Source organism: Lactuca sativa, chromosome 8, assembly GCF_002870075.4.
Source record: "Lactuca sativa cultivar Salinas chromosome 8, Lsat_Salinas_v11, whole genome shotgun sequence".
In the NCBI taxonomy this organism is placed as follows: domain Eukaryota; kingdom Viridiplantae; phylum Streptophyta; class Magnoliopsida; order Asterales; family Asteraceae; genus Lactuca; species Lactuca sativa.
In genome coordinates this window covers 288,722,446-288,794,534 of record NC_056630.2, presented here as the reverse complement: position 1 = coordinate 288,794,534, position 72,089 = coordinate 288,722,446, and the positions used below count along the sequence as shown (strand labels likewise).

The window sequence follows — 72,089 nt, the reverse complement described above, 5'->3', positions numbered from 1 at the left end:
ATCTACACTTTCACTTGTATTCCCCCCCCCCCCACACAAAACTCATAAAAACAGAAAATAGGGGGTATGAAGCTCACCTTGGGGTGTTGATTCGGTTTTGCAAGGAAAAATGAAGTGTTTTTGGCCTTAGCTCCCTTTGATGAAGATCTCGAGTTTTGAGATGGTTCTAGGATGCAAGATCACGATTTTTGCATAGATTAGGAAAGGATTTTGATAACAAAAGAATTTAAATCATAGATCTATGCATAATCTTACCTTAGATGAAGAATTTTTGTGGAGATTTCCTCTTGAATGCTTCCTAGAACTCGAGATTTTTGAGTGGAGAGGGAGAGATGTTCTTGAGTGATCTAGAGAGGATTTGTGAGAGATTTGTGGTGTGTGTGTGTTGTGTTTGGCCGAGAGTGAGAGAGGAGAGAAGAAAGAAGTGATTTTTGAAGTGATGCTTGCATGGAGGTATGAGATGTTGCATGGATGTCCTATGGATAATAATGATGTGTCACTTGAAAGTCAACTATCTTCAAATCCTCTTGGGCTTGTACATTTGGGCCGAGAATTTGGAAAGAAAAGGAAAAATTTGGGCCTTTGCCCCTAAGCCCAATATTAGTGCTAATCTTGGGTATGTTTTAAGCTTAAAAGAATGTAGTAGGATTTTTATATTTTTATTGGACTAGTTTAAGTTATTCATGTATCAAGGCTTTTAATTCATTTCATTCTAGGCCCAACATGGCCCAAAATGTTGAAATAAATAAATGTGGGTCCAATTAGGGCCCAATTAGGGTTCTAAGCCCATGATAGTCTATTTGGAAGCTTATTGGTCCACTTGGATCCAATAAGGAAGTTCTAGTCTAAAATAGACTTAACAAGAACTTCTAGGGTTTTCCAATTGTTTGATGACTACTTGTAGTACTTGTATGATGTATTTGATTGAAGTTTTTGATTCACATTAACTTGAATGTATAGATTACATGGCTCAAAATTTCCAGTTGTGACAGAACATGACCCATCGATCTGTTACAATAGATAAGAGGAAGTACTTATCCTAAGAAGAAGAAGGAGTCCACAATAAGGACTTATTTTGTAACTTGAAGGTTATGGTTGAAAGTCCAACCTAGTACGAAAAGCAGATGCAAGATTGAGCATCATCTGCAGTCAAGAAGCCCTAGAGTTAGATGCTCTTTCGAGGAAACACAGGAGCTACGATTATTACCTAGGATGAAAAAATAACATATGGAATCATTATACAAGCCTTATTTCATTGATGATTCCGGGACGTAATCATCCTAAGGGGGACATAATTGTAACGCCCGTAGATCTAGGCTAGTCAATTTAGAGACGATAAGCGTCAAAAATGAATTTTTGATAGAAGAGTGTTTAGAGTGAATAATCATAACCAAGTTGTAGTATATGTCACAAGGTTTCCGTGCATATAAAGAACGCCGAAATCCGAGTTATAACGAAGAAGTTATGATCTGTCGAAGTTTCGCGACAGAACCAGCACGACACAGCGCAACGTAAATAGTGAATTTATGTTAGAGCGATATTTGGCCTTAGCGATCTAAATGAAACTCGTAGAATACGTTAAACCGAGAGCGTGCATGAAAAGAACGCCCAAATCTGACTTCGTATGAGGAAGTTATGGTTTTCCGAAGTTTCGACTTAGCAGTATGCAGCCCAAATACTCGATTTGAGATCGAGCGGTTTTTAGCTGAAACAATCTAAATGAGAATCGAAGATCTCGTCAATGGTAGTGCAACGATAAAAAAGACAGACGAAAACGGAGTTCAAATGAAGGAGTTATGAATTTCGAACAGAGTTTTCTTGTCCCGGCCTACTAAAAATAATATAATAAAAATAAACTCAAAATTAGCCAACGGATTCTAAACAAGAGTTGTATAGCATAATCTCACCTACGCGTGGATATAAAGAACGTCGAAAACGGAGCTCGTATGCGAAAGTTATGAATTTCTGGAGTTCGGGGCGCGAACCCCAAGGCTGTGTCAGAGCTCACGTGGTGAGCATTAGTGGCTTACGAGGGAAGTAGATGATGGACGTCTTCCATGGAAGTGGCCATGACGAACCCAATGATGTATCGAGCTCACGAGGTGAGCATATGTGGCTCACGAGGTGAACCTAGCATTTTTTCCATATAAATAGAATTCAAGGGGCAGCCGAGTTTGGTTGCTCATCTCTTACTCTCCCACTCCCGATACTCTCTCTAAGCCCTATTTTATACCCCCGAAGCCCCAATATCATTCCCGAGACCCGAAGCGAGTCTTAAAGCCCGAAGATCCCAAGAAAAAAAGAGTTTCCGGGCCGAAGCTCTGCCTGCGAGAAGCTCGGTGTATGAAGATCTTCCAAATTTACCGAAGAGCTGCTACTTAAAAAGCCGTAGTGTTGTCTGATCATCTTTTGATCAAGTGAGTGTATAATTACTTTCTTCTAACACATAAATACGAAATATTCTCTATAAAATACATGTTGTGTTTTAAATGTTATGTGTTATTTGAAATGAGTATTGATTGAATGTTTTATACATGTTTTATGTTGTATATATACATATTTTTATCTACAAAGATGTTGGGTAGAACATGGGTAGATAGTGGATGTGTGATGAAATAAAATGATGAGAGGCCTCGATGTGATTGTGATCTAGTCATTCATCTGAATATGGATGACGACCAGACTGTCCTGTGGAATGCTGGCAGGCTCATAACCTGTAGGTGTTGGTGAACTTGGGTGTTCATTTGCTGTATTCTATCCCCCTCATGGTTTCCTTAGGACATTTATTGCTGAGGAAACCCCTTTGCAGTATTGTCCGTCCCGATGAAAATCCTAGATTAGGTCCCTTGTGATAGTTGTTGTTTTAGGGACGTAAAGTGAGGATAAAGGGAATGGGTAATCGGGTTATTGTTGGTTGGTGGAATTAAATATAATTATTTATTGTGGGTTGAAAACCCTATATGCTCACCAGGCTCCCAAGCCCGACCCACTCAGTTTATTTGTATTACAGGAAGTGGCGTGAGGACATAAGATGGATGAATCATCAAGTTATTTTGTTTATAAGCCTGTGGTTGTTTATAATTGTTGTATGGCTTGTAATATGTCGTTTATGCTTTTTGGTCTGTATCGGAACATGACATCCCGAGGCTTTGTTATATATAATGAAAATACATTTCTTTAAGAAATGTTTTGATAAACTTTTATTTATCATGTATTGTTTTGGGGACAAATTCCGCAACTCTTTTAAATCAATAGATTTACTCTGAAATTATTTTAAAAGCATAAATAAAACCGGTCTTTTTTCGCCGTGATTTTGGGGATGTCACATACATACACGATGGTCCACTAATAATAGCAAACCTTGCTTGTAATACATCAAACGCTCTTTCAACATCTTTGATATCCGCTTCTTGTTTCTTTACAAATGATGCATGTTTTGGTCCTTGAGGTAATGGTATTGATTTTACAAAAGTAGCCCAATTAGGATAAATTCCATTTGTGAGGTAGTAACCTAAATTGTAATTGTTAGCATTCACTTGGAAGTTAACCTTTGATGCTCTCCCTTCTAACACCTTGTGAAAAATAAGAGAACGGTCTAACACATTGATGTCATTTAATGTACCTGGAAGACCAAAAAAAGCATGTCATATCCACAAATCTTGTGACGCAACAATTTCTAACATTATTATTGGACTTTTATGATCTCCTATAGCATATTGGCCATGTCATGCAACTGGACACAAATCCTTGTATGCCAGTATACAATAATCTAATAATGAATCCTAATTGCCTCCTGGTTTCGGTTTTGGTCCACCAAATTTTCAAATGTCGTTTTACCCGCATATACCAAATTTTCAACCACATCCGATGCAAGAGAAACCAAGCAACGCTAAAAGAAAAACTACACAAATGAGAAAGAACAGTCTATAGACAACACAAGATGACATATTGTTGTGTATGGCTTAACATAGGCAAAGACGCAACAATTGGTACCGATCAACATAGATCAAACTTTTGGCGTCTTGTAGCCACATATTACAATATGTATCATGATAAAACTACCCAGGCGGAGAATCGTTGGAGGAGACTAAATCATGATGTCTCTAAGTTTGTTGGATGTTATGAACAAATATAACATAGGAGTGAAAGCGGGTTAAATGAAGAAGACAAAAAATGAATAAATAAATAAATAGGGCTCTAGCATTATATATTTCATCAGAGGGTTCCGAATTCACTTTTTTGCACGCTTGGATGGCATTACGTGATGAAGAGAAATGGTGTGCTAGTATACAAGAAAGACAAAGAGATGCCAACGTAATGGAATCTATTGGGCCAAAGAGGACTAAGAATAATAATCCAGCGAATATACATCATCATCCTCAAATATAAACATATCAGTTAATGAGCCAATATCAAATCTTCGTCCAATGGGAAGAAAAGCTTCTAAAGGTATAGGGAAACAAACACCAATGTCAAGCACCTCTCTTGAAATTATACAAGATACCATATGGAAAAAATAAACATAATGAAAGAATACACAACTTTGAAAGACCACGATATGAAAAAAGGTGGTCGACAAAAGAGTAAACTAGCGATGAAATTAGAAGGTGGTTCATCAGTATTGTCAGAACAACAAAGAAAGTTGTATGAAATGTTACTCGATATATTATTAAACGGAAAGTGATATCAATTTATGTACTCTATGAATTACGTTTAAATAATTGTATTTCTTTTAATTTAATATGTTTATGATCATATATATTTTAAATAAATAATAGTTATTAATATTTGTTAATTAAATAATAACTAAAATTAAAATTAAGTTGATATGCTATAGGGGTGAGCATTTAGACCAAACCGGACTGGCTCTTGGACTAGACCGGTTATGGAGAATATTATGGCCCGTGGACCGGACCGGATGAGTTGTGTCCGTATCCGAGTCTGAGTCCAGGTCTGGGATTTCCGGTTCTTGGACCCGTTTGGACCGGTACAACTTTAATGGCATAGAGTACTAGTCATTAAAATAAATTTTTGGGTTTTATAGAACTCGTTAAAAAGAATATGTTATTGGGTTTGATACGATACAACTTGTAAAAATGATTACGTTTCCGTTTCATGCATAATTAATCTACCTTGATGTTAGAATATTATAACTTGCAAAATTAATTCTCCAAATAAAAGCAACTAACATATAAATCAAGTTCACCACGATCCCTTTCATATGATTTATCTTTCAAAGATACATAAAATTCATAATTATAGTCTAAAATAATAGTTAATAAATTGAAATATTTCAGCTTTGATAGCTCAACTTTGAAGGATTGTAATTCACTGTATATAATATCAAAATCAACAAAATTATAGTCCAAATTCATCTACAAACTGTAAACTAAATGTTGGAAAAAACCACAGGTTAATCTGACTTAAAACGAATGAGTTATGATTGTTTAAAAATTTTCACAGATTACAACTTTTAAAAATCTTGCTGAAAAGCTGAAATTTTTCAGAGTTGATAGCTCAACTTTGAAAGACCGTAACTCATTGAATATAATACCAAAATCAACAAAATTATAATTTAAATTCATCTAGAAACTATAAATTAAACGTTGGAAAAACCGCATGTCAATCCGATTTAAAACGAATGAGTTATGGTTGTTTAAACAATTTCACATATTACAAATATTTTTTTTAAATCGGGTCCAACGGGTTCTAAACTCGGTAAAACCGGACCGGACCAGAAAAAAAAAACTAGACCGGTTTTGATAGATTCCTAGAACCGAAAACCGGCCCAGGGGTTTAAAAAAATGATCCAGCTCGCCGGTCCGGTCCGGTCCGGTCCAAATGTTCACCCCTAATATGCTATACATATATCAACTAGCGATCATAATTCCATAAGCTTCTATGTGTGTGTGTGTAAGTTATTATAATAGTAAAGATAGTTTAAATAAATAAAATACTAAAATGAAAAGCATTGTTTAATATTAAATATAACTTTGCAATGCTTTCCATATTTTCAAGAAGATGGTTTATGTAGCATACAAAATTGAAGATAAGTAATTGCTAGATGGCGATGAGGGTGGTCTAAGTTTCCAAAATCTTAAATTCACATGGTGTTTTTTTTTTCGAAACATTATATCTGTTCAAATAACACTCAAAATTTGTGCAAGACTTGAAGAAAGCATACCAAAAAAAAAAAAACAAATCCTGAAAACATACACACCAATTTAAGTCCAATTTCCTTGTATCACAAAAAAAAAACAGTATTTAAAGAAGAAAAAAAAAAGGTTGGGATGATTTTTATATGTTATTGTTTGATCTTAATAAAGCCATTGTTGGACCAAGTGCACTTCCTCTTAAGGCTCTATATGACCATCGATTCCATTCAGAATCCTTCTTCTTCTTCATCTCTTCATTTGCTTCCATTACTAATTCTGATTTCTTTTTGTTTAATGCCTCCATCACCTCACTCCATGTCTTATCATTATTCCCTTCTTTCTTTCTTTTTACTTCACAAACTAATAAACAATCCATCCATTAATCTCATATATTCCCTTATTCTGTGATTTTATCTATTCAAGAATTATTGACAACTAGTTATAAAATATACCTGGACTTGGGTCCTTAGAGATCAAATTTACTCCATCACCCTGAGTTACAGTTTGACTTTGACCAACTCCATTACTTTGCATTTGCTTCACACTACGCACATCAACAAGACCTGTAAAATCGATCTGCACACAACAAGGGCAAATTCGGAAACCAAAAATGAATCAGAAAGCTGTTACTTTAAGCAACACAACATATGACAAGACATACTTCTAAACTTCCATCTTCTTTATAAAGAGAGTAATTATCTGGGCCCTCTTCATCCATCTTATCAAAAAGAATAGGATACTCTGCCACCGGATTCAGAACTATGTTATTGGAATCAAAATGTGATACTTTTCCAACCTGTAATGGAAATTCAAATTTTAATTTTTAATTATAAATTATAAAACAAAATTGGTGTTGTTATGATTTGTGGTTAAAAGATGTACTCTGTAGGAAGAGAGCTCAGGAGTCCAAGAAGATGATAATTCCACAAGTCTGTATGCAATCACATCACCTTCCTACAAAATGTTTGGTTGATTGGGTGGAGAGGAATGGAATTGCAAATGAATGGAATGGAATTGGGAAATGGAATGGAAAAGGGAAAGAGACCTTAGGTGAGGTGCATAGAGGGAGATTCTCAAAGTCATTGAGGTCAACCACTGTGTCTACATTCAAAATTGGAGAGGATTCTTCTTTGCTTGATGTTTGGGACTCGATCTTTCTAGAAGCTGAATACTTTTCTAATCCCCATTTTTGACCCTTTTTCTTGCTCGTGATTCCATTCCATTCAAAAGCTACCTGAAGTGTACAACTCAGGAATTCAATCAAGAAAACCACTTACAAAATTACAATATAAGAAGCTAATCATTCCCAAACATACATCTGCTACTTCAATCTCTCTTCCATCTTCATCTGTTCAACAAAGAAACCATAAAAATGTCATCTTATCTCTCTCTCTCTCTCTTTCACACACACACACACGCACATACCTTCATCAAGAGGTTCAAAGCGAATATGACCTGGCTTGACTACACAAGCAACAAGTTGAGCATCTGTATTCCCATTACATTTTCTTTTTTCTTCTTCTATCAAATTCTTTTCCTGATTGAGAAAACAAACATTTATAAATGGATGATTTGTTTACATCTTAGGGCACAAACCACATATTTTTCAAATATAAAATTACTAACATGCCCCTTCGGGTGGTCATTTGTCCCTTCTAGATGGGTATCAGTATCAGGCTGCAGATTGAGATTGCAAGAAATGAATCAGCAGTTCATTGAGAAATAAATTTGAAGAAATAGTTTTGTTTACCTTTTGTGAAATTTTATTAAGTTCTCGCTTCCATTGTCTCTTAGCCTTTTTCCTTCTAGCACTTCTACTAGGGCCCTAAGGATTCATACCAAAAGTTAATTAGCATCATTAATAAGCAAATAAAAATGCTGTATTTGTTTAACTAAGCATGAAAAGACCTTTTTAGCCTCATCGGGTGAAGTAGAGGCTTGTTCAATTCCTTGGACATTGTCTTCTTGATGTTCTTCACTCCTACATAAATTAGACAGATGGAGAATCATTCCTACATAATTCTAACACTAGTCTATATACACATACATGGCATCAAGATTACAAATTACCTCTTTGTCCTTCGAGAAGATTTAACCTTTTCGTCACTTATTTCATCATCTTCCTTCTTTAGTTCCTCATTTGGTTTAATCTTCTTCTTGGTAATGATTTTATCATCATCAATGTTGCAAATTTCATCTCTAACTTCACCTTCATCACCACTTGCCACCCTGTGTTTCTTCTTCCTATGAAACCCAAAGAGACCCCAAGAACAAATTTAATAAGGAACAAGAAAACTTATATGTATAAATGTATATATATATATATTATGAATTACCTCTTCACCTTGGGAGGAGATTTAACCTCTACAAGGATTGTTTCAACACTCCCCTTCTCCTTGCTTGGTTTAATGATTTTCATGGGACAAAATTTGTCATTATTAATGTTGTTGTCCTCTGTCACAACTTCATCTTCAACTCCATCCATCATTGATCGGTGTTTCTTCTTCCTATGTTCCACAAAATCAAACTCATGTAACACAAAAACGAATAAACTTGAAAGTCAACTTTATCATAAATATAACACAAAAACGATATGAACATTAGATTGCATGACTTACTTTGATGAGCTCCTAGATGTTTTAGAGGCTTTTCTTTTCTTGGAAGCTGTTTGTATAGGTGAAGGTTCATCTTCCAACTTTTCATCTTCAGCATCCTCAGATTCACTTTGGTATCCTCCAGTTTCCTTATCAAACTCTTCATTTGCTAGAAGTAACATGCCATTATTTACAGGTTGCTTCCTGTTGACTTCTGGATAGTCAAGTAAATTACCAGCATTTGCCCCCTCTATTGCTTCAGCCAAAGCCATTTCTTTTCTTTTCACACTGAAGTAACAAACAAACATATGTCCACTTGTTAAAGAACTAGTTACATGTTTTGTATGAAGAAAGTAGTAAAAAGTTAAAAAAAATAAAGCTGACCAAATTATTTCCTTGTCCTTCAAGATTCGAGTTGACTCAGATGGGGGCAATACAAAGTCTTCCATCTGCAAGAGGTAGAAAATAGAAGATACTTACTTTGAAAACCATCAGTGACCATAATAGGGTAAAAACACTATTTTGTTGCAGTCTTGCAGAGTTCAAGTCAAATGGATCTAGTTTCTGTTCAAAACTCACAGGGACATGGGAGAGTTGGTATTATCTCCTCCCACATGGACTGTATGTGAACTGTGAGGCCATGGTAGTAGGCTAATAATAAACTCCACGCATGGATTTAATTATTTAAAGGTTATCTACACTGGTTTGATGTTCAATACAAGAATTCAGCTATTTCAGGGATAGAATGCATTGCTCATTTCACTAAGTTAAGGTAAAACTGACATTGTAAACAGAGGTTAGGATAACAATTCTGTGTCACTTGATGATCACAATAGCTGTTCAAAGGAGAAGAAGAAGAAGAAAAGGAGGAGAAAGAAGAAACAAAACCTAATCCGAACCACTAACAAAAATATTCACCACAGGGCCATTGTGATTTTCAGTTTTGATTGTTTATTAGATAAAAAACTAATAAGAGTGTATTTAATTTTTACCCCAAATTATATTTTAGAGGAAACGCATCCCCTTTCTTATTGTGTAATTTAAAGAGAAATGAGGTTTTGTGATTTTCTGCATCAACATCAACATATTGGGGTACATAGGGAGATAGAGAATTACATAGAGGAGGATGCCATTAGGGCACGAGCGACGAAGGTTGAAAATGTGAAGAAGATGATTACAGACGTCGGAGATTTTCGGATGTTGTTGTGGCTCAATTAGAAGCCAGCTCTGGTTCATACCATAGGAGCGCTGTGTTTCGCTAAGAACCGAACGATCTTCGAACACCAAACGAAGCCTTAATGACTGCGTCTCCATTTGTAACAACACTTTGTGCACCGGTAGAGCGTGTAAGATGATAATAGGCCAAGTGAGAAAAAAGAGAGAGGACCGCCGTTCGCCACCGCTCTAAAACCCCACCATCATAAACCTCTGTATCAGAGTGGTAGGCAGTAGTGCAGTGATGATGCCTTCTATATCCCTCAAGACCTCCTCTACATATCAAGACGACACCGTATCCGAATATCACTTATCACTTATGGTACTAGAGTAGACTATGACTAGTAGTTCATTTGACAAATTGTCTCAAAATAATTTACAGGCAGAGAATTTAAAATTCACCCCCAAATATTATAGTATCAGTAATTATATGTGTATAACCACAATAACAATATATAAGTGTCTAAGGGTACATGTTCAAAATTTTCTTAGACAAAACTGCAAATTTGGTCCCATGGTATTTAAAAAACTTTGGATAGGGTCAAAAAGTTTTCAACTTGCATGAAAGGTCCAAAATTAAGGTTTTTCTAGATTTTTGGTCCTTGGAGAACTTGAAAAGACTGTTTTGCCCTTTTTATTTTTATTTTTGAATAATTTTATATTTCTTTTAATAATTTATTAATTAAAAAATAAAAATAAAAGTATTATTCCCCTAGTCACCCCACCCTACGTTCTCTCTTTCTCACCCTCTTCGTCTTCTCCAACCATCCCTCCTAAAAACCCTAAAATCCATAATCAACCCCAACAACTTTGATTAAGGTGAGAGTAGGGCTCCAATCTTTGTCTCATTCCATAACGTAAACCTATTCTTCATCGATTTCGAGGTTTTTGCAGTCCGGGCATGAGAGGAGACGATACCAAAGACGCGGATTAAACAAGCGATGGTGAGGTCGTTATGCATTCCGGCGGGAGACGAGATTGGTTGTGGGTTCTGTCGTGTGGTGTTTTAGATGGGGTGTTAGTGGCAGCATCGGTTTCATCTACACCATTCTCTTCATTACCTACAAATATACCACTTCAAGTGATTTCCTTTAACTTGTAGCCTGAAACCGGTTCCCTGGAAATCACTACACATATTTCGATTAACAAGATATCTCTATTCAGATCTGTTAACAACATTTTGTATAAAAAAGAGTATGTTCGTCACTATTTTTGAAGGAATCATAAAGAAACTCGCATCTCGAAGAACATTGTATGACTGGTACTTCGATTGATGCAATTTGGGGAAGGATGTGGGGATATGGAGTACCTCAGCTTCAAAATCATCTAGATCTTATTTCTTAACAACATTTCCAGCGACATAAACAACTTTTTCGGGAAGAATATACAAGACCCACTTAGTTATCTAGGAACTAGTTGAACGAATCTTGATTTGAGAGAGAGAGTGAGAGAGAGAGAGAGAGAGAGAGACAGAGTGTGTGGATAATCCTTTTCTTTTTATTTTTAAGTTAAATTGGTATAAAAGTAATTATAAAAATATAAAAAAGGAAATAAAAGGGCATATCTGTGTTTTCAAGTTTTTTTGGACCAAAAACACAGAAAAACATTGATTTTGGACTTTCTATGCAAGTGGAAAAGTTTTTGGACCTCATCCAAAGTTTTTTGAATACCACAAGGACCATTCTTACAGTTTTGTCATTTTCTTATGACTATTTCTATTGACAGGTTTTTGTCAACATATATCGTTAGTGAATTATCGTGCTATCATCAAGTATTGCCTTCTGATCCATTTATTTCTTATTGATGAGACATGTCATGTTTGTCGCAAGGCATGCTTAGACTCCTTTGGAGAGCATGTAATTCATTGTAAAGAGCTTTCAGGTTTCAAGTACCGACACGATCTGGTTAGGAATGTTCTTTTCAACATATTTAGGCACATTGGGGTTTATGTCGTGAAAGAGATACATATGGACTTTCTGACTAACTTGTTGGAAGGAAGATCAACACTTAGCCCAAGTGACGTTTAAGTTTTTGGATGGGTTTAGAAGAAGCATACATGTGTGGATCTGACAAGGGTTTCTTCTCTTGTAGTCTTGTGTGCTTGGGATGTGGGGTTTTCACTATAGGACATGTTTCTTTAAAAGTTGTGTTGTTCAAAGTGGAAAAACATGAGAAAATGTGCATGAAAATCAACACACGTTTATGTTGGGTTTTATTTCAAAAGTAGTTCCAAAAACTCAAAATATTAGCAAATATAAGACTTAGATTTTAGAAATAACATAAGCTTGTTATAACCCATCAATGATCATATTGCAAGTAATAGAAAGATAAAACACCAACAATAGAAGAGTAAGAGAATAAACCATCTTTGTTGTCTTTGGATCCTTAAGGAGGGGGGGGGGGGGGGGGGGGGGGGGGGGCTAGGAGAATATGAATGAACCTTTCCTTTTGAGACACCAACAAGAACCAACTTGAAGAGATGCTATTCACAACTCTTAAGCTTTAAGCCAAAACCAAAATTTGACTTAAAGAGAGCAAGTAACTTCTTCTAACACTTTGAAAGAACAATGAGAGTGTTAGAGAGGGAAAGTTGTGATTTTTTTACTAAAAAATGAAGCTATTAAAGCCTTCATAAAGCTAAATAATTACACAGGAGTTCTTAACACTTTAAGCACTCCATACCCTAAAGCGTACATGTCTTCCATTCATTTTAAGTCATGCTTACTTTCCATTTATTATATTCAAAAGACCATGTCTTATTTCTTAGAAATTAACTCATATTTTTTGTATAAAAAGAGAAAAAAGTTGATAAAATTCTTATAACTCTTTACAATATATAAATTTTAAATTTTAGCAAAAAGAAAAAAGAGTATTTCTAGTCCAAAATAATATACATCCTTCCTCCATAATAAATGAAAATAATTTTGTCACATGTCATTCTTTCCTTCAATTTGCCAAATGTCAATTTGTGTTAATTTAGAGATATACATTTACCACTTTTCACTTGTCATTTACATCATTTTTCATTTTCCAATATATCATTAATTTAGTTTCCATAAATTAAATATACCATACTAACTATATTTGTTTTAAATTTTAATTCCAATTTCTAATAATTACAGTTTAAACCTTCATATTTAACATTTTTATAATTAACATGTTTAGTATATGGATCTGACAACTAAACATGTAATTTTAATTAATTTATTTTTTGCATGTTTATTTTTTTAACTTTTTTTTCTCATAACTTTCACTTATTTCAAATTTCAAATATAAATAAACTTTCCGTTTACTCCTTCGTATTTAATATTTTGTTTTAATCAACCTGTATAATATATGAGTCTCACACCTAGCGACTTAATAAATCATACATTATGATATATTATGCTACTTGCCATTGAAGATTAATATTTCCATGAAATAAATAATTCTCAATTAATTAAACGAGTTTATAAATATTTATTATAATTAATTTTTAATAAATAATCAATTATACCAAGTTGTTAGTGTAACCCTTTATGATCATATGTTAACTAGCAATGTTATTTTAATATGACTCTTGAGCATACAAGATATTTATGTTCATACCTTTTGCGTTTGATATATTCGGTTTCCTTGTGTCATATGCTATGGATATCTTCAATAAACTCTAACGAGTCATGCATAGTAATTTTATAACCCCAAAATCTATGGATGTTGTTGTTAAAAGAATTAATTTTGTCATCCAAAACAGATTAGCGGTACACCTTATTGCTTATTTATTCGTTACGTCTATGTAAAACTTTAAATATGTTATTATTGATCATATATGAGTAATTCTTTATTGATTAGGATAATATGTCCTATTTCAAAAGTCAAATATGGTGGTTGACATTGTTTAGTGGAATAAGATGAAAGTCTTGTGGAGAGGGGGAGTTAAATCAAAATGGTGCACCTTTTGTAAAATAATAACTAGTAAAATAGTAACTAGGGTTAATGTCATAAATAAATAAATAAACAAAAACAAATGAACTATTTTTTTGTTTTTTAAAATATCATTCTATCAATGGTATTTTTAAAAACAAGACAATATATTGTTACGACATTAATCTTAGTAACTATTTAGTTAATATAAATTAAAAAGATTTAAATATATATTTTCTATGAATTATTATGCTTGCATGGCTAGATGACAGATGACACAGAGCCAAATGACTTAAAAAAGCTTGATGATATCAATTTTAAACTTTTACATTAAACTTTTATATTTTCGATAGAAAACATATATATTATTCCATTACTAATATGACTACATAAACTTTAATACATCACTAATTTTTTTTTGAATGATGTTAACGTTGTCATGAAAATCGATAAAAATCACCAACATTTGTCATGGGTGTCTATTATAAAAAATATTGATCTTATTTCTTTTAGCTATATAAAAAATGGAATGAAAACCCTACGAAAAAAATAAATGAGTCTTTTAGGGGAATATTGGAGAAGAAATGATTTTTTTTTATTTAACAAAAATTTAATATTATTTACGTGATGATTACATTACAATGAAATGAATGATGATTTTCAATACGAGATCTAAAACCATATCTTTTCGTAGCATCGATAAATACTATATGGTTTGGTTATTTGTTGATAGAGATTAACTGTTTTTTTCGGATGTGTTGACATTCCTCTTTCTTTAATCCTAGTTATTGACATGGAAAAAAATAAAGAAGTTTAGAGATATAATTAAATAAAATCCCTTTCTTTTTCTCTTTTTCTTTTTTCTATTTTTAGAGTAAAAAAGGAAAGAAAAACATTCAAAGTCAAAATTTAAGAGTATATATATCATAAATTTATAATCAAACTTTTTTCATTATCAACAAATTTATTAATATGTTATTAAATTATATTTCTTAAATATGTCTTTGAACTTTGATTTAAAACTTAAAATGAAATATATACATATATATATATATATATATATATATATATATATATATATATATATATATATATATTAGGTTACAACCCATAGAAACTACGGGTAAGAAAGAAATATACTATTGATTAATTAAAATTAATAGTTACATTGTTATGAATATCATGATTTTGTAAAATGCAATATAAATTTGTATAAAAACTACAATCAATTATGGAAATGACATTGCTATATGACAAATTAAAAATTACAGTATTATAATTATAATAAACACATTTAAACACAACATAATACGTTATAATTATATTCAATTAGTAGTCATATGCTTTGATTCCTTGATCATCCGGATTTAGCAAATGAGGTTGATATAACATATTGTTTTTGGCGACATTTTATGAAAGAATATATAAATGTGTTATTTGTAACTGCATTAGTTGGACGACAAATAATGAAATTTGGCTTTCTTATTTCTTTGTACAAGTTCTTTTTTTTATTTTGTAAATTCATCGAATCATTTTAAATTGAAATAAAACTCATTAGTACTGAATCGTTCTCATCCTACATTCAACAGGTTTGTTCGAACTGATTTCTAAAACATTGTATCCTTCTTTTTTTAATAAATTAAACATCAAGGATAAATCAAGTAGATTGAGTTGTAATCATCTTTAACTTGATGTCATGTATATTGCTAACTTGAATATGACTTCATTTTTTTTTCAAGAATAAAGGTATATGACCAAATTTATAACAAAACAAACTGTTTGCAACATTTTTTTTAAACTTACTAAAATTGAAAACTAACATACATATTAATATATTTATATTATTTTCAACGGGTAAATAAATTTAGTAGTTTTTAATTAGTAATGTGCTTTTAATAAATTTTCACGTGCAAATTTTCAATTAAGTAATAGTATTTGTTTTCGTTTCAACATTTTTTATAAATATAACTTTTAAATTAAAATTCTGGACTTTTTCAATGCATTACTTTATAAAAATAACTAAATATTTATTAAGCGATCACCAATGTGTTATATTCTATAAGTCATTATCCACAAAAACTACTGCCAAATTAAATTTTAAACCTATTTTTTATAATGAAATTTGTTTCGAACTAAAAGATATTAAAAATCCTATTAACATACAACATAATAAAATGGAAAAACCAAAAAAAACATGCAATTACTCCAAATTACAGTAAAGACCGTGAAGGTCTTGTCAAAATCAAGGAATCTCAACAATGTACCTGAGAAAAAAATCCATCCTCGCACTCTCCCGAGTCCAGGGTACTATAGCACCCCATAGAATGACTGAAAACACACAAAAACAAATTTATAACAAACATCGCCTCAATAACTTGCATAACGGACCATTCTCTGTATCAATTCAATTTACGATAATAAGGTTTTATCTTTTTTTTCCCTTGCATACATAATTAAGTCTAAAGTTTCTTGAATTATTAGAATGAACCTCTTGACCATTTTACATTGGTTCCTCATCATTAGTTCCTTTCGAAGCTCTGTGATTATGGTGTTGAATGACTATTAGGGTTTTCAAAGTGAGAATCGATATAGAGAGAGGGTTCATGTAGCACCTGGTTCCCGGTACGTACTCCTTATAATTAACATTTTTAAAATAATGCATTTTTGTCTTGGACTCGGCGAGTTGATGGACCAACTCGCCGAGTAGGAGCGGGATAAGACGCGGGGACTGAACTTTGGACTCGGCGAGTCGGTTCTCAGACTCGGCGAGTCGGTTCTCAGACTCGGCGAGTAGACCCTGTTTGGGCAAAAACCCTAATCCGAGTGTTTGCACCCTATTTAAACGCTCTAACTTGGCCTCCTTTGTCCCTAACACTTCCAGAGAGCTGAAGAGCGAAACCCTAGCCCCTTTTTGTCCTTGTGAGTGATTTTGGCCTTGTGAAGGAAGTTTGAAGCTTAAGAGAAGAAGAAGGAGGTGGAGGAGTGCAAGGAGGGGAAGTAGATCCGACCATCTACCCTGCAAGAGGTTTCCATTCAGGTAGAAAAGTCCCTACCTTGATCACTAGTTCATTAGATCCCTTTTTGTCCCTAAAATGGTGGTTTTCAAGCCCTAAAACACCATACTCCTTGTGTTTGTGCTTAATGATCCGAAAGGACTTCAGATCTAGACCTTATGGACGTATTAGGAGTATAAAGTTTCTGTGATTGGAGTGATTGAGGTCCCCATTTAGTGTATGACCTCATAAAAAGCTTGGATTTGCCTTTTGGAGCTTGTAGGGCCATGCATGCACGTAAAGTTTGCAACTTTACGTGATAAGCATGCCCTAGGAACATAGATATATGGTTTGGAAGCGTTGCATGTCTTAGATTTGGTCTGTATGGGAAGTGGGTCGAAGGGACTCGACGAGTCTCAAAGCGGAACTCGGCAAGTTCTATGAAGATGGCCTTAGACTCGGCGAGTTGTAGGAACAAATCGGCGAGTTCTATGAAGATTACCTGGTACTCGACGAGTTGTTCTTCAAACTCGGCGAGTCAGATGAACTGTTACTGAGTGAGAGGGGTTTAAGTGTTGGAGGTCCAACCCTTCGTATCTGCACGCGGAATTAGCAATTTAGCGTGTAGCAATAGTCCCAGAAACCCAAATCCTCAAAAAGATGCTCTGGTGAGGATTTGGAAGCGAGCAGGAGATCTACTCGTGGGAACTCGACGAGTTGTTCATGGACTCGGCGAGTCGGGTCACGAGTCGGTTCAATTGTCCCAAGTTGTGAGTTAAGGGTGACTCGGTGAGTGGGAAGAAGGACTTGTCGAGTAGGACCGGGTTAGTAGGAGAAGGACTCGGCGAGTCTATGCCATGGCTCGACGAGTCCAGTCAACTGGAAGTTGACTTTGACCAAGGAGTTGACCTTGGACCAAGGGAGGGTCAGTCATTTGACCTAAGGGTATTTATGAGTGTCTAATATATGTTCATGATTTATAGCTGGAGGATTACCGGTTCAGCAGTCAGGCGCTCAGCAAGCAGACTTTCAGCAGCTACTTTCGAGGCGAGTTACCTTCCAGTAGCAGTGGGTCAACGGCCACAATGTCGGCCCACTAGTAGGAGTTGTATGATTAGATGATTGTCTCTGTGATATTCATCTAGGGTTGCTACCACATGTGTTACGTTTATGTGCTAGTATGATATGATGCTATGTGATAGTGACAGTAGGGGAGATAGTCCCCGGTTTACCGGTCGATAAGGCCGAAGGGGCAGTCATGCCCAGCCATGCTAGATAGATTATGTAATATGTGTTATATGGTAGTAGTAGGGGGTGAAATAGTCCCCAGCATCCGGTCGAGAGAACCGAAGGGGAGACCAACACCCAGATATGCTAGTTAGTATCCGGTCGAGAGGACTGAAGGGGAGGCCAGCACCCAGATATGCTAGCTAATATCCGGTCGAGAGGACCGAAAAGGGTAGGTCGGGCACCCAGATATGCCTGACAATATATGTATGATATGTGGTTATATGGTATGTGGTACAGTGGGGGAACTCACTAAGCTTCGTGCTTACGGTTTTTAGTTGTTGTTTCAGGTACCTCTTCAGCCAAGGGGAAGGAGCTGGCGCGGTAGCGACATATCACACACACGCTCTTGTTTTTCCGCACTATGAGACATTCTGGGATTTGTACTATGATATTATTATGATTTACGTTTTGGTTTACAGACACGAGACATGTTTTATTAAATGATATGGTCGAATGATATTTTGTTACAAACGTTTTGCAAATCACTTAATTAAAAATGAAATTTTTGGCCCGTATTTTGGGGCATTACAGATCAGGCGAGAATAGAGGAGGAAACAAATTGGGATGAATGATTTCCCAAGATTTAGGGTCTTTGGTAAACATGAAATTGAATTTAATTCTCCAATCAAGATTCAAATCAATTGACGATTACTTTGTTGAATTATTGTCTAAAATATATCAATTCAATCGGTAGATGATTAATTGTTGATTTATTGGGCTAATATCATCTTTTCTAAATTTGGATTCCTAATTCAGAGGGATTACATACGTGTAATGAAGGAAGAAAATTAGAGCTAGAGAGAAGGAAAATTGACACATGTAACGCCCGTAGATCCGGGCTAGTCAATTTAGAGGCAATAGGGGTCGAAAACGACTTTTCGACAAAAGATTATTTAGAATAAATAATCTTAACCAAGTTGTATAATATGTTACAAGGCACCCCGGGAAGCGTAAATAGTGAATTTACGATAGAGCGAGATTTAGCCTTAGCAATCTAAACAAAAGTTTTAGAATATGTTAAATTAAGAGCGTCGATAAAAAGAACGCCCAAATCTGACTTCGTATGAGGAAGTTATGATTTTTCTAACATTCGGCTTAGCAGTGCACCGCCCGAAACTCGAATTTCAGTTCGAGCAGTTTTTGGCTTACGCGGCTTAAATGAGAGTTGAAGATCTCATTAATAGGAACTCAACGGTAAAAAGATGGACGAAAACGGAGTTCGTATGAAGGAGTTACGAATTCTTCGCGGTCATTTAACAGTCTAAACGCCTCCTACTGTTAAATTTGAGATCGGTCGAGAGTTAGCCGACAGAGTCTAAACGAAATTTGTAGATTTTGATTTTTCCTACACGTGGATATAAAGAACGTCGAAAACGGAGCTCGTATGCGAGATTTATGATTTTTCTAAGTTCGAAGGCTGATACGCGATAGGGGGTGACGTGGTACCACCAGAATTGGACACGTGGCACCACCAGAAGGCCACCACATGGACCAACTTGGCGAGTAGGTCCCCCTACTCGGAGAGTCCATCAGATATTTTCACTATAAATAGAGGTGTCGGGCATTCCAACTTCCTCACCCCTCAACCCTCTTCTTTCTCTCTCCAAACTCTCTCTCTAAGCCCCCGTAACCCCCTAAAGCCTAGGGTAAACCCCCCTAGCACCCGAAGGAAGCCCCGAGGCTCCCGGAGCCTCGAGAAAAGAGCCTTTTGGCTCTGGAACGCTGCTCCAGCAAAGCCCGGTTTTGCGAAAAACCCGCTGTAAGTGAGTTGTGCCTACCCTATCTTTAGTATAGCTTATGTTTTAATATAGTAACGTTATTAGGAACTTATAATGAGTATTTGGGCTATTATTATGAGTTATATTGAGTGTTATTTAACGCTTATATAATAATAATAATAGCTAGACTATTAATTTGTCGCGGTTATCGTTAGACTAAACCCTAGTGGTATTGGTACTAGGTTTTATCGAAGGAAAATCGTTTTGAGAGTATCGAAGCGTTGTCCGAGTGCTGAGTCACCACCTTTCAAGTGATTGCATAGTCCCTTTTATCTTACACATAGATATGAAGTATTTTATATAAACTACGTGCTATGTGTGCATATTATCTGAATACTTGCTGTCTATGCTGGATGAACGTTTTATACATGTTTTAAAGAATTTAAACTGTATACGTATTTTATATATACGAATATGTTGGGTATGAGATGGGTAGATGAATGATGAGAGATAGAAGATGATGTGAGTATACATTGGCAGCTATAGACTTAGTGCCTATGGGACAAACACCGGTAGCTATGGACTTAGTACCTGTTAGACGTTGGTAGCTATGGATTTAGTACCTGTTAGGAATTGGTAGCTATGGACTTAGTACCTATTGAACACTGGTAGCTATGGATTTAGTACCCTATGAGTAAGATATAGCAGCTATGGACTTAGTGCTTTACGAACGAACATCGGTAACTATGGATTTAGTGTCAGTCCTATAACCCTGGAAGTAAGGGACTTCGGAATAAACGAATGCAGGATAGATGACTCTTAGGTTAAATCCTTAAGAGTAAAGAAGATAATGGGGATGGGTAATTGGGTTAATTGTTTGATGATTGAACATAATAATTATACTATTGTGGGTTGAAAACCCTATGTACCAACCAGGTTTCCCAACCTGACCCACTTAGTTTATTTATATCACAGGTGACGATACGAAGTGACATTACACTGAGAGATTTAAAGAGATGTAGATCACTAGTGTAAATAATTGTAAGTTCTGTTTATGCTTATGTTTCTGTATTAACGATGACATCCCAAACGTTTTAAAATGAAATAAATACGTTCCTTCGAAAATGTTTTAATAACGTATTTACCATGTTTTTCTGGGAACAAATTCCGCAACCTTTTTATGAAATGAAGTACTACGATTTTTATAAAGCATAAACAAAATCGGTCTTTTCTGGCCGTGAAAATTGGGGATGTCACAACACACCCTGATTTCTTCCTGATTTTTGTCCACTGTGAAATGAATTGAACCAAATGGGCAATTTCGGAAGTTCACTTACACATTTAACTGGGAAAAAATAGTTTTGAAGGGGCTTAGAGAGTGACATGTGGCAAAAATCTACTTATTTATTAGATTAAGGGATATATCTTTATACCTTAAAAATTATTTACCATGTTTTACTGAATTATAAGAGGTATAACATTTAAAGCATCATTTACAACAACTTTTTGCATTCTACAGAAATCATATCTTATTGGGTAAGCATTTAGAAAAAGTCAACAAAGCTCTTATCGCCCCTATTATCAAGGTGTTATTGTTTTGAGTTTTGACATGGCTCCCTCTTATCTCAAAATTTCCTCATATCTCGCCAGTTCTGTTTATTGTTCATATATACAGACACATTCGAATAGAAGCTCCCGTCACTCCCTCATCACATTGATTTGGAATGGGTTTCTCTATAAACCCTAACCGTCGACCTCTACCACCGGTGATTTCATCCTCTTGAAAAAAGGAAAAAATGGCCTTTGACCTCCTACTACGTCTCCATTTGCTACTCCCCCTAAACCACCACCACTGTTCACCACTACATACATACATAACCATCTGCTCGATTATTTCTCTACACCCCAATCATCTATTTGTTGTCTGATCCACTTAATCAAGATTTTGTAGGTCATAATTCAGCTTCAAAATCGCAACCAAAATATGGGAGTTAAAAGGGAGAATGATTGAGCAGATGCAGCCGTGTTTTCTACTTTCGATCTCATCGTCGCTCCAGGAAGAGTGGACGTTTTATTTTTTTTAAATCAAAACTTATCATATCGTGATTTCAGGAGAAATACAGACAAAATCATCTGCTTGGACCACTTCACTAGCCGGGTAACTCGCTCCCAAGAATGCGTACATCATCTCTTCAATTTAATTCTTGAATCTGAACTTTCATGATTTTAGGATAGAGGTATTTTATTATTTTTATTTTGAAATTTCTTGTTATTCATCTATTTATCCCACTGTGTTTCTAATTGTTTAAACATTGGCATCCATTGGAAGATGCTTGGCATTGAAATTTCTCAACACCACCGTGAATCAAAGCGTAATCGAAGTCGCTACCACCACCTTCATCGGCAGTTAACGCAACCACCACCACCACTACTCTCATCCTTCTCTCTTCCCTGTTTTTCTCTCTTGGTATAGATTTTAAGGTGAGCAACCGTTCTATCTTTCTTTCACTCTCGATTCCGATTTGAAGGTAAGCAATTGTTCTCATCTTTCCTGTATTGATTTTTTTTCTGGAGCATAACGTTCATTTAGTCCTTATGCTTAAACCTCTTTTAGAAATTTAACTGATTTGTATGTGATGTGAATGCAGGATTTTCATTTGGTGTTGAATCTATAACAAATTTGTTTATTTAGGACATTTCACCTGATATTCACAGGTACCTATCTTCTTTTTTCGTTGAATGTAGGATTGATCCCTTTTCAATTTTACAAGCATCCTTTGTTTCTTTGGATGCACATAAGATGTTATCTCTATGTTCATGAGTACAGCCAGCACTAAAGGCGATTCCTATAAAATATCCAATTTTGATTAACAAGCTTGATGCAATTTTTAATTTTGTATTAATTGTTAATAGATTAACTTTTTTGTTGATTGGATAGTGATTTTGGTTTTATGATATATTTGATTCACTTGTCGTTGTCCCCTTGACCAATATCTATAATTTGGACTTTTTTTGTTCATTTTCTTCTCATATTATTGATGTAGTATCTACAGAGCCTACACAGAGCTTCATGGATAGTGGCAGTAGCTTAAACACCCAAAATTATATTGGAAGATCCTTCTCAAAGGAGGTAACATAGATGTTTCTCAAAAAATCCGCTATTTCTTTCTTAAAAATCTTGATTTAAATAATTGGGGTTTAATAGCTTTTGGTGATAAGATAAGAGCCTAACAACGAAGTATTGTGATGTAATTTAGTGATAACTTATGGGTTTTTGTTCAAATTAAGAATTATGATTCGTTAATTAGATGGGGTTTTAGTATATTGACACTTGAATTTTTAAATTTAAACTTTTTTGGTTCAAATAATATTGAAGATATCAGTTTCATATTAAATTGCATTTGTTTTCTTTTTTCTTTTTACATTTCATGTGAATTGGTTCTTTATGATCTCAAACTATCAGTTTTACTTTGATTTGTAATGTGATTTAAAGGAATTGGGAATTAGTCGAATTTGGTTACTTTATGTTGCTTTGTCATATCTTGTTCTTAAGTTTTGAATGTTGAAATCCTATTTGCAATGACTAAGTTCATATTTTCACATTAGATCTTTATTAACAACACATGTTAATGGCATTAGGAGATCCTAATAGGAGACAAAACTTCAATGGAATTGTTGAAAACAACAAATGACCATATTACCCTCTATCGTTCTATCTCTCACCTTTATTCTGAATATTGTTATATTGCCATTTTTACCCTCTATTGTTCGATATTTCATCCCCTCCCTATAATATGTAATACGATGATTTGTCTTCTTTCTTACCTTTAAAAGCTCATTTGGAAATAGGATGCATAAGAAGAAACAAGTTATCTTCAGGTCGCACAGTCAAAAATCAAGGTTATGGACACACTTTGAAGTGAAATATGGAGTTTTGCACACAAAAAGTTATGGACACTCCAAAACATAAAAGATAAACTAAACTCAAGGACCATTTTTTTAATATACTCAATATTCCCTAATCTATACTCTCGATTCTTTCATTTGGGTTTCATGTCGGCATTCTCTCCATCATGATTATCAGGTTATAACTCCCTCACTCTCAGCCTTAAAAAATAAGATTCAAAAATATCTCACCACTAAATCTCTCAGCATATGTGTGTGTGTCTGATATGTATGTGTGTATGGTGTGATCTGATATGTATGAGTGTCTGAAATATGCAGGATTTTCTTGGCTGGCTGGTCAGCTAGTGAGAGACCATGGGAGTACTGAACTTGAATGGTTGCACGATGTACCACCATAATCTGGATCTTCTTAGAGTTGTTGATCAAAAGATCTAAATACTTGTATGTGACATAGGTTCATTCAACTTTTGATATGTGTAACACCCAAGATTTTGAAAGCCAAGAAAGTAAAGGAAACCCTAAATTTAAGAGGGACTCGACGAGTCAAAGGAAGGACTCGGCGAGTCGGAGCGGGATCCGGGTCGATAAGAAAGTGACCAGCTCGACGAGTCGGCCAAGTGGACTCGGCGAGTCTGGTCTGTGCGAGGAAAACCCTAAATCCGGGGCTTGGAGCCTATTTAAGCATCTTAATCTTCTTCCTAGGGCTCCTTTACAGCCTCTTGCACCCAGAAAACCGCACCTTAATCCCCCATTGTGTTCATTCAAGCTTTTAGCCATTTTTGAGTGGGTTTGAGGAAGAAGAAGGAGTGGGAATCCTTGAAGCATCAGGGAGTGGCTTTGGATCTGAAGTTTGGGAAGCATTTCAGAGCATTAGAAGGTATCAATTCGTTTCTCTCCTCCAGATTTTCCCTTGGTTATGAGTTTTGGGGCTTTTAAGCCATGTTAAGACCAATCTTGAGCTTGAGGTCCAGATCTGAGGTTGCTACCTCAGATCCATGTTTATTTTGGTTTGTAATCCCAGAAAGTATCAGCCATTGGGTGGAAATTGGAGTCTCTTGGTCCTAAACCCTAGCTATGGGTGTATTTTTGCCCAGATCTCACTCTCTACACGTAAAGTTTGCAACTTTACGTGGGAAATAGGCTTGGGGAGAGTAGATCTATAGTTTGGAGCTCATGCATGACTCGGAAGTCCTCTGCATGTAAGTGGATCTAAGTGGACTCGACGAGTCCTTCGAGTGGACTCGGCGAGTAGCTTGAAGATGAGGAGGAACTCGACGAGTGGGATGAACAGCTCGTCGAGTCGGATGAGGATGGGCATGAACTCGGCGAGTTGGATGAACAACTCGTCGAGTTGGATGAAGTTTGTCGTGTGCTCGGCGAGTCTGTTCTTAGACTCGGCGAGTCAGGTCGAGTGGTCCCAAACCCTTCGAGTTAAGACTCGAGTCAGCGAGTCGAGCCAGGACTCAGTGAGTTGGTCAAGACAGGAATCGGGAATCAGTAGACTCGGCGAGTCAGGGGCTGACTCGGCGAGTAGAGTCGCGAGTGGAAGGACTCTGGAATTATGAACTCGGCGAGTCAGTAGGGTGACTCGACGAGTAGGGTTGACCTGGAAGGTTGACTTTGACCAGGACGTTGACTTTGACCAGAGTTGACTTGGTTGACCTTTGAAGGTCAGTTAGACTAAGTGTTATGTTGATATTGGTAGCTCGGGGAGCTAGCGGAGCAGCAGTTCGGAGTCAGTGGTCAGGTAGCGGTCAAAGGGGTTAGCAGCAGCAGTCCAGCAATATCAGGTGAGTTTCCCTTTGTATGAATGGGTCTACGGCCTCAATGCCGGCCCATGTAGCTATGAGTAGAAGACCCGGGGGTTAGCCCTAGGCACAGTATGCTAGTATGATTTTTGGACGAGGTCCAATGACAGAGGGCGGGTGCCCAAGGAGCGGTTTATGTGATAGTCTATACTTGTTGTCTGTGTGATACTTGTATGTGCCTGGTAGGGAGGTGAGAGAGGGCGAGGTCCCGTATCTCACCAATAGCAGAGTGTGGATGGTGTTCCACATCTCAGTAGCAGCAGAGCAGGGGCGAGGCCCAAGTTAGGAAAGGAGTGAGGGTGGGCTGGGCCCGAACCTCACTATCAGCAGGAGTATGGACGAGGTTCCATGACTCATCAGTAGCAGAACTCGGGCGGGGCCCAGAGATAGGCGAGGCCTTAGAGCAAGAGTTGTTAGTATATGTTTAGTTTATGTAATGTTATGTGATATGTTTATGTGCTATTATATGTTAGAGGGCGAGGCCCTGTGACAGGCGAGGCCTAAGTGAAACAGATCTGTATCCGAGCGGGGCTCGAAGCCAGGCGGGGCCTGGAGCGGCGGGGCCGTTGTAGCGGGCGAGGCCCGAAGTAGAGGGCGAGGCCCAGGATAGCGGGCGTGGCCCAGTATGTGCAGTATGTGGTTTTGCATGGTATGTGGTAAGGTGGGGAACTCACTAAGCTTCGTGCTTACGGTTTTCAGTTTTGTTTTCAGGTACTTCCGGTAGCGGAGGAAGGAGCTCGGGGTGATCGCATGGCACACACCATAGATTAGTCAACCTGGGAATGTTTACTCTGATAATAAACATGTGTTTTGAAAACCTATACTCAGATTATGTTTTGGAATGATGTTTTTGGTTAAAGTAATGTTTTATTAAAAAGAAATTTTTGGTCTTAAATTTTGGGATGTTACAATATGATTAGGAATTTGTAACTCCATTTAGTTTAAAGTTTAATTTTATCAAAAGTCTTGCAAATTTTACTTTCAAATTGCACGTTGCAAGTTCAGGTTGTAAAGTTCAAAATTAGATTTGCTCTTTTAGAGTAACTACCTTTCTCCATTTAGTTATTCAAGTTCAGGTTGTGAAGTTCAAAATTAGATTTGCTCTTTTAAAGTAACTATCTTTCTCCATTTAGTTATTCATACGATATGTATTTGAATATATTGCATGTATTTTAAAAAACTATAAAAAAGTATGTATAATTTAATTGATATGTGTTGGACAAATGGTTTAACCCAATTCCAATAGTACTTGTGTCCTATTCATTTTTTGATATTCATATTTGTACTTAACATTCATCCATATCTTTATTTAAGAGAAAAAATTATTTGGAGAATTAAGTCATTTTTTGGATCAAATATCCTTTTTAAGAGTCCTAACTTGGTATATATAAGGAAAATATAATGTGGTTGGGACTTTAGGGGGATTGATCATGAAAGGGGAGTAATATACTCCTTGAGTTTGTCTCACATTGTGAAAAAAAGTTATAAAAAATGAGATTGCTTTAAACTCATAAAATTAGATAAAATATGAACACATGTAACATAAGGAACCTGATGGTATTGGAACTATTTTGGCCAACTTCAAAGAGGTTCCGAATTTTAAATTTTGCAACTGGTTCCAACATTTTTTAAATCGTCACATCCGGTTTCGTGACCGATTCCAAGTAATTTATGTGAGTATGTTCCATTCCTTGCTCCAAATTAACACCCTCTCATTTTTGGCATTTTTATTAACTTATTCGATAAAAAAAATTACGGCTCAATGATCGATTGATCGTCTTTTGCCAATTTATATACCTTTATATGACTACCGACCATCAAGATCTTTTTTATATAAAAAAAAATTATTATATAAAGAATCAAGGATGGAAATCCATTTCTACCTAAATATAAGCAAATGACTTAACCAAGCAAAATCTCTCTTATACCTAATCCCAATACCCAAAATGAAAAACCTTAAACCCAAAACTCTAAACCTAAAATTTGTATCATGATATCCAAAACCGTAAACCCTAAATAAACCTACTCAACCAAATTAACTATTTGCTTGTGCATTGTGTATTCTTTTTAATATTTCATGTTTTCGAAAAAACTATTCATCAAAAGGTTACAACTATGCAAAAGAAAATTGTTCACCAAAAGGTTACATAAATGGTCCATGTGGTTTTTCAGATTCTTGGTTTTCGTTCCAAACTTTTCTTTTTCTTACATATATTGTTCAAAGCAAATTAGATTTCAATGTTAAGGGTTTATCTTTTCATTACCTTCATGTTAAAGCTAAAGTTGGGTACCCAATCATACATGTTTCCAAATAGAAATAATTGTTGAAAGAAACTATTTACACCCATCGCTTAGCGCGGGTAAACGGCTAGTGTGTGTGCATATATATATATATATATATATATATATATATATATATATATATATATATATATATAATGGATTGTGATGAGATATGGTCCACTAGCGTGGCCTAGACTGCTCTAGCGCACTAGCCTAGCATGGCGCGCTCCTGCTAGCCTTGCCTGGCGCTCCCTTGCTAGCCCTGCCGGGGACTCTCCTGTCGGCTCGGCCAGGCACTCCCTTGTCATCCTCTCCTGGTGCGCGCCCGCCAGCCTCGCCCGGCGCCTCCGGGTGGCCTTGCCCAGCTCCTTGCTAGTTGGGCCTGAATTGGGTAGGCCTAAGGCCTGACCTAATTATCCCCTATATAATGAATAGTATCTCCTCCATGGAGAGGGACTTTCCCTTGGACCTTCCCCTAGACTCTTCCCCTATGGCTCACCCGCCACTATACTTCGGCCGGGTGGCTCAGCCGCCACCCGCCACCGTCAACCACCAACGCCAAGATGGTTCTCTCCAGCTATGGAGAACAATTTCAGATCTTCTAGCTGATCTAACTTGACCGTCGAAGCCTGCTCCCGGGGCACAGTCCCTGGGTCGGCTCTAACGCGTCTCTCTGATTGTGATGTCAGATCTCCGCCGCAGCAGAAGACCAGAAGACTCGTCGGAGGCTGATGTTTCATCATTTGGCGCCATCCCGGATTCGAGCAAGTAGCAAAATCCTTAGTTGGTCTCAAGCTCGTTTTTGCCCAAGATCCCTTCAGGTCTGATGTGTTCTCATCTAAGGTTTGCTCAGATCTGTTCAGTTCTACATTCCTTAGTTCAGATTTGTTTGGATCTTGGCAAAGATATACCCAGATCTGATTAGCTATGTTTCAGATCTTTGGATCTAATGACTTTTTTTTTTTCAGATCTGTTGATCTACTTCATTTTTAGCTTAGATCTCTAGATTTGAAAGTTTTTTGTTTACTTAATCATCTCTCAAGTTTCAAAACACCAGCTCAAACCCGTCTTTATTTAAATTTTCGGGGATAAAGGAGGTTTTTATGAGCCTTCTTCCATTTATGTTCATATTTTGGTGTTTTATGGAACCAACTTGAGAGCTGAAGAACTTTTTGGTGGGTATTTACTTTGTTTTCAGTTTATGTTGCAAAGAAATCACCTTCAGTCTATGATTTTCTTTGCAAGACTCCTTTGAAGTTGTTTACATGGTGTTTCTTTTCAAAAATTTAGAGAAAGAAAACAAAAATATTTTCAGATTTGTTCCTTGTTCATGCTCTTGTTGAACAAGTTGAAAAGAGAACGAAAATTTATCAGATCTTCTTAGTTTTCCAAGATCTGTCCAAGTTTACTTCACAAATCTGTGGATCTGTAAATCCATTTCGTTTTAGTTCAAATCCATGGATGTATACGATTTTGTTCACCAAAATACTCCCCAAGCTTGCAAAAACCTTTTTAGATCAGTTTTTTGTTTTGATTTTAGGGGCTTGTTTCAGAAGAAAAAAAAAGTTTTATGAGTTTTTCTCCCATTTTAGTACATATATTATCAGAAAATCATTTTTAGTAAAGATTTTCTGTGAGCATCTTCACTCCCACTGCAACAACTATTTGTACATACAACCATATGGCTTGTACGTTTCAAAGAACCTTCAAAAAAAAAGAGGAGGAGAAGATTTGATGGGTCTTAACCCATTTTGAGTTGTTTAAGTTGTACACACAGCCATACGGCTTGTACATTTCTGTGAACAAGTTTGTTTAAGTTGTACATTCAAATATGTCCAAGTTAACACTAAGAAAGTTACATTTCACATCAGTGTACCATTTCAGTTAATGGTTTTCAAAAAATATATATGCATATAAAGAGTAAATATATATGCAAAATATACAATTTTTACAGCTTTCATTTACACTACTTTTGTCACCATTTCGGAATATAATAAAAAAAAGGGAAAAGGGTGCATAGTGCACCAAACAAATGACGCAGCTGTCAATATAAAAAAAGAAGTATATCCAATACATATAGCACAAAGAGAAACTCAAATACAACATACATCTGTTGTTTAGCTGTTCTTGTCGTTTCATAGCTGACAAAAAAAAGGGATAAGGGTGCTCAGTGCACCAGAGACAGAGCTGTCTACAGAAGTCAGAAACAAAGGACCCCATTTGGTCCAAATTCTTTACGTACAGCAAAAACAAAGCAGTTGGGACCTACCGGGTCAGCACATTTTCCCGGGCAATCAAGGCAATCCCAGCGCCAACAGCCATCGCTGGTCGACTACTTCCCCTGACCAGAACGACCCAACTACTCACTCCCCGGTCGCGCCTAGCCCCGCCAGTCGACCTACTCAACCCAGATCTTACGAACCTTCAATCGCCGACAGCAACCACTAGATCAAACACATTAGTGGCCCTAATTAGCCCATCTACAATCAAACTGTAACCACCGTAAACCAGCGTATCGGAACCATTGGGACCACTCCGCTCACTGTCGTCAACACCAGCCTACGAACCTTCGATCCCGTTGAAGAACCCTCGAAGCTCCGGTCACCAGCCTCATCGCTAGACAACCACCTCCCCCGACAGCATCCGCCTCCGCTCTGATCTCCTCCAACAAATGACGAAGCACTTTCGAGATATTGCTTGTTCTAATGAAGCACCATAGCAATCGCAGCCCCACCACTCTTGATTTGTCGCTACCAACAGAACCAAACCCACCGAGCAACCACCAATCGCTCCGCCAACGATCACAGCCCTGTCGATCTCCCTGCAATACAAGCGACACCACTCGACCATCGCTATCCTAACCGGTTAAATTGTCGGCTCTCATACTTGATTAATTGCCTTGCACTCGTCAAACCCTGGTGAGTAATTACCGGGAGCTCTGATCACCGGACGATCTCAAATCGCCAGCCAATCGTCACTGAGATCGCCACCAGACGACTAGCAAATATTGCCGGAAGCCGCATGATTGCCCCGATTTCCTTCAGCGGTGGCCGATTTCCTCCTTCTGGGCATTTCCTTAAACCAAAGTGTGAAAGTGAAGAGCCATCGGGACATTTTTACCTGATACATTTCATACACAAAGTAGAATTCAGGCCTACGACTTCTAAACCCTAACGGGCTGGATTGTTACATATGGGCTAACAGTCAATTTGGGCTCCTTAAGCATATGGGTATCTAGGCATCCTAAAAAAACAATCAAAATAGCCCAGTTATTGTTAAAACAAATTAGCATGTTAGCTAATGCTCAAATGCTTGCAATTCCACCGAACAAAATAAATTTCCAGAATATGAATTGCGGTCTGTCCGACGTTTCATCAAAAAAAAAAATAAGAAGAAAGAGAAGAGAATACGAATTTGGGTTGTGACAATTTAGGCTTCATATAAATTGGTATTTAACGGGCTACCTCCAAACATCATATATGGGCTAATTTCGCAAAACAAGACAAGCCGCTCAAAGCTTGCGTGTTGTGATTCTGCTCAACAAGATACATTTTCAGAATGCGTTGCGACTCGAACTCTCGCGACATTTTCAAGAAAAAAAAGGGGGAGGGAGAAGAGTAGTACGTTACTACTACTCGCAAAAACATTTCGAAATAGCCTACGGTAACCACGTGGCCCGGCTATCAGCATCCACACCGACCAACTTCAGGAAGTCTCACTACTCAGCTCTCACCATTAATGTTGATCGGCTCCCCCTGCTAGTCTTACTGCCTAGCTCTTAGTAGTCGCACAGCTCGACCTTCAGCAACGACACGACCTAGCTCGGCAGCTGCAAAGCCCAACCATCAGCAACTACTTTGTCTGACTCCCAGCAGTCGCGCTGCTTAGCTCTCGCCAGCCGTGCTACCCAGCTTTGTTAGTACTTGGGTTGCCTAGCTCTTTCCAACAGCTATGTATCTCGCCTTTCAGCGGCTATACATCCGTCTTCGCCTCCTCTAAAAAAAAGGGGGAGGGGGGAGAGTTGATACAACACTATGTATAAGTGCTTTTTATTCCGAAGGGGTAGAGTTAAAGTACGTAAAGAGCTGATGTTATAGTGCACTCCTGAGGTGACATTAATATTCCGGGTCGAAAGATCAGCCTCATGGTTCAACCCTTAGTAGTCTTGTTGCCCAACTCTCAATAGTCGTGTTGCTCACTTATCACTAGCAGCTCGCTGCTCGGGCCTCAACGGCCCTACTGACCAGTTCCTAACAGCAACCTCGTTACACACCTCTTAACAATAGCTATACTGTCAAGCCCTAAGTAGCACCGCCACATGGCTCTCTGCAAACAGCCAAGACATCTAGGCATCATTTATTAGTACGACTAGCGATGCAGCAAAGCACCAGGTACCATTCCGCTTTAACCCAAACTAGTCACACGAGCTAGACACATAGATTGTAGGGTGCTACGCCCAGTCGTGCAAGGGTTAGTACCCTCGCCTTGAGTCGCCTGGCTTCTCAGCCCGACTCAATTATAGCGGCATGCTCCGCATACGAGGTTCAATACCCTCGCCTCGAGTCACCTGGCTTCTTAGCCTGACTCAATTATAGCGGCAAGCTCCGCATGCGAGGTTCAACACCCTCACCTCGAGTCGTCTGGCTTCTCAGCCCGACTCCATTATAGCGGCATGCTCCGCATGCGAGGTTCAGCACCCTTGCCTCGAGTCGTCTGGCTTCTCAGCCCGACTCCATTATAGCGGCATGCTTCGCATGCGAGGGTCAGCACCCTCGCCTCGAGTCGCCTAGCTTCCCAGCCCGACTCCATTATAGCGGCATGCTCCGCATGCGAGGTTCAGCACCCTCGCCTCGAGTCGCCTGGCTTCTCAGCCCGACTCCATTATAGCGGCATGCTCCGCATGCGAGGTTCAGCACCCTCGCCTCGAGTCGCCTGGCTTCTCAGCCCGACTCCATTATAGCGGCATGCTCCGCATGCGAGGTTCAGCACCCTCGCCTTGAGTCGCCTGGCTTCTCAGCCCAACTCCATTATAGCGGCATGCTCCGCATGCGAGGTTCAGCACCCTCGCCTCGAGTCGCCTGGCTTCTCAGCCCGACTCCATTATAGCGGCATGCTCCTCATGCGAGGTTCAGTACCCTCGCCTCGAGTCGCTTGGCTTCTCAGCCCGACTCCATTATAGCGGCAAGCTCCGCATGCGAGGTTCAGCACCCTCGCCTCGAGTTGCCTAGCTTCTCAACCCGACTCCATTATAGTGGCATGCTCTGCATGCGAGGTTCAGTACCCTCGCCTCGAGTCGCTTGGCTTCTCAGCCCGACTCCATTATAGCGGCACGCTCCGCATGCGAGGTTCAGCACCCTTGCCTCGAGTCGCCTGGCTTCTCAGCCCGACTCCATTATAGCGGCATGCTCCGCATGCGAGGTTCAGTACCCACGCCTTGAGTCGCTTGGCTTCTCAGCCCGACTCCATTATAGCGGCATGCTCCGCATGCGAGGTTCAGTACCCTCGCCTTGAGTCGCTTGGCTTCTCATCCCGAATCCATTATAGCGGAACACTCTGCATGCAAGGTTCAGTACCCTCGCCTTGAGTCGCCTGACTTCTCAGCCCGACTCCATTATAGCGGCAAGCTACGCATGCGAGGTTCAGTACTCTCGCCTTGAGTCGCCTGGCTTCTCAGCCCGACTCCATTATAGCAGTATGCTCCGACCATTCCACGCGATACTCTCCCGTGTGATGTATCTACGATCGCTGGCAGCCAAGCCCGATCCATTCCACACGACGTTTTCCGCGCGATCTATCTACGATCGTTAGCAGCCAAACCCGATTTGTTATACTCGAGGCTTTCTCGCATGACACCTCCATGATCATTGGCTGCTAAGCCCAAGCTATTCTCCTAAGTCGTGCATCATAAGTCGCGCATCACAAGCTTCTTCCACACCATGATCTTGGCGCTTCCTCTCTCACAGTCATCATAGTTCTCTTGTGCTCGGACGATCGATGAAGTGTTACCTACATTACAACCTGCTATAGTGAGGATACTCTCCAGCAAGAAGGTCATCCCGACAGCGGCCCTACTACCTACGGCCCTACGGCACCTCTGTCTCCTGGCTCTCGGAAACAGTCCCGCTGTGTAACCTTACCTGTAGCCTCGTCGCGTACCCCACAACACCTCTGTTTCCTAGCTCTCGAAAATGGTCTCGCTATGTAACCCTACTTGTAGCCTCGTCGCGTAGCCCACGAATGTTGATCGCAGCAACAGTTACGTTGCATCTCACCGACCGGCTCGCACTCCTCTCAATGAAGGAGTATCAAGTCAGCTCAAGCAGTACTTGGCTCATCGCACAACCCCACGGCTCTCGTGGGCAAGGTTCGGTCGTTCTCTTTATTATTTAATGTATTGGTGCTTTATCTAGTTCGATCCGATTGTCAGCAACCCAAACGCATCAGACTAGGGGGACTTGACGACGCACAATTTATATGACTAAGTCCAGTCCGATGTCATTGGTCGCATACCAATAACACCAGACTGGGGGGACTTGATGAGATATGGTCCACTGGCGTGGCCTAGATTGCTCTAGCGCGCCAGCCTGGCCTGGCGCGCTCCTGCCAGCCTTGCCTGGCGCTCCCTTGCCATCCTCACCTGGTGCGCGCCCGCCAGCCCTGCCTGGGGCGCGCTCGCCAGCCTCGCCCGACGCCTCCGGGCGGCCTTGCACAGCTCCTTGCTAGCTGGGCCTGAATTGGGCAGGCCCAAGGCCTAACCTAATTATCCCCTATATAATGAATAGTATCTCCTCCATGGAGAGGGACTTTCCCTTGGACCTTCCCCTATGGCTCAGCCGCCACTATACTCCGGCGGGGTGGCTCAGCCACCACCCGCCGCCGTCAGCCACCAGCCCCAAGATGGTTCTCTCCAGCTATGGAGAACCATCTCAGATCTTCTAGCTGATCTAACTTGACCGTCGGAGCCCGCTCCCGGGGCACAGTCCCTGGGTCGGCTCTAACGTGTCTCTCTGATTGTGATGTCAGATCTCCGCCGCAGCAGAAGACCAGAAGACTCGCCGGAGGTTGAGGTTTCATCAGATTGCGATTTTCTTATGTGAGGTTTGAATTTTTTTTTCAAATCTTTTAAGGAGCAATAGGATATATTATAATTATAAAGTATATTTTATTTATATAATTAGAAATTGTCCTCTTTCCGTTTTGTGGAGGATGTAGACGATGTTTTGCTTACTATGTTCTACCCACACAAAAAGAAAGTACTATAATTCATCATTTTATCGTTTTGTTGGTATGGTTTCCGAAGGACCAAAATTGCCAACATATGAAAGTCTAGGGAACAAACCTACAAACATCACCATATACAAATGTTGAAGGAGTGGAAATTGTCGTTGTTCAAATTTGAGGGGTATAAATAACATTTTATAAAGTAAATAATGGAAAGTGTCATTTTACAAAGTAAAGGAGTAGAAAGTATCATTCTACAAAATAAAGGGGAGGAAATTGTCAATATAAAAATGTCTAAGGACCAAATCTACCGATATAAAAAAATTTATGACCGAAATATAAAATAAAAAAGTATATTTGTGATCAAATTATGAAAACACAAAACAATACTATTCTTTTTATTATGTATAATAAATTTTAATAATATTAAATTTTTAAAAGATTTAAAATTGCAAATAAATTATTTTTTCCAAAAGTAAATAAAAGTATATTTTATTATAAATATATTTTAATATTTAATCATATCTAATTCTTTATATATTGGAAATAACTTTTTTTTATCATAAAAATATGCTTTAAGATTTCGTTCCTATCTAATTCTTAAGTTGTTAAAATACATATACCATATATAATAGCCGAATAAAATATGTTTAAATTTAATTTACTTAATGATATATCTTTATTAGGTAAATTATATGAATGGTCCTTATAGCTTGGGATAATTTGTATATTTGGTTCCTAACTTATTTGTTTAACTCGGGACGGTCCCTAATATACGTTTTTATTGCGTCTGTAGTCCCGTAGTCCCTCACACATAAAAAGACTATTATATTGTCCTTACCTTTTTCTTTTTCTTTTAATAAAATTGTTATATATATATATATATATATATATATATATATATATATATATATATATATATATATATATATATATATATATATATATATATATATGTTTTCTTTTTGAATTTAGTGTTATATATTTATGAAATCTCTTCCGGTCTTTCATCCATTTACTTATCTATTGCTTGAAGTATAGTTCCACCTCCGTCTGTGCCACCGAAGTAAATCATCACCATCTTTGCCACCACATAAATCACCTCATTGAACCCACTCAAACCATATGCATTAAAATCAAATCAAAAAATACTAACCGGAAATCAAACAACAAATCCAGATCAGAACACAGAGAATGTTTATGTTTGTTAGTTTGGATGTGACGATGATTGTGTCGATGACAGATACAAAGGAGGTGTACATCGGCGTTTATTGTGCAGATTGTTGGAGATGATGCAGATCGGCGACTGATGGTGCATACTAAGGGGTCATATGGTCGATGGTGTAGTTCTATGACTTTCAAGTCCAGATTGATGACTTTCGAAGGTTCCTGGAGGCTTTAGAAAAAAGATCGGCAACGTACGTAGGTATATGAAGTGTTTAGAGTTCAGATCAACAACCTATGGATGTTTATGGCAACATCTGGTTGTTTCTACATTTGTGGTCCGACGATGACCGACGGTTTTTAGTGGATTTAGAGTACAAATCGATGGCGACCTGAGGTTTTAGGCAATGTACTGTTATTTCTGGCGTCTAGGGTCCATTCGTCTGGCGGCGTCCGGTGGTTTCCGGCGACTTTGGTCCGGTGGTCCACAGATTCCACTGAGGTTGTTCTTCCTTTGGTTTAAAGAAGAAATATGGAGAGAGAATAGGAATGTCATACTACTTTTTAAAAATGGGTTTTTGTGGGGATGATGCTTCAGAGAACGAGATTAGAGAGGGAGAGAGGTAATGAAGGTTGCTGGTGAAGTAAACGAGTATGTGTGAATGTTACGAGGGTGAGAAAAAGCTGTTAATTATTAGCTTTATGTTACTTTTTATTTTTACATTTAATTAAAATATAATAATAAACAAAAATCTTAAAAAAGTTTAAAAAATTATAAGGGCATAACAATCATTTAAAATCGATTAGGAACCAACCACGAAACAAAAATACATTATAAGAACGGTCCGAGTTAAAAAAATAAATTAGGGACCAAATATACAGAATACCTCAAACCAACCAAACATGATAAATTAATAATCAATTCTCATTCAATTTCCTTGTTCATTCCATTCCGTTGTTCATTCCAATTTTTGTGATTCCATTCAACTAAACAAAGCAAACCCTAAAAGTCAACCAAGAATTCGCCATCTCTAAAACATAAAAACTCATGTTTGATGATTCAGACTTTGCAAATTTAGGTAACCTAAACCGGACATCATGATCATGAAAAACTTCACAATGTATTGAAAATTCAATTAAAGTGATAACTATTTTTATTTTCAACTCCAACACCAAATAACAATGAAGTAATAGCAACATTCAAGTCAACTTCGAAACATATTTATATCAAATCAATAATTGTGTGTAAAGAGTAAAAACATACACATTTTGATGAAGGTATTTAATCTTTAAAAAAATAAAAGCATATAAAGTCAAAGATTTTATATTTAAAGTTATCATAAGGTTTTCATAGGCCTAGATAGTGTTATTCTCCATATTAATGCACAATTTCACATCTGTAACATGTAATAAAACTATTTCATGAGAAATTTAAACGAACAGATCAACAGATGTTACAATTTTATGCAGTAAATGGCTGTGATCAAAGCAACAAAAAACAAAACAACTCTCTTCTGCATTCAACCAGATATGCTCAATAACCCCTGCATGTCAAAAACAAAACCATAACATAACCTCAAGGCCTTTAAAGTTGCCAAAAAAGTGACACATGAATTCGAGTAGCTTGATCAAATTCCAAATAGACTAACTAATGCACAACAAAGAACAGAGATCAACAGGTTAAGATGTCTTTAAATATCATGCTCTCAAGTTTCATCCTGATATTCATGAAATGGTTGGCACTGAGTTCGATAGAACAGGGAGTTTGAATACTTTCATGTAAGTGAGTCAATCGGTTTCCTCCATTGAAAAGAAAAAGTAAATTGAACAAATCAAGAGATGTAAACATGTAAATTAACAATCTTGCAGCAATATATATACCAAAATCAAAATCTCCAGGACCCTCTATGTTCACAAGCAACATATATTTGACGAAAGTGCAATCAGCTAAATACCTAAAACACGTAATGCATAAACTTAAAACAATTAGAACCGCATCATCGTACCTGACTTTTCTAACGAGAATCGATTTGAGCTTACGAGCCAGGTCTTGCGATTTAAGCCTACGCTGTAGATTCTTTCGAGCCAAAATTCGTTTCTCTGAGTTCTTGATGTGATATAACTGTTCGTTTTTAATCATCCGTTCGATGCCACTCGATTGCATTATCCTCTGCATATAAGTCAGTCCTCTCTCCAAATTGTTGTTCAGAATCTTCACTCGGATCCCCCGCCATTGCTGTAAATATGAGATCTGATTGTTTAATGCGACATTTGGGCGTGTGAAGATGGACGAGAAGCTCCTGGACACTGAGTTCATCTTTTAGGGTTTGGGTTTTGGGAAATTTTGCATACGACAAAATTAGAAAAATTGAAGTGGCCTTCAATGTAACAATTTTCGTTGCTAAAGTCTAAAAGGACCGAAGGGTGTTGGTTTTAAATTTAGCATCGGAGATAATAAGTGAAATTTAATATATATATATTTTTTGTTTGTATACTAGTGTAAGATTATGTATTACATGGGTTTATTTAAAAAAAATATGAAATTCTAAAAATTTAAGAAGTTTAAATTTATAAAAAAAAAAATTAGAAAAATATTGAATTATTAAAATTAAAGTGTTTTTCTCCTTTAAATTTAAACATATAATTTAAATAAATAAACAAAGAAAACTAATAGGGTTTTAATTTTGAAAATTTGGAATTAGAAGGAAAGTCAATTAATGAAATTGATATGCATTTATTATTACATTTATTGAAATTAATATATTTAATAAATTATTATATGAAATTTAATAAAAATGAAAACAACCACAAAATGTCATGTGGAAAAAATTTAATTGAAAATAACCACAAAATGACAAATGGCAAAATCAATGAGAGTGTGCCATGTGGCAAAAAGATTTTCATTTATTATAATAGATACGCTATTTTTCTTTTATATTTATTTATTTAATTTGTTAAACTGTAAATATTCGGTCTTAATAACCGGCTACTCCATGTAAGATAGAAAAAATGACTTAATAAAGATAATATATTTTTCATTTTGTACATATTTAGTCATTAATATTTTTATACATTTTTAGTCTTTAATATTATTTGTATTGCAAAATAAGTCTTTGTTATTTTTATATATATTCAGTACTTACAAACATTTTTTTTGGGTTTTTTTCACGACATCCTATGTAGGACAATAATTAGTAAGGTGTTTGGGGTTGTTGATGTTTATTGTCACCACGGCCTCGACTGCTTGGTTGTTTAGGTCTTATGGTTTGACTTAGGTATTGTGTTATGAGCGTCGTAACTTCTTTATATGATCTTGGATTTTAATGATCTTTATATTCATGCATTCATATTTGATTCTACTACAACTTTTGTTTAAATTACTCCCATTAAAAAGTAATATATATATATATATATATATATATATATTACTTACGATTTTTATATTCATGGGTTCTTTATGAATATATGTATGAAAGTTTTTTTTTTTTTTTTTTTTTTTTTTTTTTTTTTTTTTTTTTTATAAAATCCTAAGTAAAAATATATTACTTTTTAATGAGATTAATCTGAAAAAAAAAAACCCTTGTAGTAGACTCAAATATGAACGCGTGGATATAAAGATTGTTAAAATCTGAGATCCGAAGAAGTTACGACGTTTAGAACACAAGACCTAAGCCAAACCATAAGTGTAACATTTCGATGATGATGTATTTCTAATTTTAACCCTGAGTATGAAGAATAATTGCATTGTGTATGAGAAATGTTGTGAAATGGCTCATAGTGGCATTTTTGTAATTTTGGATCGAACTCACGTACGCTGAGCGTACAAAGCGTGCGCAGGGCGTACGTGCCTGATCCACAAACCCTAATTTTTAGGGTCTGGACCCTTTTTATACAACATTATCTCTCCAAGACTCATTCCCTCATTAGCCTCCAACCCACTTTTCCCTTCAAAAGCAAACCCTAATCCATCTAGAGCCTTTTTGAGCTTTGTGTGTGTATCTTGGTAGTCTTGAAGGAGAAATGAAGAAGAGAAGATCACCTTGGAGGAGAGAGACTCTTTAGATCCATAGTAACATCATCTTTTGGCATCATTTGGAGGTATAAAGTCTTGAACTTCGCTTACATTTCCTTAGATCTTGTTAGTCTTGATTCATGGAGCATTTTGGTCCCAATTCTTGACCTTTATGAGTATGGCATGCTCTAGCCCATATAAGTTGTCCTTTCAGACATTTTGAGATGTCTAGAAGCATAAAAATGTGATCTTGGATCTTAATTCTTCCCCATACATGTGCTAGGATGTCCTAATGGATTAAGAAGTTAGGGTTTGTCGGTATTAAGCACTTCTAGCCATGCAAAGTCATAAAGTTGGAAACTTTATGACTTATAATGTTATTTTTGGGCATAGATATGGTTTTAGACAAAAAGTATTAATGTATTAAGCTCTTTTTGAGAAGGGTAGCTGACTAGGTGCGTACGATGGGTGTACCAAATGGTACGTTGCGTGTACGTGGTCTAAGTCCCGACTCTTCGATCAAACGGAGTATGCCAACGTACATCTCTGCATACTTGGCTGGTTTGTTGAGTTTGACAAATTTTGACTAAAGTGTATTTTGGGTAATTTGATAATAATTTTAAGTTGGGCAATGATTTGGATAATAAGTGACGGGTAGAGTCGGTATTTGGAGCAAAGATTTATTCAGCTTTTGTTCGGTTTGATAGGTGATTTTTTTTCACTGTACTTGTGGGTCGAAGACACGAATGTAGGCCCACTAGATTATGTATCCTACTTATATGATAGTGTTATGCTAGTATATGATTGATTAGTATATCTGCATGGTTATCTGTATTTGTTAGCTCTATGTTTATGTTTGTTTGTTACATATGCTGACATATTGTGGATGGGTTGAGGCGGTCCAGGCCGAAGGCCCGTAAAGCGGTCCAAATAGGTTGTAGGCCCTGCAAGGCGGTCCAATCGGGCTAAAGGCTTATATTTGCATGCTTTGATTGTTATGTGGTGTGATGGTACTTTGGGGGAACTCACTAAGTTTTGGCTTACAGTTTTAGTTATTGTTTCAGGTACTTCTGAGGATCATAGGAAAGCAATGTCAGATCGTGCACATCTTCATATTTTCATGATATTGACTTTTGGGACACTCTGATATGATTTTACTTTTTAAAACAATGACTTTTCTTGTAAAACAATTATGGATAATGATTGTTTTCGAAAATTTTAAATTTTTATGATTTTTAGGATGTTACAATAAGATCTAAGCAACCAAGCAGCCGAAGTTGCATTGGTTATAACCCCAAACAACTTATTAGTGATTTTCCCACGTAGTATGTCATACGAAAAACCTAAAAAATCGGTCATAAGTATTGAATGTGTACAAAAACAATATTGACTTATTTTGCAATAAAAAAAATTAAGTACTAAATGTGCAAAAAAATATTATGGACTAAATGCGTACAAAGTGAGAAATATATTATTCTATTAATACATTTTTTTCGGCTTACCTAGAGTAACCGGTCATAAGGACTGCATGTGTACAATTTAACGAGTTGAAGGGGTAAATATAGACGAAAAAAAATTCTAAGTGACAGATGTATACAAATCGAAAAATATATTACTCTTTTAAGTCATTATCCCTAATATTTATTTGACAAAACTGTAAAAGTTGTCTCAATGGTTGGTAAAAATATATAGTTTTGATTTCAAAAGATTTGGTGGTGTATAGTGGTCCAATTTTAAATATCTTATGTGATTTCGATTCTTATGATTCCATTTTTTGTGTGGTTTTGGTCCATATCTAATTTGAAATGTCGAATACGCCCTTAAATAATTCTTTTTAAAATTCTTTCAATTATTTTCTTATTATTTTATTTAAAAACAAAAAAAAATCCCACTCACCCTTGTCATCTCCTCCATCCCCCCTCTCTATCTCACCCATTCACTTATTCACTCACTCACTCACTCACTCATTCACACTCTCTCTCCCTCTCTCTTTCTCTTTGTTTCTCTCTCTCTCTCTCTATATATATATATATATATATATATATATATATATATATATATATATATATCATATTTAAGCACGCCAAGATTATCATTGGAGAAGACAGTCGGTCAACCTCTACCCACCAACCACTATCTCAGACCATTTTTCACGTTTCATCTCCGACAACCAAGAATTTTCATCCACAAATTAAACTGAAATTGAACCACCATGAAAAAACAAAAATAAACCAAAATAAAAACAAATCGTAAACCCGATGAAATCAAAACTAAAAATTGTAATTAACATCAAGCCAAAATCAAGAACAAACCAGGAACCTGCAACCAATATCAAAACCTAAAAATGTTTCCAGATCCAAAAATCACCTCCTCTTGATCCAAAAATTGAAAATGGTTTCGATATCAATCCCCCAATCAAAATGAGAGTTTACAGATGATGAATCTACGGAGGAGATAGTGAATCAACTTTTCACGGCGGCGAATCGATTTTTATTCATGATTTCAAATCCACCACCATTGACCTTTGTCATTGAGTTCAGATTGGGATATAAGGATTTTAGAGGACAGGATGTTGCTTGGCTTCCTTACACAGAGTAAGTGGCATGGGCGACAAGATGTCGGGGATGGCAACTTTGGACTCACCGATGACGTTAGGAAGAGAAGATGTCGATGTGTTAAAGGTGGAAGGGAGATGTGGTGGTGGTGGGGTGGGGGGAGGGATTGCGTACACTGGAAGGCGAGTGTAGACGCACCAATGATGTTGGATAGTTTTCTGATGAAGGTTGTGGATGATAAACAGGTCTTGTAATTTGGGAATGGGCCAAGAGGAGTGAATGGGGAAGAGAAAAGTAGTAGGGTGTTTTTTTAATGTTGAAAATATTAAAATAGATAATAAAAATGAAAAATAAGTTATAAGGACATAATATTCTTTTCAAAGTACATAAGGACCAAAATCATTAAAAATATCCAAAATAATACCACCGATGCAACACTAAATGTTTTAAATATTTTTGGACCGAAAACATATATTTTTGACAACCAAAATACTATTTTTGCAATTTTATCTAATTATTATATAATATTGATTTATTTTTGGATTTAAAATAAAGATGTTGCACCTGGTTCCTGGTATGTATGATTTATCTAAGTATTTTACATTTTTAACCTTGGACTCGGCGAGTTGTATGCTTGACTCGCCGAGTAGGGACGGGATATTGAGCACGTTTAACGTGGAGACTCGGCGAGTCCATATCCTGGACTCGGCGAGTCCGCCAGTCTGGATGAAACCCTAATTTCAAGGGTTTGCACCCTATTTAAACATCTTTTTGTGCCTCATAACGACCCCCATTGCGTCCAAAACACCCCTCATGAAGCCCTAACCCTTCTTTTAGTGATTTGAGTGCTTTTGGTGTAATTCCTTGAAGTTTTGGAGAGAAGAAGAAGGTAGATCAAGGGAGAGGAAGAGGATTCAAGATCTTTGTGCCATTTCAGAGCTTCTAGAGGTATTAGACTCAAAACCCTCTCTGTCCCTTCGTTATTAACTCCTTAAGAGCTTAAGGTAATCATTTTAAGGCCTCTTCTAGTCTTTATTTTTGAGTAATGAGCTTATTGTGTTAAGGGACTTCAGATCTAGGCATGATTGAGCTCCAGGAGCTCGGATCTATTGCCTTTATGAGCCTAACTTGTGTATAAGTCCTAGATCTACTCTCTTAATCCTTGTTAAGCCTCTTAATTCCCTTTTGATGCATGAATACACATAAAGTTGGAAACTTTACGTGTAAAACCTACCCAAAGAACCCAAATCTATGAATGGAATGCAATGAATTCAAGCAGAATCGAGTATATAGTAACTGCATGCATGCGACTCGGCGAGTCGTTCTTCGGACTCGGCGAGGTGAGTCGCGAGTCCCCGATTTTCCCCTTTTAAGTTATGCCGAGTGGGATCAGTGAGCCATAGGTGGACTCAGTGAGTCGGAAGCCAGACCCAATAATGGAAGGAATCGGTGAGTCAATGCCCTGACTCGGCGAGTCCAAGGCAATCTTCTTGCCTCAAGAACAGACTCGACGAGTTGTTCATACAACTTGACGAGTCGGATGAAGAATCATTGGACATCAGTTTAGAAGTAGAACTCGTCGAGTCATCGCCTAACTCGACAAGTAGAGTTGACTATAAGGACAAATGGGAAGGATACGGACTCGACGAGTTGGCGAGCCAACTCGCGAGTCAGGTAGTTGACTTTGACTTTGACTTGGTCAGGGGTAAAATGGTCATTTTACCCCAAGGGCAGTTAGCAGTGTTTGATCGAGTGTTTTGTGGGAAATTACAGCCGAAGGATTTTCGGAGCAGCATCAGCAGCAGACAGACAGTTCCCACACAGATCAACAACTACTACGAGGTGAGTTACCTTCCAGTAGCGGTGGGTCTACGGCCACAATGTCGGCCCATCAGTAGGAGTTGTATGATTAGATGATTGTCTCCGTGATATTCATCTAGGTTTGCTATTACCTGATATGTTTATGTGCTAGTATGATATGATGCTATGTGCTAGTGATAGTAGGGGAGATAGTCCCCAGATTACCGGTCAATAGGGCCGAAGAGGTAGTCATGCCCAACCATGCTAGATAGATTATGTGATATGTGTTATGTGGTAGTAGTAGGGGGTGAAACAGTCCCCAGTATCCGATCGAGAGGACCGAAGGGGAGACCAGCACCCATATATGCTAGTCAGTATCCAGTCTAGAGGACCGAAGGGGAGGCCAGCACCCAGATATATTAGTCATTATCCGGTCGAGAGGACCGAAGGGGTAGGTCGGGCACCCAGATATGGCTGACAATATATGTACGTTATGTGATTATATGGTATGTGGTACAGTGGGGGAACTCACTAAGCTTCGTGCTTACAGTTTGCAGTTTTGGTTTCAGGTACCTCTTCGTCGAAGGGGAAGGAGCTGGTGCGGTAGCGGCACACCATACACACACTGTTTTCCGCATTTATGGGATTGTTCTGGGATTTACACTCTGACATTTTGATTGATTACATGTTTTGGTTTTCAGACATGGTTTACGTTTATGAAAATTTTTTATTAGACAATGTTTATTTACAAATGATTTTATTAAGTGTTGTTTGAAAAATGAAATTTTTGGACGTGAAAAATGGGTTGTTACAAGTTGGTATCAGAGCCCTAGTTTGAGGGGTTCGGACACACCTCCGGGAGTGTCTGAAATCAAATCGAGGGATTAAAAGATTTTTACAAAGAAAATGACTTTCTAAAAGAGAAGATAAAAGAGTTTTGATAAGGAACAAGTGTATGATGTGCGCAACCGGCCGAGCTCAAGTAAGTATTCCCCGAAGTACCCATACAAGTTTATGTTACGTTTAACAGTTTCAGTAGAACAGCATGCTAGTAAAGGACTAAGGATCTAGGAGTGATGCCGTATGTGCCTGCTTTATGTGCTTCAGCCTATGAGAGATGCATGCTAGAATTGAGTAGACAGCAGTAGGAATGTAGGATAGCCTGTTTAGGTTATGTCTGATAGTATGAGCTTAGCATTGTATGCTAGTGCGGTTCCTGTTATGAGAATATGGTTGCTAGAGAGTTGTTCCCTTTTGTTCGAATGATGCTTGCTTTGTGCTTTGTAGGACTCTAAACAATGAGAGTTAGCCATTAGGTGAATACGTCACGTCACATTTGATCAGGGTTGAATAATCTCAGAGTGTTGGATTTGGCCCTATTGCGCAACTCTCGTTTGAGTCTAACCGTTGTAGGGACGATTCTTTTACTCGAAGTATTATATGGGCCTCACCACATGTGATGGTATTCAGGTAATGGCTAATTGGCATTGCAAGGAGGCCTTCAGCAGCTAAGGACCGGATAGGGTGGACTCAGAGGTTTTCCCTAGGGTAAGCCTAGGATGAGGATAACAGTGATCAGCAGTGGTAAAAGGGATTTGGTGGAGTCGAGGCAGTCCTTGAAGAAGGTACGGATAGATGTGGAAGGTAGTATGGGCCCGTACTACTGAAAGCAGAGGATCCGTACCCGAACTGAGGAAGGCCGAGATAAGACCAGGGAGCTTGTAGTAGATGTGATCCCTCAAGAGATATCAGTATCACTAACGGTTGTTATTTATGTATTGTAGAATGGTGGTACTACGCTCGAGGCCAGCAGTTGGCAGTTCAGGAGAGGGATCGGGTTCAAGATCAAGTTCTGAGCCAGTAGATGAGGGGCTACACGATTTCATCGCGTCAGAGATCACCAGGGGCATCCTTGAGTCGACTCCCATTATATTCGGGTCGATCAAGGAAGGGATAGTTGAGTTGATGGAGAATCGCCTCAAGGCGTTCAGGAGCGAACTGGCATCTGGCAAGTCAGGATCTCGCATACTGTCCTTCAAGGACTTCAGGGGCAGTGGTGTGTCGGATTTTCATGGGGCGAAGGACCCCATTGCTTCCAAACAATGGATTGCGGATATTGAGTCCGCACAGCTGACCGGATTTTTCCCCGAGGGGTCGAAGGTACGATTTGCAGTAGGGTGTTTGAGGGACAGGGCTAGAGACTGGTGGGAGTCTGTTGGTGACTCATTGGGAACCTCGGCTGTTGAGGCTATGACATGGTCAGACTTCGTGACCAGGTTCCGAGCAGAGTTTGCGCCAGCTGTAGAGCTTCAGCAGCTGGCCAGGGAGTTTTTGGATATGAGGCAGACCACGGAGACTGTGGCAGAGATCACCGCCAAGTTCCGGGATAGGGCGTTGTTGGTGCCCCAGTATGCGGGTGATGAGGATATGAGGATGACATGCTACCATGACATGCTACGAGCTGATATTTGGGAGCATGTCAGTTTTTCTGCCTGCCATACTCTGGAGTCCATGATTGCAAGTTCAAGGGAAAGGGAGATCGACCTGGAGCACCTCTGGAAGAGGAAGGCAGAGGAGGGGCAGGTTACGGGGGCTTCGGGGAAGAAGCCCAAGGGACCAGGCGCAGGGCCGAAAGGCCAACAGGGGCGAGGTCGCTGCAGGAAATGCGGAAAGACGCAGGAGGGAGCGTGCAAGTTGGGATCGTCAGGCTGCTACAAGTGCGGCAAGTCGGGGCACTATAGCAGGGATTGTACCACCCCTACACCTGTGATACAGACGTCAGAGTTTATGTGTTTCCATTGCAACCAGAGGGGCCACAAAAAGGTCAACTGCCCCCAGTTGACAACAGCAGCGCCAATGAAGGCGCCAACTCCAGCGACCCTGTGGATCACTGATGGACGGCAGGGCAAGGTAGAGGCTCCGGTGGTGAGGAGCCGAGCATTTCAGCTGACTACCGAGGAAGCACGCGCCGCACCCGATGTGGTGACGAGTATGATTCTTTCCCTCTGTTTTATTTATATGATGTTATGATGTTGATATGTGCTCTATGTATATGCGTTTAGGATCGTTCCATGTGAACGGTATCCCAGTTCAGGTGTTGTTTGATTTGGGTGCCACCCGATCGTTTGTTTCTCTTGCGCTTAGCAAGAAGTTCACTAAGTCTTCGGGTATGTTGGATTCCCCTTTAGAGGTAGAGATTGTCGATGATCGATCGGTGCGAGCATCAGCAGTGTTCAGGGATTGCATTCTGAGGTTATTTAAGGAGCGCTACTTGGTAGACTTGGTTCCCATTCCCTTGCGTGGGAACAAGGTGATCATAGGCATGGATTGGTTGAGCCGTAATGGGGTGGTGATAGATTGCGCACATCAGCTAGTGCGAATAAGGACCCCAAGTAGGGGAGAGATGGTGATCCACGGCGAGAGGCCACAACGTGGACCCACAGTATGTTCAGCAGCGAGAGCTAGGCGCTACCTTCAGCAGGGTTGCGCGGGATATGTCGCGTATGTTATGGATACCCGGGAGGCGGGTAAGGCGATGGTGAGCGAGGTTCCGGTGGTGCGAGACTACGTTGATGTGTTCCCAGAGGAGCTTCATGGGATACCTCCGGAGCGACAGGTGGAGTTTAGGATCGACCTAATCCCTGGTGCGGCTCCGATAGCCAAGGCACCGTATCGGTTGGCTCCTCCTGAGATGCAGGAGTTATCTACACAGCTGCAAGAGCTATTAGACAAGGGATTCATTCGAACCGAGCAGTTCACCCTAGGGAGCCCCAATTCTATTTGTGAAGAAGAAGGACGGTTCGCATCGGATGTGTATAGATTACCGAGAGCTGAACAAGGTCACGGTGAAGAGCCGTTACCCGCTCCCGAGGATTGATGACCTCTTTGACCAGCTACAGGGAGCATCTTGGTTCTACAAGATTGATCTGCGTTCAGGATATCACAGATGAGGGTCAGAGAGGAGGATGTGCTTGGACGTGGTGAAGGATTATGATTGCGAGATCCTTTATCACCCAGGGAAGGGCAATGTGGTGGCCGATGTGCTTAGTCGCAAGGTAGCGCCGATCAGAGGTGCGTGCATGAGGATGACGGTGGTGACTCCACTATTAGAGCAAATTCGGGAGGCTCAGCAGGAGGCTATAAAAGAGGAACATCGGAAGAGAGAGCGTATAGTGGATCAGGTTTCCTCTTTCGATTATAATAGCCGAGGATTATTAACATTACACCATAGGGTGTGGGTACCGTATCGCGGAGGCGTGCGCCAAGTTTTGACGGAGGAGGCGCACAAATCCCGATTCTCCATTCATCTCGGGGCGACGAAGATGTATAGAGATATTTTTCTAGACTATTGGTGGCCCTGCATGAAGCGGGATGTAGCTTAGTACGTTGAGCGGTGCTTGACCTGCAGGAAGGTCAAGGCCGAGCATCAGAGACCACATGACAAGATGCAGCCGTTGGATATTCCGCTGTGAAAATGGGAAGACATCACGATGGATTTTATCACCAAGCTTCCCAGGACCGCACGGGGAGTAGATTCTATATAGGTCATCGTGGATTGGTTGACCAAGATCGCCCACTTCATACCGATCCAGGAGAGTATCTCGGCCGAAAAGTTGGCCGATATCTACATCCGAGAGGTGGTGGCGCGACACAGATTAAATAAAATGTTTTATTTATACCCAAAGTTTAGGGCCATATGGGATTAGTATTATTCTTGTGTTTCACTTTGCATGTTTTGACTTCCTGAATAATTAATTATTTCAGAATAATCAAATTATTCGAACGGACCACAGTCGTTCATATGTTGGAAGTAGGTATGAATGAAGACTATGGTGAATTGGTATGTGGATTGTCTAAAGTGTATTAGACATAAGCAAATGTTTGCTGCAATGTTCATGAGTGCTTATGAATATAATTTGAGCATTAGATTAAACCCACGCTCACTTGGATCACTTCATGAATTGTATCACGAATGATTGGTGAGACGATAACATCTTATATTCTTGAAACCGAGATGTGTGAGTTGTATCTTGCGAGTCGGTTACACATTGATAATATGTAAACGCACCAGTAACTTGGTGTTATAAAACATATTGTTGTGTGTGATTCGGTAAGTGAGTGCAAGCAAGAATTGAATCAAAGTTTATCCGTTCCTTTTATCCAAAGTAGGATAAAAGCGATATCTTTGGGCCCCTCGATGATTTAGTGATGGCACCTAAGCGCTTGGCCAAGCCGAGATTAATTTGATGTGTTCAATTGTAGTCTGTTGTCAGTCGTCATAAATCGGAATTCGGGAAATAGTATAGAGAGAATGATTAGAATTCATGTCTTATATCTATACGATATCTAGAATGGAGGAATATATGATCCCTTATCTAAAGGACACGCGTATCTGATAAGATCAGAGTTGACATCGGCTTTTGGAAGCTACGATTGCAGATCAGGATCTGAAGCCATACGCATAATAGTTATTAGACTTATCCAAGTGGGAGACTGTTGGATTAGTGTCTAATTCCATAACTATTTTGGTATGTACTTGACCCGATGGTGCATGGTCCTTTTGGGTTGCCTTCACCAAAGCATCTTGATAGGATGAATTATGGAGAGAAAGAATTAATTATGATTTATTAATATATTATGAGAATAATATATTAAAGGAGAAATCATATTGTTTAATTAATATTAGTCAAGAATTAATTGATAATTAATTTTGTGGCTAAAAGAGATTAATTAAACTTAAGGGACTGGAACTGTAATTATAAGATAATTGCATTTGGGCTATGGATCACCTTGGAATAATAGGTTGGACGAATTCTATGGGGAAACCCATTAGAAATCGTCCAAGGGATATTCTAAAAGGGTTCATGGGCTGCTTAGGGCTTAAGCAGTCAGATTAGGGTTTCCTAGTTGAAAACCCTAATAGCGTACATGTATATATAGTACCCTTAAGCCCCAAAAACGTGGGGAAGAGTTCCACTAGGGTCTCTGGACGTTTTGGGCAGCCTCCTCTCTTCTCATTCTTCATCCTCTTGCTCTTGGTGTTTGTGAGCCATTAGAGGAGTGAGAATTGTGACTCTAAGCTTTATAAAGCCATTACAAAGGAGGATTTGAGATTGTTATTGCTACATAACAATCAAGGTAAGATCTAAACCCCATTCATATGTTAATATGATTAATTGTATGCTAGATCTAGGGTTTAAAGTCTTGGATGAATTGCATGTACAATAGAGAAACCTAGATCCAAGCATTAGGGTTTGCATGAGCACATAGGATGTTCTTATGGCTAAAACCCATCAGTGGTATCAGAGACTTGATTGGTTTCTATTGTATTGATGCCTTGTTCATTTGTTCAAGCTTGAAAATCGATTTTTTGGCCCCCTGACTGATGAACTCGGCGAGTCCATAGAGGAACTTGGTGAGTTCGAGCAAATTTTGGGATTTTTGCCTATTTTGACTTAGGATAATTGCCATAATTGTTTAAAATTAATAAAATACGAATTTTATTGATTCCTTATGATTATATTTGTCAAAATAAAAGATTTTGGTCATCTAATTAGATAATTGTTACCTTATTTGATAAATGTTAAATTATTTGAATTATTTGATCATTATCTTGCAAGAATTTGAACTAGGTCTAATTAGATAACCACCAATTAATTGTTAATTGCCTTATTTGAATTTTGTGATCTAGAATATTCTTGACAAAGTTTGGAAAAGTTTCAAATTAAACCCTTTAGGTTTTATTGTAACAATTGGTAAAGATCGGTCAGTGTTCGGCGGTCAAACCACCACGCACCGCTAGGAATTAATGACCAACTGTGTAAATTTATATTTATAAAATATATTAAAGGTATTGTATTCAAAGTATCTATTGTTGAAGATCGATTGAAAATCACCAAAATTCTAATTTATTTGTGGCGTTAAAAATAAAATTTTGCATCAGATATATCTGAGAATTATGGATAAGATATTTAAATAGATTATGTTTTTCTGATTTCGTAGATATAAACAATGACCAAAACGGACTTTGTATGGGAAAGTTACGACTCTTTAAAGTTATAAAAATCAATATTTATCTGATTTTCTTGAAACAAACCATGCATTGTTTCGTTTGGAATAACTACGAGTCTCGTAAACTGTTTTTGAGCACAATTTTGAATTCAGACTACAGTTTATTAATTTATTATATTTTTAAACTCAACTAAAATCAGACCTGTAAATTCTGTCGAATCCGATCCTATAAATTACGAAACTTTAAACGGATTTTCCCGGAGTTCTACATATCAGATTTAAGATCTGTCTGACTTTTTGGAAACCTTAAAAACGAAGTTATCATTTATCATTTTCAGAAAAATTATTTTATATTCGGATCAAAGTCACACGAATCAAGAAAATTAGAAAATGTCACTATTATAGATATTCCAAATATGACATTGTACTTTGGCACTTTGAGTCATGCTTAGTTGAATATAAACTTTCAACAATATAACTATAGCAACTATATTTATGTTTTCTACCACATTCACTCAATAATACACAAATACATGATTATACATATAAAAATACATATAATATATACATCAATACATAGAATGATTGAAGCATTACATTGCTTCTAAATCTATCTAAAAGTACAACCAATAAATGAAATTGAAAATTATGTTTCTTCTACTCTTCATCTTATCCAAGGCTACACACAATTGAAAACACTTGATCTTTGTTTTATTATCGTTTCTTTTCTCCGATTGTGGCTGTACAAAACCAAAGAGTCAGCAACCTTTTCTTCCATCTTCTTCTTTCTTTCTTCTTTGATTTTGGTTTCCAAGAAACAACAAGAGGCCATCAACCTCTTCTTTTGGTTCTTTTCTTACTTATTCGCTGATAATCAAAACAAAGCCTATATATATATATATATATATATATATATATATATATATATATATATATATATATATATATATATATATATATATATATATATATATATATATATATATATATATATATATCCAATCTTTCATTAGTTCCTATCTAAACAATCAAAGAAGAAGAAGTTTTGTTGTTCTTGTGTCTTATCTGATTAATTGAAACAAACCTCAAACACCCACCTGCTTCGGATTCATTCACCCCTCGTTGGTGAAATGCTTACTACCGGATCAGAGACAAGAATAACCAAGGGAAGCTACCGGAACAGCCTCCTTCTCACCACCACAGATAACAGCAAAAGCCGTTGCTGCCTCCCTATTACCTTCACGAATCGCCGCCGGAGAGCCGACTCTCGCCCTTCTTCCTTCTTAAGTCCGATTGAGCACCGGTGGTACTCCCTTCGATCGGCACCAGTCGCCGCCTCCACTCCCTGGTTCCATTCGCAGGTCGTCACCGGAGATCCCTTCTCCCTTCGTTTTCCTTTGCTGCCGGGAATGATTCATCGGAAACAAGAAAGGCTCGCTGGAATTTGATGTTGGCCCTCAGTTTATGCATCTATTCCTGTTTCACCTTCGATCGACAACCCCCCCCCCCCCCCCCCCCCCCCCCCGTGATGAAAATGTCCGTTCCTTTTCCTTTGGTCGACCTAATGAATGAACTAAGAAGACGCGTTCCTTTTGTCCATCTGATGGATTTGACACATACAGTCCCTGTGTTTAATCCTTTAAATTAAAACTGACCCTTTTCACATAAATCCTTTCAAGGCAAATCATATTGGACTTAGTCTTTACAAAATGGTCCTTATGCTATTTTTAAAAGATCAAAAATAGTCCCTTTTGGTTTAATTCAATACAAAAAGAAATTCTTTGAGTTTGATATTTTACCAAACAAACCCAAAAATATTTTGAAGTCCAAAAGTGGTTAAGTTGCGGTTTCTCACGACAAGCTTCACGAAGCGAGCCTAGATCGAGATCACGCATCAAATGTGAGTTTCTGCGGCCTATCTTTTACAGTTTTAATTTTGGGGGAGAATACATGAGTGTCTATTTAAAGTTTTGATGATTTTTAAGTTTTTATACATAAAATAACATTATACTTTATTATTGGTTAAGATTTTATGATGATAACAATCTAAAAGGTATAAAGCATTAATAAATTATATAAGTAATAGTAGAATGCTATAAATGATATATTTATACCTTGTAGTGATATATTAATTAATATTAATAAAAATCACATGATTATAAGTAGATTGATATGAAGATATAAGTTATTCGATGAATTATAACTGTAATACTCTTCGTATATATGTACACGAGAATATTGAGAAAACATAAAATTATATACATAACAAAATATGTTATTCAAATAAATTGTGTACAACGAAAATGTACATTGTCTTAAACGACTATAAACAAAGATTTGACAAATATATAATAATTAATTGAAAATATAACAAAAATCAATTATTATTATTATTATACTCCCGATCATAATGTGGAAACGATTACTAGGTAAACGATATAATTTATCTTTATAATTATTATAAAAATATAAATCATTTAGCTGTGATATGATACGAAGCTCATCACATATGATAATATAATTAATTCTCGGATTTTTGGGGATTATTACCTATTAAATTATATATCATATAAATTATGCAACTTATCGAACATCGACATAAGTGAGTATTCGGCTACGCGAACGAACATCCTCCTTATCGGCTGAAGTAAGGAACTATTCAAATTATTATCGCCACAATAGTTGAATGCTATGTTAATTTCACTATTTAACTAATTTCACTAAGCTTCGAAAATCTTAATAATCTAAGATTCACGTTAGTGACCCTAGTGAACGACGAATTTTATGAGTTGAAGAACTATCGTCATGGATTTTTGTGGATTGTGTATCCCGTGTGTGTTTGTGGGAGGAATGTATCGAAAGGGGTGAAAGAGAGAGTTTTATGATGGTGTATTTTTCCTTTGTAAGGATCAAATCCTGGAATCGACACCTAGCTCTATAATCGTTAATCCATGAGGAATCATATACTGTAGGTTTATGTACACGACATAGATTTATAATAAAGAACCTTGGTGTAGATCTATTTCTTATGGAAAGATTTATGCTAATGGTTATTTTCCGTCTGTGGTTGCTAGCTACAACTTCGTCTGACGAGGCAACAGGCGTCAAGTGTTTCTTTCTTCGTTACTATACGACTGTTTTTAAACGTTAGTAATGATCTCGATTCCTCCATTTATATTTATATTGTGCCTGTGTGGCTTGTTTATTCTGCCTTTTTGGCTTGTGGAGGAGCGACGAATAGTGTCGGTTATAGACAAATTGATATATTGAAGATTCTATTCGAAGAAGTATAGATCTAGATTGAGTCAATCCTCCCAATTTGGGCCGAGTGTGTAAGAGTGTTCAGGTATTTAACTACCTCTCCCTACGACTCAATTCTCCGTAAGCAGAGACGTTTGAAAGAATATAATTGTAAAGATAATGGTTAACATTTGTCGTTGAAATTATACGAGTGGTAAAAATATGCATTTATAATTTACCGGTTATTGAAAAGTATTTTGGGATGAGTTTGCCCCACTGGTTAAGTGTTGATTTCCAAATTAAGTAAGATAATGCTTAATTAATAATATGACACAGATTTACAAAGTTTATAAAATTCAAAATTTTGAGTTTTACATATAAACTATACGAACGTTTGTACAAAGTTTTAAGAGAAAACTTGGCTATTTTATGTTTACACAAAGTGTGATATGACTTTATTTATATAAATTGGTTTCAAAATCTTTATATAAAGAGCATTTCGATCATGAGAACCGTAAGAATTTGTTATAAGTTTGGTTTACTTATATATTTTACAAATGGTGTATTTTTGGATTTGAGAAAATGACATTTCTAAATGAGTTTAAATATACTTTTATGACGCAATTATTTTATACTTTCGATAGAAAAATATGTGTTTATAAAAGCTGGTCAACCAGATAAATTTTATAAAACATTTTTGGGTGTAAAAATACTTTGTGTCAAAACCTGTAGAACTCACCAACAATTTTTGTTGACGTATTTTAATGCATGTATTCTCAGGTTATTTATAAGGTCAGAAGAGTTTCTACAGAAGATTCTCCGATATTCTTATCATACAAATGTGAACGCCGGATTGTTAGGCGTGTGTAGCGTTTCAGCAATAACTATTGTCAATGTAATTTCCATTTCGGTAGTAATAAAAGATTATATTTCTATTGTTCAATGTATGTTCAATAACTGTGATTACTGGTTTACGTCATGCACCTCGGCGTTTCCGCCGTCGGTCGAGGGTGTGACAGATTGGTATCAGAGCTATTGGCTATAGCGAACTAGTACTTTCTTAGGAAAACACAACTATAGCCTAGGGCTTACTCTTTTAGGTTAGGTATATTCCTTAACCCCATCAATATAGAGCTATATAAACTCGAACCGTCGAATAATAATACAAAGAAAGGTTTTAGGTCAAACGCCTTAGCTAAGTTGATTGTATGTGGGCCGGACCACAACTAGACATAGACTGATCACCTATATTTAGTTATCGTTGGACCGATGAACAATTAAGCTTGGATTCGGTTGTTGATAGACTAAACCACTCGGAATCCATAATATTTAAGGAAAATCACAATTCAAAAACGCTTAAAAATTCTCGAAATTTTTAGTGAACATTGACGAATACTTAGCGAATATTTACTACAAATTCTCATGAAACTATAAGTATCAGAAACATAAATCATGTCTGAAGTTTATCTCAGAATACTAAGTACTCAGCTATGATATTCTATGAATGCATCTGTTAGACCTCATAGGAATACCTTACAAAATATACGCACCTTTGCGAATTGTTTCGAATTCAGCTTAAGTATTTACTTAGTCCGTTTTGTTTTGTTGTGAGTCCAACATAATTGAACCATCCAAGTTCAAAAGGACACCTACGCCTACCCTTCGTCTTTTTTTAGCCTTTTTGAAGGAAAATAAATCGGAATCAATAAAAACGTAAAACCATAGTATTTTGAAAAGTTCAAATCACACCATTATGGTTTTATTAATTAATTAAAGTGTATAATTAAAAGAGATTTAATAAATACATAAAGTTTTGGTTTACAATTTAATTAAATTAAAAGTATAAATATTAAATTTGACCACCTAGTATTTTAAAAGTGTAAAATACACCCTATACTATATATAACATTAAAAGTCTAATATTATATATATGTATGAGTAAAAGTCAGTCTTACCGTTAGTAGGCCTCATTCACGAAGCTGGTCTAAAAGGGGTGTTTAAGAAATTGCCTATAAAATGGCGATTGAATGGGTATCCACTCTTACCCACCGCACTCTTGACTAGTGGAGGGTCGTTAGCCGAACGGGTAGGATATGACAAAAACCTTCCATTATAAGTATAATGAAGTACAAAAGTAACTAAATGTTTTTAAAAATTCTCAATCTTAGTTACTTTAGGCAAAAGTGAATTGATGCAATTCCATGAAATTACACTTCGTGCCCTTGCGAAGACGTTAGTAGAGCGTGAGTGGTTAACCGGCACACTAAATGGTTCTAAGCAAAGGTAGCAAAGGGTGAATCAATGTTTGTCATAGTTCGGTGGAGCGTGTGTGGTTAACCGGCACATCAAATAGGTGACTGTAACATGTGGGGGCACCATGTAAGTTTGCATGGTTATTCACACCCTGTTTTGTGATCCTCGGCATCTCAGTCACAAATCGAGGGGCATATCGAGATTTAAACATGCCATTGAAAAGTTCAATGAATCTCAAAGAATCTAGGAGTTTTCAAAGCATTTAAAACTTAATCTGTTTTCGTTTTTCATGGTGGAAAATTAGTGAATCGTCATTCACTTACCTTCAAATGTTCTGCAGTTTGGGTTACGACATCCCTCACCCAAGTTGTGGAATATTGTGTTGGGTCCTAGCCTTAGTATCTCATTTGGGTGATTTATTAAGGACTCAGTCAATTAACTAACTTGAATTTATTTTCTCCCGTTTTGTAGATGTCAAAGTACGACAACTATGGTATTCCCAAATCCCGTGGAACAAGCTTTCCACATGAAGATGATATTCCACGATTCGATCGAGGAACAAGAGATCATGCTTCACATCCTCCACCCCCTCCAATTATTCTCCCTAACCCACAAGTTTGAAGGCTTGAAAAGTTCAAGCTCACTCAAGCCCTTTTGGCAAGTAAACATGAAGAAGGGAAGTCGGTGTGTGCACACATCCTAGAGATGAAGTCACACATTGATAGGTTAAGAATGTTGGGATCCGTTGTCTGTGAGGAGCTGGCTATTGACTGGGTTCTTCAGTCGCTTCCTAACTCATATAGTGAGTTCTTAAGAGAGTACTATATGATGAACCACGACGTGACCCTTATAGATCTGACCTACATGCTTATTGCTGTTGAATCAGCAATGGTTTGGCCCACTGGAAAAGCAAAGTTGATTGGTGAATCTTCCTTCCAGACCTCTATGGATATAGGCAATGGAAACGAAAGGCATGCCATGATTGAAAGGTTTGATCATAAGAGAAAGGCAAAGTCTGAAGTAGTTCCATGTGCTATTCCAAAAGAGTCAACTTGATTTTATTACCAAGAGAAGGGGCATTAGAGACGAAGCTGCCCTATTTACCTAAGAGATCTAAGAGATGGGAGAGTCAAAACGTATCGCTCTACTTTAGGTAAAATCCATTAACTAACTCCTTTTAAGTTCCTATTCTAGATTCTTAAGACATGATGTGATAAGATTACAATTAATGTTTTGTAGGATCGAAGAAAAGAAAGGAAGCTTAAGGGAAGAAGTGAGCTGAATCTAATCATCAAGAAATGGATTTCGATTGCATTGCTTGAAGATTAGAATTTTGAGCTACTACTTGGAGTTAGAATAGATTGCTATGAAATATGTATTAACATAGTTTTTCAATGAATTGCATTGTAAGGACAAATTTTTCCGCAATAAAATAAATTTTTATTTTATATTATTTATTTATCCTTACAATGGCGTGTATGAAAAATTGATGTTTGAATGTTTCTATTATCAGCAATAATGGATTTGATTCTTAATTATGTTATTTGTGGAAATGTCAAGAATTTACCAAATAGGGAGAGTTTCTCATCGCCCAAGTTTCAATTGGACAGAAACTTGGAATCATGCAACTTGGTTGCATGATGAATGAGAAATTTCATATTTGGAAATTAGACTAATTCGTTGATAAAGTGTCAAATGAAGGACTAAGAGATCGAGTACACAAAGTTGTGTGTTGATCAAGTCCACCACAAGAGTAACAAAGATATTCGTCATGATTTACTAAAGGTTTAGTAAATATGATTATACTTATAAGATTAAGTATAATTCTGAATTGATTGAAAGAGTTTAAATCAATAACAGAACGAATAAGAAGAATCAAGTAGGCAGAAAGATAAAAGTTTCTCTATTCTAAGAAGAAGGGCGAGTACATTTTATTATGTTTTATGATAGGTCTTAATGATTAAGAACCATATCTCAATTGATCCTCTAAGTAAGTCTTAGTATAATTGTATGTCTGAGAAGAGGAAGGGGAGGCCAGCACCCAGATATGTTCGTCAGCACCCAGATATGCTAGTCAGTATCCAGTCTAGAGGACTGAAGGGGAGGCCAGCACCCAGATATGCTAGTCATTATCTGGTCGAGAGGACCGAAGGGGTAGGTCGGGCACCCAGATATGCCTGGCAATATATGTACGTTATGTGATTATATGGTATGTGGTACAGTGGGGGAACTCACTAAGCTTCGTGCTTACAATTTGCAGTTTTGGTTTCAGGTACCTCTTCGTTGAAGGAGAATGAGCTGACGCGGTAGTGGCACACCATGCACACACTGTTTTCCGCATTTATGGGATTGTTCTGGGATTTACACTCTGACATTTTGATTGATTACATGTTTTGGTTTTCAGACATGGTTTACGTTTATGAAATGTTTTGATTAGACAATGTTTATTTACAAATGATTTTACTAAGTGTTGTTTGAAAAATGAAATTTTTAGACGTGAAAAATGGGTTGTTACAAAAGAACACAAACTAAGAAAAGTCATCTAAATATGATGAACTAATGTTTCATTTTTTAAAACATCATTTCTATCAAAGTAGCTCCTTTCTCAAAATAAAAATGTCACTTAGGGTTGTTGATACAGAGAACTTCTCTTCTTTTCTCTTCTTTATTTTTTCTTTCTTTGCCAAAACACACAACGTAAGTTACAAATCGTAATAACTACTTCTTAATGACGTAAAAACCTTGTTACAATAACTATGATTTTGTTTTTATTTATAATCAAAATAATAAAATTTGGAAAAATATATAGAAAACGTTGTATAATTTTAAGACCAAACATTGAATAGTCAAGATGACATGATTAAATCATTTTCATTGTCACGCTATCATTCTCACTTCATCTTTTATTCCGTCTGTCATATGTGTTAGGGCGGAGGGAACTCCATTCCTAGCCACAAATCGATTTTTTATCTTCCTACTCCATCCCAAAACTATGAAAATGACAATTTTTCTATCTTACAACATCCGATACATTTTCTTTTTATTAAAATGCTTAAAAATGGAGACTAAATAAATAAACTCGAAACAAACATTACAACTAAATAAATAGTACCATACTATAAAGATACAACTAGTAGTCTAGGTTTGGTACGTAAAGTATTTACAATATGTTCCACAAGATCTAATCGCAGATTGTTGTGAGTTTTTGACAACACAATTCCTCAATAGTATCTTGATTTACTTTTAGACCTTTTTGATCGGTTGGACGATCGTTTTCTAAAAATGGACATATTGTTAGACCTTCGTCTTTTAAAATCATATTGTGTAATATAATGCAAGCGTACATTGTATTTTTATTTTTTCTAGGATCCATTGCCCGTGCAGGGTTTCAAAATACACACCAACTACTTTTAAGAACACCAAAAATTTGTTCCAAGTCCTTCCTTGCTGATTTGTGTGTTGCATTGAACTTTTTTCATTTATCGTCATCTAGATAGGTAAATGCTTTCACAAAAGTAGCTCAATTGGGGTAAATCTCATCTGCAAGATAATAACCATGTTTGTATTGTACTTTGTTAACCTGGAAACTCTGGACTCACCGATGACGTTAAGAAGAGAACGCATCGACGGGTTAAAGGTGGAAGGGAGATGTGGTGGTGGTGGGGTGGGGGGGGGGGATTCTGTACAATGGAAGGCGAGTGTAGACGCACCGATGATGTTGGATGGTTTTCTGATGAAGGTTGTGGATGATAAAAAGGTCTTGTAATTTGGGAATGGGTCAAGAGGAGTGAATGGGGAAGAGAAAAGTAGTAGGGTGTTTTTTTTTAAGTGTTGAAAATATTAAAATAGATAATAAAAATGAAAAATAAGTTATAAGTGCATAATAGTCTTTTCAAAATAGATAGGGACCAAAATCATTAAAAATATCCAAAATTATACCACTGATACAACACTAAATGTTTTAAATGTTTTTGGACCGAAAACATATATTTTTGACAACCAAAATACTATTTTTGCAATTTTATCTATTTATTATATAATATTGATTTATTTTTGGATTTAAAATAAAGAACACAAACTAAGAAAAGTCATCCGAAGTAAACGAACTAATGTTTCATTTTTTAAAACATCATTGATATAAGTAGCTCATTTCTCAAATAAAAATGTCATTTAGGGTTGTTGATATAGAGAACTTCTCTTCTTTATTTTTCTTTCTTTGCCAAAACACACAACATAAGTTACAAATCGTAATAACTACTTCTTAATGACGTTAAAACCTTGTTATTACCATAACTATGATTTTGTTTTTATTTATTATCAAAATAATAAAATTTGGAAAATTATATAGAAAACACAATTATAAGACCAAACATTGAATAATCAAGATGACATGATTGAATCATTTTCATTGTCACGCTATCATTCCCCCTTCATCTTTTATTCCATCTCTCATATGTGTTAGGGCGGAGGGAACTCCATTCCTAGCCACAAATCGATTTTTTCTCTTCCTACTCCATCCCAAAACCATGAAAATGACAATTTTTCTATCTCACAACATCCGATACATTTTCTTTTTATTAAAATGCTTAAAAATGGAGAGTAAATAAATAAACTCGAAACAAACATTACAACTAAATAAATAGTATCATACTATAAAGATACAACTAGTAGTCTAGGTTGGGTACGCAAGTATTTACAATATGTTCCACAATATCTAATCGCAGATTGTTGTGAGTTTCTTGACAACGCAATTCCTCAATAGTATCTTGATTTACTTTTAGACCTTTTTGATCGGTTGGACGATCATTTTCTAAAAATGGACATATTGCTAGACCTTCGTCTTTTAAAATCATATTGTGTAATATAATGCAAGCGTACATTGTATTTTTAATTTTTCTAGGATCCATTGCCCGTGCAGGGTTTCGAAATACACGCCAACTACTTTTAAGGACACCAAAAATTTGTTCCAAGTCCCTCCTTGCCGATTCATGTGTTGCATTGAACTTTTTTCGTTTATCGTCGTCTAGATAGGTAAATGCTTTCACAAAAGTAGCCCAATTGGGGTAAATCTCATCAGCAAGATAATAACCATGCTTGTATTTTACTTTGTTAACTTGGAAAGGACACGTGGATGCGGTTCCATTTACTTCTTCATTAAATAATGGCCATTGATTGAGAACATTGATGTCGTTGTTGGAACCAGCGACATCAAAGAATGCATGCCAAATCCATAAATCTTGCGAGACTACTGCTTCGAGCATAATTGTTGGGAACTCGAGATCACCTCTCATGTATTGTCCTCGCCATACTGTTGGACAATTCCTCCAAGTCCAATGTGTATAACCAATAGTGCCTAGCATTCCAGGAAATCCATATTTTGATTCATGTGCCGCATACAAAAGTTGTATGTCACTAACACTCGGTTTACGCAAATATTCTTGTCCATACAATTGAATAATACTTGTACAAAAGTTTTGCAGACTTTCACGTGAAGTTCTTTCGGACAAACTCAAGTACTCATTATATTCGTTCGGAATTGTCCCGTATGCTAGTTGACATATTGCAGATATGCATTTTTGTAACGGACTGAAACCCCTTTTGCCTCTAGCATCCCATGATAATCTAAAATATGGAAATTCTCTCTCCATATCATCAACTATTCGCAGGAATAATTCTCTTCGCATTCGGAATCCTTTTTTGAAAATCTCATCACCATATACAGGATTCTCACCGAAATAATCTTGCACGAGTCGATCATGTGAAGCTTCACGATCTATTGTTGTTGTATTTATTGGCTCGCTTGAACTTGCAGTATCATGAAAAAGAAGGAATGTAGCTTGAGCAATTGTTGACAAAACGTGACTATTACACACATATGTATTGGATGATGACACGTCCTCCGAACTTGATGATGAAGATAAATGCCAATATGAAGAATACGCAAAGTCCGAACTTGATGAAGAAGATGATGAATCCATTTGGCTAAGTAATCTCACAACTTCACCTTCAACACCGCTCACCCTATGACTCCCAAAGCGAGGCAAAGAACAAATTTAATAAGGGACTTTCTTGGAATTTCAATATTTTAGTTAGATTACGATTTTATTTTCTAAAAGTAACTAGAAAACACTTTTTTGTTATAATATTTTAATTCTATAATTATAACTTAATAATATACAAAATAGTGAATTCGTAAGAAAAAGCATTTTATTCCATTCCATCCAACCAAACAGACCCTTTAGTGTATCATAAATTTTAAAAAAGATTGCATGACTTACTTTGAACTCTGAAGTTTTCTTTTCTTGGAAACAGTTTCTACAGATGAAGATTCATCTTCCAACTTTTCCTCTTCATTTGGTAGAAGAAGCATGGCATTACTTACAGGTTCCTTCCTGTTGACCTCCACATAGTCAACCAAATTACCTGCATCTCCCCCCTCTATTGCTTCAGCCAAACCCATCTCTTTCCTTTTTACACTGAAGTAACAAACATATGTCCACTTGTTAAAGAACCAGTTACATGTTTATATAAAAAAATAAAAAAATTAAGCTGACCAAAGAATTTCCTTGTCCTTCAGGATTCGAGTTGACTCAGATGGTGGTAACACAAAGCCATCCATCTGAAAAAGAAAAAAGTTATAAATTTGATTACAGTTTCATTTTTTTCATCTCCGTTTGTAAAGTACTAGGTTGGATGTAACATCACATTCACATCCTAAATTACTTGTGATTCTCAACTGTGATCCCTTTATAAACCATTTTCGGATTTTCCCACCATTAGTTTAATTGTTTTGGAGGTTACCCATTTGCAGATTTAAGAATTCAGCATCCTCATTACATATGGTATGAGAGATTAGGTTTGATTTCGTAACATGCCTTTCAGTTTAACCTGTAAATTAAGAGGAGATAGCTTTGGTTTCTGTTCAAAGCTCAAAAGGGTTTAGGTATTTCAAGGTTATTTACACTGGTTTGATGTTCAATACAAGAATTTAGATTGCATAACTGAGAATTGTAAACAGATGCTAACAAAACAGCTCTGAGAATTGTAAACGACGGATTGTTTATTATCAAGAAAGGTTCTTTGATTATTTATTATTATCTTTTTGAATGAAACTGAGAAGAGTATATATAATTTTTACGCCAAATTAGCTTTGAGAGAAAACTCATAACATTCGTTGATATGCAATTTAGAGTGAAATTAGGTTTTGTGCATTTCTGCATTAGCATCGATAGATTGGGGTAGATAGGGAAAGAGAATTACGTAGAGGAGGATGCCATTAGGGCACGAATCACGAAGGTTGAAACTGTGAAGAAGATGATTGCAGACGTCGGAGATTTTCTGATGTTGGTTTGGTTCGACTAGAAGCCAACTCTGGTTCATACCGTCGGATCGTTGTGCTTCGCTAAGAAGTGAACCATCTTCGAACACCAAACGAAGCCTTATCGACTGCGTCTCCATTTGTAACACCACTTGGATAGAGCACAAGTAAGCCTTAAAACCCCATCAATCGTCATCATAAACCTAAAACCCCGGTGTCAGAGCTGGTGAACAGTGAACAGAGACCGGTGTTTGAGATTGTTTATTGAAAAAACAATAAGTGGTCCTCTTTGTCTTTTTCAAAATATGAAGTTTAGTTCCGTGATTTAAAAACATCATAGATGATCCCTATGCTTTCAAAATTTTTGACGATTGGTCCTTATTGCTAACTTCGTTAAGTTTTGTCCGTTAAGTAAAGGGCATTTTCGTCATTTCACTCCCACAGGGACCATTTATAATGTTTTCTCGTTTTTTTAAAGAAGAAATTAAATATATAAAAGGTCTCTCTCTCTCTCTCTCTCTCTCTCTCTCAAATTGACAACAATAATAATGGGGTAAGGTCTGGTTCCTAAATTCCTCCGGTTCTTGAATAAATGTTGTAAATCAAAAGATGCAACCGCAATGACATTCCTTTTCTTCAACCGATTCTAGAAAATCAAAGCATCCAAAATCGATAGAGTATTTACATTTTGATTTGGACTTGTTAGACCATAAAATAGCAAAGAATTTGGCTTGAGACGTTATCAGAACCTGGTTCGAAGATGCTTATGTGAAATCGACACCTTTCCGGCCACACAACGAAGTCTTTGGGGTTTTTGATGGTGTCGTGATGGAGAAGAAGGTTGGCCGATCTCCTCCATCGATTTCATCAGGAACCACTTACGATTTCTAGGGCTAGTCGAATTCATCAGGTTTGGATCTGCCTTCGATTTCATTATGAACAAGTACTCATTTGATTCTTGGATAAACACATCTTCAAAGATATAGAATGATTTCGAGAGGTAGGCGGTGAAACAGATGAAGATTTTGGTAGTTGAATTCTGGCACTTATAACTCCACTTCCTCCCATCTTAGTTTTCTAGTCACAACCAACACATTCTGGTTCTTCTTCCTCAATATAAACTCAATGGAAATCATTTGTGGGCTTTTTTCTCAGTGGTAACTTAAGAATCAAAATCCTAAATTCGAATCAAACACTGAAATCGTGTTTGTTTTTGTTTTCGTAAATCAATTTGAGATAGTGTGTGGGTATTCTGATTTCTGGAAATCGATTTGTATGTGGGTGTTTATCTCTCACTGTTCATCAGATATAAATAGTTATTCCATTAGCTACGATAACAATCAACAAAAACTCTGGTTCAAGGTAGTTGCATTAGTTCTTCATCAATATCATCAAACAAAATAAGGACATAGCTATATTACCATTGATACCCAATTCACTCTTCCTGCAGTGAAAGAGGAGATAGAGATGATGAAAAACCCACAAAAAGAAACTTGTTGTTTTCTTCGAACCATATCTGATCTTTGTTGGGTTTTCCAGATTTTGATTATTTTTTGTTTTGTATTTTTGGTTCCCAGATCTCCATTTTGGAAAGCTGTTATGTGTATGTATGAATGAAAGAGGGGTAAAAATGGTTGAGCTGGAAAAAAGATGTAATGGGGAGAGAAAGACCTTTTATATAATTAATTATATTTAATTTCTTTTTTTAAATACGAAAAATATCATAAATGGTCCCTATGGTAGTGAAATGACGAAAATGTCCTTCAGTTAACGGACAACACTTAACGGAGTAAGTAATAAGGACCAATCGTCAAAAGTTTCGAAAGCACATGGACCACCTATGATGTTTTTAAACCACGGGGACTAAACTTCAGATTTTGGGAAACCATAGGGACCATTTATGATGTTTTTTCTTGTTTATTTAAGCGGAATCTCAAAGAAATGATAATTATTTTTTTGTTTTTGTTCATATTTATTTAATTTTTTTTATATATATAGGTAATAAATTTATTGTAAGTGTTCAAATACATGTCATATAAATGGCAAAAATAGTTACACAGGAGGGTAATTTTTTTTTTGTTCATGTTCGACCATCCAACTTGTTAAAGTTGTTCATATAATAGCATTGTTTCAGAAATTTAAATCGGTCACCAGTTATTACCCTTAATATACTAAATTACTAATATTGATACAAAAACTCTTAATATATATCAAGTAAGAAAACACAATCAACCAACTAACACATAGTAGCATATAAATCAATTATCTAAACTATGTTAGTTTCCGGTTGAACCGGTCAATTCAACCAAGAATTTCCCTACATCAAGTGAACTGATCTGATGACTAGTTTCTGGTTTGACTGTTAATTCAACCAAGAATTTCCTTACATCTGGTGAACCGTGCTGGTGACTAGTTTCCAGTTCAACTGTCGGTTCAACCAAGAATTTTTCTACATCTAGTGATGGTGTGTGTCAACCTTAGAGTTGTGTACAATCCGAAAAATATCATATTTACTTGGAAATGGAATGTATGAAGCGAAATTCAACTATATAAGTCCAATAAACATGTTCTAACGGCTTTTTACCAGTTTCATTACACCGGTTCAAGCAGGTTTTTGAAGATTCCGTCTCGTTTCAATCCGGTTTAAAATTGACATACAATTGGTCGTTGTTGAACCACTCCCATCACCGGTTTCCGATCCAACCAAATCGATCGGTCAGTTTAAACCGGTTTTAGAACATTGATTTAGACCCTTAAGGTGTATTTAAAGGAAATACCTTAGTGTATTTAGACCATTTTAAAATTTCACCTTGGTGATATCGAATACACCTAACTTTTCGACATCACCATGGTGAAATTTTTACATGGTCTAAGTACACTAAGGTATATCCATTAAATACACCTTAAGGGTCTACGTAAACTAAGTACACATTTAAATTTATGAAATAATGGTATTATATGAACAACTTTAACAGATTTTATGGTCGAATGTAAATAAAAAAAGGAAATTGTCTAGATATGAACAAAACTATTAGTTCATTACCCTCCCGGGTAATTGTCTTTGCCACGCTAACCACTTGGGTTGTTGTGACTTGGTAAGACATGTGGAAGATAGAGTGAATAACCTATTGACTCATGTTCAAATCCAGACACTACTCAACCCCTGTAGCTATGGAGGTTCTCATGCAGTGACTCCATGACATGAGGCATAGCCTCATGTTCGCAACAGAGGATTAGTCGGTGCGCGAAAGTTGAGTCGGAAACACTTATTAGAGAAGTTTCTTTTCCAAAAAAATATATTTGCCACATATATGTAACATCCCGAATTCAGGTGCGACTCTTAAACCCTTCTCATTTTTCCAAGTTGTCAAGTTAAACCCTTAAAAGAAATATTAAGGCAAATGAGTACGCTGGACGTACTAAAGAGTACGTTGTGCGTACTCATGCGCTTAAGTTGGACGCAGACTCGCCTAGGTATGCTGGGTGTACCCAGGGTTACGTTGGGTGTAGCGGGCCCAGATGCAAACCCTAATTTGTGGCTTGTACACTAAAAAAGGAATGTTAAGGCCTTATCCTCGGCCACCATTTCAGAGAGTGAAACCCTAATAAAGAGCTAGCCTTCGTTCCTAGCTTGTGTGTGTGTGTCCTAAGCTTCAAAGTGCCATTTCAAGGTGGTGAAAGAGAAGAGGAGGCCATTTTAGGAGCTAGAAGTTGGTGGACAAGAGTAGATCCGAGTTCTACATAGGTTGGAGCTTCTTTCTGAGGTAGAAAGCTTAAAGCTTTCCTTGTCATTTGTGATTTGTGCTTCTTGGACCAATTTTTAGGGTTTTTGGTCCCAATGTGGAGACTTTATGAGCAAATGGTCTCCATTGACCCAGATCTACCATATTTCATGGTAATATGAGTTGTATGTTCAGAAAAATCCAATCTTGGACGTGAATATTGAGCCATGCATGGGATCTAGACTTTATGAGGAAGAAGGAAAGGTGTTACAGTGATTAGGGACCTTTACAGTCATGCAAAGGCTTAAAGGTCTCGACTTTATGGATTAAGAGGTCTTAGAGAAGTCAGATCCGGAGTTTGAGTTTATGTCTTAACCGTTTAAGACAAGAATCCAAGAATGCGCAGCGTAAGGGGTTGAGACCCCGATTATGGATCACCGGTGTACACCCCGCGTACAGAGATGGTACACGCCGCGTACTACCTCCTGTTGACTTTCGTTGACTTGTAGGGTTTTGGTCAACATTTGGACTTTTGGGTCAAGGAGGGGTAAAATGGTCTTTTACCCTTTTGTGGGATTGTAGGAATGGATTTAATCTAGCCTTTGAGAGCCATTATTTATTTGAGAGTACTGTTTATGTGATTAGGCGGGGGTTAGATCAGTGTTTTCATGTGCGAGATTATCCGAGACACCCGAGGTGAGTCTTCTCACTATACATTACCTAGATTGGTATTTATGTGTAGACCGGAGGGTCTTGTATGCTATGTGTATGTATGAGATTATGTGCATTGTGTTATATGTATGCTATTTGTTGAATAGACCGGGCCGGAGGGCCAAATGATATAAACCGGACCGAAGGGTCCAACGACACAGACTGTACCGAAGGGTCCGACGAGCTATGACCGGGCCAGAGGGTCCAACGAGCTACGGGACTGGAGGGTCTTGCTGAGACACATCGACCGGAGGGTCGTACTGTAGCCTTGAGTGGTGTATGTGTTGTATGTGGTATTTTGGGGAACTCACTAAGCATTTATGCTTACAATGTTATGTGTTATGTGTTTCAGGTACTAGTGATGACCACGGGAAGGCGTCGGCATGATCCGTACACACTCGTGGAGTTTTATTTCTTGAGATTCTAGGATGTTTTGTGATGATAACATTGGAAACATTATGTTTTGATATTATCTTGTGATTAAAAGTACGTTTTAAAAATGAAAAATTGTTTTGGAAATTTACGTTGTTACAAGTTGGTATCAAGGCCTTGGTTTGAGGGATTTGGATGCCCCTTTGGGCGCGTCTGAACTCGAACTGAGGATTTGAGGTAGTTTTTCATAAAATAAACAATTTTTCTAAAGAAGTAAAAGAGTTTGAGAAAAGCAGAAGGAAGCAGTGTGTACGATCATCCTACGCCCGAACGGGGATTTCCCAAAATACCCTTACATTATGTGTTAAGAGATATGTTATGATATGTTATGCATGTTAAGAGTAGGCTAGGTATTCCTATTAGGACTAGAGTGGCCTGATTTGTGATGCCTTAGCCTTGGAAGATTATGTTGCTATGAGATGCTTGAGAGTGAGTAGGCAGCAGTGAGGAGCTTATGAGGGGTCTACCGAAGGGTAGCCTATGCTAGCGAGATGTAGAGTACTTGTAATCTAGGATCCAAGGAGGAGTACTTGGGGTGAATATTGATGCAGTGTGGATGGTAGTATAGGGCCCGTACTACTGAAGACCCGGATCAGTGCGCAGTCCAAGTAAGAATCCTTAGGGTACTAGGGAACAAGTAGGGTTGAGTTATCGAGTGCGAGTATGCTCGAGTGGATCTATGATATTTTTATGTTGTATTTCAGAGAGACATCATGGTTAGGACATGCCACACACTTGAGAGAAGTGGTGTTAGTGCTGAGGAGATCCGCAGATTGATTCATGAGGAGGTGGCTGCGGCCATCTGAGCCGAGATTTTAGAGATGTTTGGGTCTATCAAGACCACTCTGATCGAGACTTTTGACGAGCGGTACGCTGCTCTTACTGATGTTGTTGTTGTTGCGGCCACCGCAGTCATTGCTGCTGCCAGGCTGCAGGGGGGTGACTCATTGCTGTACCGAGAGTTCAGCAACACGAAGCCACCAGAGTTTGATGGGACGCAGGATCCGATCGTTGCGATGAGATGGATTTATGATAATGAGGGATGTTTCTATACTTGCTCGTGTCCGGAGCATTTGAGAGTTCGGTTTGCACTGGACCAGCTTCGCTTGGGAGCGAAGGACTTATGGAAGTTTGTGACGGCAGACTTCACTACGGCAGAGCTTACTACGGTGACCTGGGAGAGGTTCACCATGATGTTTCGAGATGAGTATGTTCCCCCTATGGAGAGGGAACGTCTAGCCCGGGATTTCTTACCCCTCAAGCGGAGAACTGAGTGTGTGACGGTGATTACGAGGATGTTTCATGAGAGGGTGATGTTTTGCTCTGAGCAGGCACATATTAGTTGGTACTTGAGCATATTGAAGAGGGATATCCGTGAGTTCGTGGCGAACTCGTCATACCGACATTTGTTGAGCTCCAAACAAATGCCCAGAAGAAAGAGATTGAGCTGGAGACTCAGGTCAGGGAGGAGGCCGAGTCTTAGAGGAGGGACAGGCGACCGGCACAGGCATAGTCGGCAGCTAAGCGGGAAAAGCCCGCTGATTCGAGATCTGGGGTCCAAAGGGTCGCACTTGTGGGAAGTGTGGCAAGAGCCATGAGGGGGTGTGCAGAGCTGGGCTATGTTACAAGTGTGGGAAGGAGGGACATTATGCAAGGGATTGTCCCAAGGGATTCACGGTTTGCTTTCATTATAACCAGACCGTCCATCGGAAGGACGAGTGCCCACAAATGTTACAAGGATCGGCACAGGATCTGCACCTGCTGCCCGAGCTACTGAGGTTCGGTCGGTGAAGGCCGAGGCACCGAAGGCTCGCAAGAGAGCCTTCCAGTTGACAGCGGAGGAGGTCCGCGCAACGCCCGATGTCGTGGCTGGTATGTATTCTTTCATTTATTTATGCTGAGTTTTGAGGTATTGTGCTTATATTATGATATGCGTAGGTACTTTTCTTCTGATTTTTGTACCTGCTTTGGTGTTATTTGACTCGGGTGCGAGTCGGTCATTTATGTATTTAACGTTTAGTCAGCACATAAGTATCCAACAGGAGGCGTTGAGTCGACCGCTACGGGTTTCCATAGCTGACGAACGAGCGGTGTATGCTATGGACGTGATTCGAGGTTGTGTACTCGAGATCTTCAGTGTTGAGTTCCCGATAGATCTGGTCCCAATTGCGATGGGGGATGTGTGTGTTGTAACGCCCGGTTTCCCAGGTACATTAATTTATATTATAATTTGAGTTGTGTTGAGTGAGTTGACGAGTTGTTGCTTAGATCCGTCGAGTCAGGTCGCGAATGGGTGACGTGGAAAATGATTAGACTCGACGAGTTAGGGGAGTGCACTCGTCGAGTCAGAGCTGACGAAAGAAACCCTAATTTCTCGGGTTTGGGACCTATTTAAGGACCCTTATAGCCACCATTTGCGGCTACCAGACCCTTGAGAGAAACCCTAAGAGTGCTGGAGCGTTTGTGAGAGGAGAGAAGCCATTATTTGATCTTTTTGGGTTGGTTTTGCAAGAAGAAGGTGGTTCCAGCTTAGAGGAGGCCAAGGAGGTTGCATATCTATGGATTTCAAGCAAAGGAAATCATCCTTGAGGTAACATATCGATCCTTTTTCTGTCTTGTTGAAGAATCCATAGATCTAGGGTTTTCTATACCCTTTATTGGGATGATTTGTTGGGAATATGGTCGCTTTTCGTGTTTAGACTTCGGATCTGGACCCATAGTGGTCCAGAGAGCTTTATCCATCTTGCTTTATGATGAGTTATGGAAGAAATGGACTTAGGATGCT

General features: G+C 37.6%; 3 protein-coding genes and 2 long non-coding RNA genes across 7 annotated transcripts; 1 reads left to right on the top strand and 4 right to left on the bottom strand.

The window, feature by feature from the left end:
- Positions 1-6,200: 6,200 nt before the first annotated feature.
- Positions 6,201-11,428, bottom strand: LOC111916963 (coilin). Its single transcript, XM_023912609.3, has 15 exons — positions 9,866-11,428; positions 9,134-9,198; positions 8,774-9,037; positions 8,492-8,662; positions 8,226-8,399; positions 8,064-8,136; positions 7,906-7,980; positions 7,782-7,832; positions 7,581-7,692; positions 7,472-7,503; positions 7,201-7,389; positions 7,038-7,109; positions 6,817-6,951; positions 6,608-6,731; positions 6,201-6,515 (listed from the first exon to the last, which is right to left on the bottom strand). The coding sequence occupies exons 1-15, from the start codon at positions 10,061-10,063 to the stop codon at positions 6,298-6,300; spliced, it is 1,953 nt and encodes a 650-aa protein (XP_023768377.1). The 5' UTR covers positions 10,064-11,428; the 3' UTR covers positions 6,201-6,297.
- Positions 11,429-37,558: 26,130 nt separating this feature from the next.
- LOC111916962 (uncharacterized) lies at positions 37,559-38,669 on the bottom strand. The gene is made up of 2 exons (XM_023912608.3): positions 38,257-38,669; positions 37,559-37,794 (listed from the first exon to the last, which is right to left on the bottom strand). Exons 1-2 carry the CDS (start codon positions 38,565-38,567, stop codon positions 37,785-37,787), a joined length of 321 nt encoding a protein of 106 aa, XP_023768376.1. The 5' UTR covers positions 38,568-38,669; the 3' UTR covers positions 37,559-37,784.
- Positions 38,670-52,147: 13,478 nt separating this feature from the next.
- On the bottom strand, positions 52,148-53,141 carry LOC128127568 (uncharacterized). Its single transcript, XR_008225454.1, has 2 exons — positions 52,726-53,141; positions 52,148-52,495 (listed from the first exon to the last, which is right to left on the bottom strand). It is a non-coding gene; the product is annotated as an uncharacterized LOC128127568 (long non-coding RNA).
- On the top strand, positions 53,140-55,811 carry LOC111916961 (uncharacterized). The gene is made up of 2 exons (XR_002858742.2): positions 53,140-53,528; positions 55,649-55,811. It is a non-coding gene; the product is annotated as an uncharacterized LOC111916961 (long non-coding RNA).
- Positions 55,812-61,725: 5,914 nt separating this feature from the next.
- Positions 61,726-64,708, bottom strand: LOC111916960 (uncharacterized). Of its 3 annotated transcripts, none has more exons than XM_023912606.3 (4): positions 64,382-64,708; positions 63,676-63,740; positions 63,400-63,597; positions 61,726-63,148 (listed from the first exon to the last, which is right to left on the bottom strand). In XM_023912606.3, exons 1-4 carry the CDS (start codon positions 64,577-64,579, stop codon positions 61,786-61,788), a joined length of 1,824 nt encoding a protein of 607 aa, XP_023768374.1. In that variant the 5' UTR covers positions 64,580-64,708; the 3' UTR covers positions 61,726-61,785. The 3 variants fall into 3 exon arrangements, with proteins under 3 accessions (XP_023768374.1, XP_023768375.1, XP_042753350.1); XM_023912607.3 differs by having other exon boundaries at positions 61,726-63,142; positions 64,382-64,707; XM_042897416.2 differs by lacking the exon at positions 63,676-63,740 and having other exon boundaries at positions 64,382-64,519.
- Between the last annotated feature and the right edge of the window lie 7,381 nt (positions 64,709-72,089).

What these genes read in the sequence shown, in the direction of transcription:
- LOC111916960 (XM_023912606.3), bottom strand. Translation starts at nt 64,579, where the DNA reads ATGGAGACGCAGTCGATAAGGCTTCGTTTGGTGTTCGAAGATGGTTCA. An exon ending in AAGGACAAGGAAATTCTTTG is followed by an intron (nt 63,598 to 63,675) that starts GTCAGCTTAATT and finishes TTGTTACTTCAG; the next exon opens with TGTAAAAAGGAAAGAGATGG. An exon ending in AGAAAACTTCAGAGTTCAAA is followed by an intron (nt 63,149 to 63,399) that starts GTAAGTCATGCA and finishes TCGCTTTGGGAG; the next exon opens with TCATAGGGTGAGCGGTGTTG.
- LOC111916962 (XM_023912608.3), bottom strand. Translation starts at nt 38,567, where the DNA reads ATGAACTCAGTGTCCAGGAGCTTCTCGTCCATCTTCACACGCCCAAAT.
- LOC111916963 (XM_023912609.3), bottom strand. Translation starts at nt 10,063, where the DNA reads ATGGAGACGCAGTCATTAAGGCTTCGTTTGGTGTTCGAAGATCGTTCG. An exon ending in CTAATGGCATCCTCCTCTAT is followed by an intron (nt 9,199 to 9,865) that starts GTAATTCTCTAT and finishes TACCTCTTGCAG; the next exon opens with ATGGAAGACTTTGTATTGCC. An exon ending in CTCTAAGGACCCAAGTCCAG is followed by an intron (nt 6,516 to 6,607) that starts GTATATTTTATA and finishes ATTGTTTATTAG; the next exon opens with TTTGTGAAGTAAAAAGAAAG.